Below are 69,399 nucleotides of genomic sequence, written 5' to 3'. Positions count from 1 at the left end.
TTCTATCAAATCATCTCATAATATCACAATCGCTCGCCTCATATAGCCTTGTGTGTAGGGTTGTGAGAAGGTTTTGAAAATAAACCCCTACGAAGTATGAAATTTTGAAAAAAAAAAAAATTAATAATAAGCGAAGCAATCAAATTTTTCCTTGGGTTGCACCCCTGATTCTGATACTTGTAGGAAAAATTATGATTTTGTAAATTTTGGACAGCGATACCTCAAGCGATCTCAAATCAAACTCTAGAACATGAACTGCTTAAAACAAAAGCCAAGTGATTTTTTGAGAAATCGGAGGGCATTGTAAAATGAATTCTTTCCGATGTTTATCTAGGCGAAAAAGCAAATAGCCTCTCCGTTGCGTCTAAAAGATGACGCTTAACTGTGAATTTATTATAACTGACAGGAACTTGTCAACGCTCAAACGACAGCATATAAATTGTTTGCAAATTACTTTTAGTGGGAAACCGAGAGAACTCTTTATTCCGAATTTCTAAAAAAAATAAAATAAAATAAAATAACGAAACTTTTTAGTCAGTGACTAACCAAGAAGTAAATTTGTAGTTTTGACTAAAATTAAGGTATTATGATACTTTGAAGTTTCAAAGTTCACACGAGAGCAGACAACAACAACTGCAATGCAGGAACATAAACCAGGAACAGATCATGGGTGAAGGCAAACGCTCCGTTCGTTGGCTTGTCGGTTGGTTTCGTTGTTTTGTCTCCGAACAGCTTTTCCACCAACTTGTCGTTAGGATTCGGATCCGTAAAGTTCAGCTGCAAGCAGTCGGTTTCCTTGTAGACGAAGCTTGTTCCCCACATGCTCTCGCAAAGGTCTTTGCCACTTACGTAATAATCGCTGAAATGTCTGCACGGCTCTTTGCACGTGTTCGAACCGCCACTGCTCATGTTAAATCCGCTTATCCAGTCTTTAGCGCAAGTTAGGTCCTCTTTGCAAGCTTCGAACCAGCCATCGCAGAAACTCGCGCAAATCGGAGCTTTCAACACTGCCGATTCATAATTGGGATTCTTCCAGAAGATCGCGTTATGTGAACAGCGGTAAAAGCACTCTACGCTGACCATAAACGACTCGCACTTGCGACTCAATGTTTTCTTGCATGGAGTCCAGGAGAAATTGCCGATTTTCTTGACCGGGGAGGTGGCTAGTTGTTTGGTGAAATCACTGGTGCAGCAGGAATTGCTTTTGTACGCTTCACAAGCGACCATCGATTCTTCAGCGGACGGTGAGTCCTTGTGCTTTCCACCAGACAGACATTTGTCTTCTCGTTCAAGGCATTCGGCGCTCACAAACAAGGCCCAAGCGACAATTAATACGGCTCCAATCTTCATGATAAATCAGAATTAAGAGCTGGTTCTTTCACGGACAAGCAACGTCTGATCTATTGGCCCTCTCTCGGTGGTTTAACTACGATGACTTTCACAGTAAGAATGTCTGTCAAGCTGCGCTGATTAGCGGGATATTTCTGGTTCAGTGTACATGTTATACGCTGATAAGCCAATCACGTGTCGTTTACCAGAGATTTCATCAACCTTGATCCAAGGGCGATATTTAGTGGAGCAAAGTCCAGATATTGAATACACAAGGAGATAAAGAAGAAAGAAAAGTGATAGTTCACTCTGTAACAACACACTGACGTCAGAATCGTTTTCTCAATCAAACTTCCAAAAACAACCGTCCCTTTTCTTTTGAAAATCGCATAACTAGGCCATTCCCGAGTTGTCTTTAACCGCTGTGCCAGAACCAGTCTTCGTGCGAAACCATTCAAATGAAATTGCGTTCCGCCTACAGGCTCATTTTCAGGTAAATCAAACTCATTTTTTATATGAAAGGTTTTGCACGAAGACTCTGAGTCATTTTGAAACAGAGGCAGAAGGTGAATTCGGAAATGGCATGTTTTGTTCTTTTTGAGCATTGATTTCAGTAGATGATTCATGATCTTCCGCTTGTGTTATATATACAGCTGTTTTAAGAAAGGTTGTCCTGCGAAAGTGTAAAAGCGTACGCGACAATGTCGAAAGATATTATGGGTAATGGTGACCAACGGTTGCTTGATTGAGGCTAAACTCATTTCATCATGACAGAGGGACACAGCACAAACACGTTTATTTATGCTTTTTCTTCCCGAAGCACTGATAACCTCAAACAAGGAACGCCAAACTATTACTACCCATAATTGAAATAATTTCATTTCACGTTGTTGTTTTGCAGTGGACGTCAAAGAAGTGTACAACGATTTATAACGCACGCGCACGGCTATTTTTTTTTTTTAATTAAACCTTTTGCTTTGTGGCGTTCTGGTTGCCGTCGTCGTGGTTTGCTAAAGCCCCCTGTTATGTGCTATGCGTGGTTTTATATTTATTAAAAAAAAACAGAATTTGTTGAGAACAGGAACAAATTTATTTTAACACTGTAAAGCTTCAAAATACAAACAAGAATCGTCCAATTGTCTCTGAACGTATGGGTCAAGCGAAGAAATCTAGCCACTTTGAGCGTTCTTCAGTGTCCATGACACCGGAAGACCTCCACCCTGACAAAATGATGCTTTTTTCCTGACAGCGAACACGAATAAAATTCAGTTGAAGCACAGTTAACGATTTACTAATCTGGGCTAAACTTCAGAATACCCGGCCACGATTGCGTGACATTAATGTTCTGCTCCCGCGCAGTCCCGCAGTCGATAAATATTTGCATAAAGAAACAAAAGAGAAATATGTATATTCTTCGTTCTTTAATCCACTGCGGGAGTGCGGGACTGCGGGAGCACTAGTTCTAGATCCATTTAATATTCTTTTTTTTATATACTTTAATGATTAATGTCATGACTGCAGGACTACGGGAGTAGGAGATTGATGTCACGCAATCGTGGCCGGGTATTCTGAAGTTACTCTTATCTGAAAGACTGATGTGAAATGTAAAGTGCGCGAATAAAATTTATTGTTTGGCTGTGTCAAGAATGTCTGAAGTGTGTCACAGATTTGGGGGAAAATAATGGTAATTAACGTCGCGGAAATTAACGCGCAACTTAATTATTAACACAGCGCGGAAATTAACATTAACATAAATTAACGCGAATTTTTTAAATTCGCGTTAATTTCATAAAGCATTAATTTCCTATAATAAGGTATTCATTTGTGGAGGTTGCTGGATGCGACAACATCAATCAACCTGTTGCTAAGAATGAGATCATCGCTACTGCCACGTCCCCAGTCGCCCAGTCTCCCAATCGCCCTTTGCGCTAAGAAAAAAAATAAAAGCCTGTGGAGGAGGCAGTCATCGCTAAATGTCAGAGCTTTTTAATATTACTTTTGTTTGGGCTGAAGAAGTGAAAAATAATGCAGATAGTTCTTTTATGTTCATTATTCAAAAGAAACAATCGCCCAAGCAATTGAGGTAACTTTTTACCCTCACTTTCTTTCTTTAATAGCTGTTAAAATATTTTAATTTCGGGCCCAAAATACGGAATGTGCACAAAATTTACAGCGAATTATTTACTTTACCGAGATAAATTAATGGACAAAACCATATATTACCAATGGCACTCAACTGTTTTGACCATTGCTTTCCATCACCGAGGATCCAGTTATATGTGCTAGATGACGTTTGAAGTGAAGAATATATGGGGAGGCAGTATAAAGCTCGCAATTGCTTTCTCTGAGAATTATGGCAGGTATTTAAGAACGAGGCATATGCAATAGCTACCCCTCTTATTTTAAACAGCGATCCGAGTTGCCGGTCCGAGTCTTTTACCCGACCGAGTTTTGTAGACATTTATTTAATCCAACTAAACAACCTTCATGATTTCATCATTGTTTTTTTTTTTTTTTTTAAGAAAAAGGATAATGAAACGTCAGGTTTTAATCGAGAGGTTCGTACAACTCTGATAACAGCATTAAGCCTTATAAATATAAAGCCGAATCCTAGTTTACAACTTTTTCCTTGATCATTAGCATAGGCGCTCACTCAGTTTCTGGCCAAGGTACCAAAATATAACTTAATATCGACAGAGCGTGGTACGGTTAACAAGCCGTTCGACTCTGACCCCGATGTATTCAATACTTGTTGTGTAACGCCTTTTTAAAATTCAAAAATTTACAAAGAGTATAAGTTCATTGGTACTCTGGCCACCTACAAAGTCTGCTTTTCTCAACACCGTCTTAACCTACATTACACGCGAAAATGTCATCAATTACTAACTGTTAATAGTTTTTTAAATGTTTGGAGTCAATTCGTATTAAGCATAACGTCTTCTTTACACTAAGGCCAAATATAAACAATGACTTCAGTAACAATATCGCCGTTTTGATATTATTTCTACAATAACAACCTTATTTTCATCTCAGCGAATTTAAGTGAAAGACTCTTTCTGAAGTGATACCATCTAACACCTTGCCAATTTCTTTTGTTTTCTCCCAAGTATTGCCCATTTAGATTGGAGTTTTGGCAACGTTTGTACCACCAGGCGCCGGTACATCTAACTGCACAGTTGTTAGACCTATCTTTGTCATTATCTCTGTCTTTTGTGGTAAAAGCCATGTTATCATGATATCCTAATGAATCTTTTGCTGTCCCTGAATATAAACCCACTTCAAGTCGATACTGCGCATACTCATCACCAATATTGAACTTGCCGTATTTCGCAAACACTCTAACTCTGTTCCAGTCCTCCAGCTCTACTCGCAAAGAACCGGGTCGAGAGGCTGTTAGCCTATGAATCTTGTCATTTCCGAGCCAAAACTCTCCAGACACCTGGCCAAAGCCTGCTTTGTAATCATTCCATCCACGATAAAAGTCTACCGAGCCATCCTTTCTTCTATGAAACACAGTCCAGCCTCCACCGTCAGTGCGCATGTCACAGTAGACCTTGAATTTTCCTCTACCGTCTGGATTGACAAAGTACTCTCCACTCTGAGTATGGCCTGATTTAAGCAGATCTAGGCAATCTGTTGAAAAAAAAAAAATAATAAAAATTTAAGCGCTAAAATATCTTGGAGACAGTTGTTGGGAATATCCCGCTTCCGAACGTTCAGGCGAAGCTTGCAAGCATTTTTACTGATATACACAATATGAGCTCGTGTCAGATTTCCAAAGGAATCCCATTAGAACGAATGGGAGGTGGGGGTCGGAGAGTTGGGGAGGGGTAGAAACTCTCGCACTATTTAAATAAAGAGTTCCAAACTTCGCAACGTAATGTTAAATTTGGTATTAAAATTTCATCGTTCTCAGAACTTAATGTTTTCTATGGCAACCATGTTCTGTATTCTTTTCCAAATTTTGCATTTTTTGTTTTAGGAAACAAAATTTAACTTTCATGCAGTTGTTTTGTACATTTTAGTGCTTCTTCGCGATGGTTTATCGATTTTTATTACTTTGGAGTAATTTTTGGTGTTTGGATCTCATGAACTTATTACCATGTGATATAATTCATCCTTCTAGGTTGCTTGGATAAAAAGAATATATTTCAAGTAATAACTGCTGCTTTACAAGGATATGTAGCTTCTAACAAAAGAAAGATGTTTCTACGTAGCTTACTACACCCTCCAGGTTTCATTTTGTTTGCTTGAATATCCTTGAAGGTATACAGGAGGGGGGAAGGGGATAGTGGTAATCTACAACCCTACGGTTGTCTTTCTTACTACATAACTTTTTAGTCACAAATGACTCCAAGACTTTTTCCATAAAAGACCTTTGATTGATAACCAAAGAACCTACAACGTCTGTTTTTCCTGGTACTCCGGACGACACTGACCTCTCTTTGTTGGTCCATTCCGATCACGGGAAACATCCATGCAGGAGACCTGAGTTAAGTTGAGACAATTATAAGAGTTATCTCGCTGCTGTATATATATATTATTTCACTACAACAGTCAAGGCAATATCGTGTAGTTCTATAGGGTCTCAGGGTCCAAATTGCCGAAATTTTAGGTGGCTCTGAGTTCGCTCCACAGAATTGTTTGTTCCACAAAGTTGTTTCCAAAGAGTTGTATGTTGACATGCTAATAACCCTAACCTTAACCCTAACAGCTCCATAAAAGAATAAAATGGGAGTCACCGAGCTCAGTTTTGAGTTATAAGCATTCAAAGCTAAAGTTCAAGGTGTTTACACAGGTTCGACTCTTGCTATAGCACGACATTATGCCATGAACATAACTGTGAACATAATTATGGTATTTGCGTGATGCCAATATTGCAACATCACTTAATAGTACTAAATAGTGATCTCTAGCCACCTTAAAGGGAAAAAACTGACCTGTACAGAGCCATAGTATATAGATCCTTTCCTCCATTTAAAATCCCCTGACTTCATTTGTCGTGTTTTGCTATTTAGCTCGCATTTGAGTGGTTTGGCACTGTTGCCATCGAGATGAGTATTAAAAGACTTGCAGCTGTTATTTCCAATGCATTTCAGCTGACATTCAAACTCGTCAACAACAGCAGCTGTCCTCATGACGTGACCAACTAAAGCATGGTCTGAAAACAACAGAAAAATGAAAGTTTCATTGATGTAAAATATCCTACGAAGAGATCTAAACAAAACTTCCAATGACCGCTCTAGTTATGTGCTATGTGTTTACTTACCGAGTTGAGTTTCAAAAACACTACAAAAGTCTTTGTTCGCCGCCACAAATAAGGCAACCAGGAAAATGTTGAGAGTGACAATTACCAACTGAGTATGCCATAAAGTAGCCATCAGTGAGATCTGTGGTATCTTCTCGGTGCGAGGAGTAATGCTTCTTTGCCTTCGTATACGTGACTTTTAAATAGCACTGCCACTCCTATAGCTAATAAGCTGTCAGTATACGTAATTTATCACAATGATAGACGTGAAGGTCCATTTACCCATATAATACTATTACGCAATTAGACAGGTCACGGGGTATAAGGTGACGGATATTTCTTGCTGTCCAATAAAATTTTCAAAAGAAATATTAAAAGAAAAATTAAGCAAAGCCTAGACAACATAGAATTTAACTTGATCTCATACACTACCCACTACCAGTATTCTTCAGGCATACAGTCAGAGCAAGATAACAAAGTATTTTGCAAGCAAGCACTTTTTAGGGTATCGATCGCGAAATTACAGCGTAATAACATATACGTTGGATAAGTTGACAGGAGGTTGATTCAAGTGTTTTAGTCTAGCTGGTTAATTAGAGTGGTTTTCCAGACGTGCCTGGCTCAACAGAGCCTCTAGAAAAAAATATTTTTCCAACAGGAATGAGTTGCATGTCGGTAGAACAATGATTAGGGGATAAAAGAAAGTGTTTTTCACGGTTGTATGATACCTCTTGATGTTAGAAAGACTAGTAGTGGGCAGGAAAGATTTTTCAGTTATTGAGCGAAGCAAAAAGACAAACATCATCCATAATTAATTCAATTCGTAAGTCAAGTCTGTTTTGACGTGCCTAAGCGTGTTGTATTATTCGAATTTCTTTCTTTCTGTTTTAAAACTAAGAAAACGATTTAATATCTCCTTGAAATCTTTAGCTTACAATCATATGAAAAACAAAATTAAAACTCCTTTTCTGTTTCATTATGACATGTAATTAGGAGTAACTTTATATGAGTCAAATTGTGAATCTTCGTTTATTTAAAACCATTAACTAATTGAGTTCCTAAATTTATTCGAATATTGTTGATCATGACTAAATTTGAAAACACTAAGTCTTGAATCTTATAAGTGAATGACACTGAGATATGCCTCAGGACAAAGAACATCTTATTACAGAGCTATTGGACTTTGGAACAATTTAGACCCCTTTTTAAAATCAAGCTGTTCAGTTCAAGTTTTTAAACGTATCGTAAAGAATAAGCTTTTAGACAATTTTGTAAATACTCCCTAAACTTCATTTATTTTTAGTATTTTTCGCGACTACAAAATTTAGATAATGTTGTAAATGTATTTTTTAAATTTGATTAATTTTGATTGTGTAGTTATTAGTAACTTAGTAATTTAAGTAATTGTTCCTGAAAAGCCCCATTGGGGAGGTAACAATAAAGTATGTATGTATGTATAAAACAACTTCGCTGTTATTATTTCTATCGATTTATACACACTTGTATGGAAAGCAAAGGACGAGAACGATTTTGGGCTAAATCGTATTCATCATTTATAACCTCGTTTTGGCAAGCTATTAACAAATTTCGGTATATAAGGTTACGAACACATTTCAGGTGTAATTTTAATGCAGATATTCTTATTCGTAGAGAAGGACTTGGTTTTACTCTTAAAATCAACAGCACACCAGAGAGTTTGTTTAGTTTGACTTATTTCGAATTCAGCAAAAGAGCTTATGGAAATTTTCACTGAACTACTCGAAGTAGTTTCGACAGTAGGAAATATGAGCTTCCGGGAATATGAGCTGATGGAAGCTATCCCTTAAAATAAGTGCAGGCATTAGCATTTCTACTCAAGACACTTGCCACAGATTTTTTTTTTTTTTTTACATGTGGCGTAATTGAGGCCGTGTGGAAGTTTGCCTTCGTGAACGGCACTAAGCACCACTAGCAAATGATTGCATTTGGACATTGTTACCGAGAGGTTCACATCTTTTCATTATAGTTTATCTCAACAATTCATGAACTTTGTCCTTATAAGCAATCTATGAAGCTCACAAGACAGTTGCACCTGCTATGAAAAAGCTACCTGTGAGACTTTTTTTCCCCACTCAATCAGCTCTCTTTAAGCTATCAGCTCCCTACCCCTCAGACAATACTAGAAGTCGTGTAAAAGTACACCGTTTTAACCCCCAGTAAAAGTGTACAACTTGAAACGCCCCTGTTTACAGCCACGACTATAGTTCTGAGCTTTTCAATGTTTGATTGCTCTTGTGTGGCTGCCTGTGACAGACTGTTGCAAAACATTCTGCACTGCATTACAGACCATCCACAACTCCCAATAAGATTTGATGTGATGGCATGTTTGTCTTTCTCCTAGAAGAACGACTTTTTTCTTTTCAATGTGATCACTTCTGAAATTTCATTTTTGTCAGCGAACAGTCCCAGTGTCAATCACTTTCTTTAAAAATCCAAGGTGTTCGTCTTCGAGAGCTTTGACTGTACCTTAAAAACAGGGAATCTTTACAAAAGCAGGCAAAGAGGGAAGCCCTAAACCCGGGAAGCTTAAAAAGGAACAAACATAAAGACGACAACCTTTAAGGGGGCGGAGATTGGCTTTACGACTCGGCGCATGTGCAAGCCATACGTACGCTCATTTGATTCCACTATTTATTAAAGTGCACCTAACCCCCAAAATTTTTTTTCGCTAAAACGAATCTCCTTGTTATTTGAAATAGTTCTGCGAAAAAATTTTTGGATTCCGTTAAATCCTCGATTTTCTGTGCCCCGACGAAATCTCGAAAATAGCTCCAAAACACCGCCATTTTGTTTCACGACCGAGTTTGAGGAGAATGGGTCTAGCGGCTCTTGTGACGTCTACCCAGGAAGGTTGGATATCTCACGTCCTCTCATTTCCTTCAGGATGGTGCAATACACATTCGAAAAGTGCGCAGAAACGTCTTCCAGAGGTGCTATCGGCTGTTGCAGCAATATTCCAGATTTAAAGAAAGATATACTGTACAATTAACTGACGATGATCGGCTAATGTTGCAACAAAGACGTAAACGATGGTTGATTTTGTCGAACCGAAACAAGCGAACTGAATCTGTGAGAACCATTGAAGAACTCTCACTGGAATTTGTTCCGCAGACTTTCGAACGCTATTTTCATAAATTTTCTGCTTAAAGCTAACCAGCAATTTGTAGAAATACTACCTACAACCTATATCTTCCAATCCCGCAGTATTTGTAACATACAAAGTTGTGTGATCCGATCATGATCAAGAAGCGTTTATATACTGATATGTAAATAGATCGCAACTGTACGCCGCTAACCAACACTTATTTCTCTTTCGATTTAGATAAAAGTCGAAGATTAATCCTTTAGAATTACATGATAACAAAATTGTTAGACTCACAGAGTTTTTCGAAGGTTTGGAAATCAGCAGTGCGACAAAGATTCTGTGATATAGCGTCGAAAATATGACCGCGTAACATGTGCGGACCGCTTAGGGAACACATCCTTTTCGCTTATCCGACGAATTTCGCTGCAAACTTTGAGAACAATTTACATTGGTTATTTGGAGTTACGACTTAAAACGTGTGACAATGTGAAATCGGTAATTGTATGAAATGTTTCCTTCCGCCTTGCTTCCCGCAGCTTCAAAAATACAGGTCCAAACAATACGATTTTCAATCGATCGAAGCCAATGTTTTGGAGGTCATCATGTCTCGAAAACTGCGACACGTACGTCGCTCTTATAAACATGAAGCACTCAACTGAAAGTAAAACACAAGCTGGATTTAACATAACAATCACACCTTGATAAAATACATTCTCGCTAAGGACAAATGTAAACGGGCTATAAACACGAGTGGGAATCTTATGTTTAGTTGACGAAATTACCATCCAAAGCAGTCCTTGAGTTTTCTTTCCTGCTTTTCGTTTGCCTGCTCCTCCACTTCGTATCTAGCTTTCCATTCCTAATATACAAGCAACTCGTCGGCAAAGAAGTCTTCCCCTTCGTCGCTTGAAATATTGTAAATTGCTCTCAAAGCTCTAAGCAGTGAGTTCACAGTTGTCGAACGTGCTCGATCGAAGTTTATTTCGGAGTCTTCCGAATCGAAACTTAACTCTGACTCCAGTGACGAAAAAGAAATGATTCTGAGACAAAACTTGGACGTTTTAGTCCCAAAATACATCGGAACGATTAGTTTTGTGTTCCATTTTCTCGAGCAAATACAGAGAGTTGACTGAGGCGCCATTGTGTTTGGTTCCTGGGTAGACGTCATCAGGTACCGCCGCCCCAGACTCCCTAAAACGCGGTCGTGAAACCTTCAAGTGCGACTTTGAAAGGGCATAGAAAATCGAGGATTCAACCAAATTCAAAAATTTCTTCGCCCAAATGCTTCGAATAAAGTCTAGATTCGTTTTAGCGAAAAAACAAATTTTGGGGTTAGGTGCACTTTAAACAATCGACAGCGAGCTGAAGACTAGTAGGAAAATTTCGAATTCCTTTAAAAATTGTGGCGGCCATTCGTGGTAACGCTGCGGTCGTGATGATATTTCTCATTGCAATTCCCTTTTTTATGTTTTGAATTGCAAGCACCACTTAACTCCACAGTTTATGGACCAATCGGATGCGCGCAGATAAACTTGAGTGTCCAGAATAAAGCCTCCAGCGCGAATAACAGAAATTCGTTACTCAAAACTAAATCCGTCGACATCTTTCGTTAGAATTGGCCATCCGTCATTCTGCCTGTACAAGTTATATAGTTTGTGATTGCTGAACTACACGTGGTTCAGTAAGAAAGTCGAGAAAGTTAAATCACGCTTACGGCATAGCTTGTACACTTGCGCCGAAACGTGAAATTATGCCTTCAAAACCCGGGGATTCTTTAAAGTGGGGAAACTTTAAAACGGGGAATCATTGTAGTGAAAAGTCAAACAGGAAATCTTTTTCCTCGCAGCGAGGAAAGTAGAAAGTAGATCCAATTAAATTTGTCGATGGCCTTTCCGCCAAAACGAACTAGCATGCAAGAAAAATATCACCAGGGGGTGGGGAGTCTCGTGTCCCGTCCACACTCTAACGCAGGGCAGCTCGTAGTCTATTGGAATGGCGTATGCTGACTGCTTTAATTTATACCTCGAAAACTTCTCTCTGCAAGTGAGCGTTTGGACCCATTTGAAAATCAGTATTGTAAAGGAGCTGGTGGTTCTAAGTATCCATGGAAACGATAAGAATGCGAGACAGCTAAAGTCCTGTAAATGGTCCTTTTTTTCTCTCCTTGGAAGCGCTATTTAAAAAGAAAAGGCTTCAACATCAACAAAAAATAAATATGTTTAGAAAAGTTTTCTATTCACGTGTGTTTTGAAGAGGAATCGAAGGGATGTCACCTCAGCTTGGAATTGGAGTAGTCAGAGAAATAACAGTGAACGCATCCTTGATTTTAAAAACAGGTACCAAAAATTCACCTTCAACTCATAACTTATTCATTGCTTGTGGATCGACGTTTGAAAGTCTCACTAAAACCGTGCGTCTTGCGATCGTAAGGGATATAATAACAAGTGAGTTTTGAAACAGGCAAATATTGAAAGAAGCCGTCTGCTGTTAGTCGATTCAACACTCAGGTGGGAGAGAGAGGCGAGACCAGTGTTTAGAACGATTCTTTATCTTGGTGTGAGATGAAAAGCCTGTGGTGGAAATAGATTTGCTAGTAAAGGGTAGGTAACGGGTTGAATAAGGAACTCTCCTCCGAAATCCCTAGCTTGTAATTACAAGGTAGGGATTTCGCATCAGAACATTGTTCAGTTTTACAACTGATAACTCTAGTCTGTTTTCCGGGCTTGTAATACAAAACGAAACGAGAAGTTTCTGTTAAACACACATTTTGGTGCTCCAAATTGTGAACACAAAAGAGAATGCGATACTCGGGAAGAGAAACTGAAAAGTCCTGATAACATAGCTTGCAAAAAGAGGAACCTCGGGGAAATATGAACAAAATTTGACCGAAGATCAAACTTTGCAAGCTAACTTTCCTAAAAAACAAATCGAACATTACGATCAATGTGTCAGAAGCTTTAAAAACTTTAAAATCATCAACAGGTCATCTTTTCTCTGGTATATTCAAAGTGAATTTGAATTTTACCGGTACCACTGTCTGATGTTACTTGTGGTTTAATTTTTCTTTCTGCTAGTTTTCTAATTCGTTTGACGAGTGAAAACGCACACGAACAAGACTTAAACCAACTTTTTACTATAATTTTGGCGTCTCACTTCAAAATGTTTGATTTAAAAAATGAAACATGAATATTTTATACGCGGTAGATGTTATTCATGCAAGAATCAACGCTTTCTGAAAACGTTCAGTGAACCATTTTAAATTTTCGCTTGGTTATAAAATAATGGTAAAATAGCTGCAAAAATAACAATAACCCCATCTATCATCATTTTTGTATTTGCCAAGCTTTTGAAACAGCTTAGAGGAAAATGCCAATGCAAAGATTCCACGTAACGGTCAAATAAAACATTCTAATTGTCCTGATTTCAACATCATTTATCCACTTTGGTGTTCGCCTCTAATGGTTTGCATTTTAGATATTATGAGATAAATTCTCACTGCACTAAAACATCTCAACGGGTAAATATAACGAAAGAACTGAAAAAAACTTAGTATTCAACTAATTCTAACAACTGACAACTGAAAACGTGCGTTACAGTCCTCTACATCTTCGATAAAAAAGTATTAGCTTGGTTTGTTGATCGCATGGGCGGGACTATTTAACATCACCGATAAACGTGGTAAATATCCTCTTTTATTCTACGATTAATTTCTGCTGAGCGAAAAAGAGGAAGTTTGTGACGAAAAGTCAAAGCAGAAGAAAGACTATGTTTTATTCTTTATGATATTAGACATACATTTTAATAACATTATATTACTGTGGGTAAATGCGCGAATTAAGTCGTTAAAACACGATCATGATAATTATTTCATATACGGACTATAAGTTTACAGTTTTTTAAAATAGTCTAAATGTTGATATTACTTTTTTTCTTTATAGGGGACTTCGTATCATGAACATTACCACAACCTTGGCATGGCTAATTACAGCCCATTTTATCCAGGGGCTCATAGGTGAGCTACACTCTGCAAGACCCTCCAAAAGGCCCTTTTGCACTGTGATGACCGAATAACGGTATGAAATCCGAGCGGCAATGCCCTCAAAAGCGGAAGAAAAAGAGTAAACGCCTAGGAAAAAAAAATGAAATTTCTTACTGAACTTAAAAGCATGATATGGTAAATTAGATACATTCACCAAAATAATAATAATAAAAAAAGATGAATCTATGACTATTTCATTTTGTAAAAGAACGAGATCTACCCTGTACAAGGTTACTCTCATTTTTACGTTTGCGGATGACGCCCCTAATGTCCGAATATATTTTTAATGAAAGCCATTGAACAGCACTATCATGTGGTGATACTCGGCTCATATCTGCAAAATTAAACTGGCTTGGGAATTTTTTTTTTTTTTTTTGTAACTCTTTGACATTTAGCTTTATTCTAACTAGCCACTCTCCCGCGTTCTTCTCCTTATTCAGGTCTTCCAATAGACCGGGAGCTTCTTCGTGTTAAAAGGAAGGGAGGAGGAGAGTTTGACAACGGCGAGGAACTCATCAACAAAGTAAGAAGATCACAAGACGACAAAGAAACTGAGATCAGGCACAAAAGACGATTCTTTGCCATAGACACCACTGAACATGAATCACAGGAAAGTTACAAAACCAAAATGGAGGCAAGATCGTCCCGTTCATCCCGCGAGGATAATGACATCACAGCAAAACGACCCGAGAGATTTCGACTCAGAATTCATAAGAGAAGCCAAGACGAAAGCTCTTCGATCAAAGGCGATACTATTTCTGGTTCCGGCCAACAACCAGAACCAGGCACTTCCGGTTCCGGGTTATGGAGCGGACCTTTGCTGCACTCAAAGAGAGACGATAAGCGAAGCATGAGTTCAAATTCGCTTGACAGCCTCATTGCAACATTACGGGCGATTAGCTCTCTCGCTCCAGAGGATAATGACAATTCAGATAAAGAGATCGAGTCCTCGGGATCTGGTTTATGGCTAAAACCAGACAATGCAATCGATGATAAACTGCCGCAGTTTTTCAACGAGGAAGCAAGCTCTAGGAGCGGAGAAGACGCCGAGAAAGCTCTGAACATGTTGAGCGAAACGGCGCAAATGGAACTAAGTAAAAATGGGGATGAAGTCAGCAGTGACTTAGCAGTAAGCGAACCAAGGGTTAGCGGCGAGGAGGAGAAGCCAGATAACGGCGGGAAATTGTTCCGACGTGACGTGAAGAGTGATTCACTGGCGGACGATTTAGTAGCTGCCGCTGAAAACGAAGATAAAAGTGATGATTCTGAACAGGAGGATCATCTGTCTCCCTCATCAGGATCAGGAGATGAGAAGCAGGAAGCCGAAGATGAAATGTCACAACAGCCAGATGAAGACAAAATTAAAGAACAACCAGACATAAAGACAACACGAGCGTTAGCGGATGCCCTGCTCCCTAACGCGTTTTTTCGCGTGAAGAGATCGTCTCAAGAAGACGCCATGCTGCTGTCTGAGAGCAACCTAGGTGAAAATGACGCCTTGGTTAGCAACAGTCTTGTAGCGCGCTTTTACCGCGACCAAGACGCCCTCGCCGACGCACCGGACATTACGGAAGCTTCGGTGGCATCCCTTCCTAGCGAGACCGAAGCTGTTTCCAGCCTCGATAAAAAAGTAAAGCCTGTAAAACGAGAATCGTATTACGATCACTCCGGAGACTTCTCAGAACCAAGAGTTGTGTACACAAGGGAGATACCTGAGGCCCGCGATCCAATCATAGAGCGGCCAGCAGTCTACTCACAGAGTACGGACGAAAGCGAAATGGATTCGAGTTTTGGAGGCGATGATGATGATGACGATGACGCTACTCTAACGATTCATGAAAGAGAGATTAGAGAAGATGGTATGGTGAATAAAATAGAATATTCAGTCATTGTTCGTACAAGCAAAGAAAAATAAGGGACAATTAGGGAATTTAAAGATGTGGGAATGTTTGTGAAAATGCAAACTTAGATCGGTTCAACATTAACAAATAATCGATGGACTTCGCTAAGCGTCTGTGAAGACCAAGTGATTTTTGTCTATGGGTCGTCTGTTTGGTGGGCATTCGCTAAGTCAGTTATTAACCCTTAGTATTTTGACAAACTATTATAGTTTGTCAAAGTAATAAGCCTCACTATTCGTAAGAATAACAACTATAACATATTACCGTCAAATTTCTATTTTTACAAAAGGGAAATTGTCAGCACTCAGGGGCGAAGCCATTATTCTTTTTAAAAGGGGGGTCACTCTGTGTGAAAGTGAGGGTACTCACCGGATTGTCGTGTCGTTTTCGCCACCTGTTGTAGGCTGTTTGCTTAAAAAAGGCATACAAAGGGGGGAGGGGTCACGGGGAAACTCCAGGACCCCGTAGCTACGGCCCTGGTAGTGGAGTAGAAACAGTGCCTCAGTACAAAAGGGCACTCACTTACATATTTGTCATACATGGATATCTTATATCTATATAGGATATGTTGGTTGCTATGAAGACAAGTCTCCTGACCGCGATCTTCCCACAATTCTTTCGGTGCCAAACCTGACTCCTGACTCGTGCCGCAGTGCATGCCAGGGAGCTGGTCACGCGTATGCCGGAGTGCAGTATGGGTATCTGTGCCGGTGTGGTGACTCGTACGGTAAATACACCAAGGTATCGGATGAGGAGTGCAATGCGCTGTGTGTTGGGGATCGTGCTCAGAAATGTGGTGGATTCTGGAGGAGTGCAGTATTCACGACCGGTAAGTGGGATCTACCGCTTTTCAACACTTGTGTGGAGCTCCATCGGGTCAGGAAAAATACAGCAACAACAAGCTAAGATTCTGTCACTTGGAATGGTTCTTGGTAAACCAAATACCCTCCACCTCCATGATTAATAAATTATGATCCTTCCCTAATTTAAGTTATCAACGGGTTTAACTATTGACCACAACATGCCAACCGAAAAATGGGATTAATATTTACCGTGAAACATCAGTCTGAATAGGTGTTAGCGTCGAGGGTTCCATGGATAAAGATTAAACTTAACCCCGAAAATTGCCAAATGAAGGGCGTTTAATTGTCACTTTTAAATAAGGGTCTCAACGAGTTGAACTGTTAAGGGTTAAATGGACCGTCAACCTTTATAAGGTCGCCACCTTAATGTGACCTACTTAAGGACAGCAAACCATCTTTTTTCCCCTGGGTAATGTTCTTTGCGGTTGCGATGAATACTGTAATGCTATAACATATCTTCCCCCCATTTTCCAATACACAGCCGGAGCAATGCAACCCTCAAAGCGCGGAAACTTCTTCCACATTGAAAGCGTTCAGCCAATGACAGAAGGTATGGTGCTGACATTTCAAATCTTTTGTCCACAAACTAGAAATTACTAGGTTTATAAAATTTATTTTTTCTGCGACGTTCGGTTTTCATTTTAGATATCTTCGACATACCCCGAAGTGAAATCGCCTCAGCGGAGCACGACGCACAGGAACACCAGTCATCAACCATACTAACAGAAACCTCGCATGTGACAGCCTCAGCACCCCTAGCTCCTGAGCTATCAGCATCACCTGCCTCGGAAGCTACCACACCCGAGTCATCTGGAGCATATATTCAGGAGATACACCGTGAAACATCCCTACAAGAATCTCCAGTGCCATCAACTCCGGCGCAAACCGCCAAACAGGAAGATTCTGCTGCGCATGCCTCTGGTGACTCTACTCCGCTGACTCCTGAGTCCGAACCTGCAAATGACCCTACAACTGCGCATACTCCCGAGATCGTATCTGCGCCAGCGATCTCATCTAAGTCTCCTCAAGCCTCTCTCTTATCAGAGTCTAAACCGTCTCTAGATCCGCCCACTGTAACCAACGACCAGCCATCGAAAATTGTTCGCCCTGGGAACAATCAAGCACCCCAAGGTACCCATGTGAGTCAGCTTGTGTATCTGCATCAGCAACAAGACATTTTATCCAAGCCGACCCCGAAAGCAGTCATCGCTGTGGCTCCTGAGAGAGTGAAAGCGGGAAGTAAGTTCATAAATTCTTAGATGTTAGCAAAAGCTGAACCGCATGTGTAACCAAACTGTACCAGACTTCCGTGTGGGCTAATTTGCAAACCTCTATTCCAAAGGTCTTAGAAGGAAGAATGTTGACTGAACAATAAATTCTCTCGTGCCATTTTGTTTTGTTTTGTTTTGTTTTGTTTTTTTTCAATTAAATCTTTGTTTTTGTTTCACTTCCAGCTATAGCATACACAGGAACAATCAAGCTAAAACAGAGCTGGCTGGATCAGTTTGAGGATGGAAATAGTGCGGAGTCAAAAATTCTAACGGGGAATATCGAGCAGGCGGTAAGATTGACCGTTTCAATTCCTTCATAATAATAATAATAATAAAAATGGATACCCTCAAACACCATTTGTTTCACAAACATTACGCATCTTATTTTCATGTCCTGCAGATGTTTCGCATTTTATATTTCATATCATTTTTATAATTCCTTGGTACGTTGATTTATTTCATTTTCATTTTAATGTAACTTATTTAGTAGTACTAGTACTGAAAAGCCCCCATGGGGAGTGCTAATAAAATTTGTATTGTATTGTATTGTATTGTATTGTATTGTATTGTATTGTATTGTATTGTATTGTATTGTATTGTATTGTATTGTATGTTGATTAATTGATTAGGCCAAGAACAAACGTCAACCTTTAAATGAGCCCCAACTCATGAAAATGCGCAAAAAAACGTTTTTGCTCATTATAAGTTCAACGAGTGACCACGGGCAAAATGTCATTCATCTTAGCGCCAATCAGTAACACAACCATCACCAATTTCTGTTGCCCATGGCTAGGCGTGCTGCCTTTCACAGCAAAAAATTCATCTGAGCTAATTTTTTAAATTTGAATTCGTAGCGGGATTCACGAGTGTTGTGTGGTTTCTGTCTGGTGATTAGCAGTTTTTCCCTGACGATAGAAAAACTCCAAAGTCTTTTAGTGTCAAGGGTGTTGGTTACGTACAAGTAAACTAATGACATTCATTTTGCTCCACAGTTTAAGCGTATTTTCAAGAATGAGCCCAAATTTGTTAATGCTGAGGTGGTAGGCTTTAGGTAAGACACTACTGAGAAAATCGATTGAGTTTGCATGAAATGAAATACCATATGTAATGCTGCGTGGTGCGGCGATGTACTGTAATGAGACCACTTCATTGCAGTGCCTTGTATTAATTTCATGCGTTGTTGGATGTTTACTAAAATCGTAGAGCTGAAAAAAAAAGAAACACCCTGCATTTTGATTAGCGACATGCTACTCGGTTGAGAGAAATGACAACAAGTCACCACACAAAAAAAATACCTTGAGATTGGGTTACTAAATACGGGGATTAAAATCTATCTCATATTCGGAGATCCAGGTATCCGAGTTAGGGGAAAGTCAAACGGATGAAAGCAATGAGAATAAAAGTTGGTAAACGTTTGTTCGCACCGCTTTCGCCCGTTTAGCGTTTACATATTTAGTTGTAAAGCTGATAAGACGTTAATCATCAGAATCAATGGGAACGCATTCGGATTCTCATTCGATTTACAGGAATCAGCTATTTATTTTCAATTTGCTCCATGCCTTGAAAGCAAACAAATCAACAAACCACAACAACAACCTCTATGTATAAGTTCAAGTTTGAGATCGTTTGACAACTGTACTTCAGCTTACTGTCGTGTTTATGGAGATTGCTCACGCACATAAACCAACGCAACGTCATAAAACAACTACATTTCTACACTTATCCATTCTATTCTTTAGGGAGGGGCTGGTGAAGCACAACCCTAACACCATTCGAAAAGTCATAGCACCTTTCATCTTAACGTTCAAGAATGGCGTCAAAGGCATCGAAGAAAAGTTGAAGAACATGGTACAGAACTTGGGAAAACTGGACGACATGCCAGTCTACAAGGATTCCCTTCAAATAGCTGGTAAGTAAAGAACAGATCGTGATATTAGAACGCAAGTAAATTCAGTTTCAATGGAAGCCCGTTTTCGATCACTTCTTGAGCCTACGGGTTTAGTCAGCAGGGAAGTTGATAAGAAACATGACATATATTGTAGCGACATGCTCACATGGCAAATTTTCCGAGTCAACAATCTTTAAAGCAGGATTTCTTTAAGCTAGCGTTGCAAAATGTTCTACTGAATGAACGAAAGGGGGCAGAGGGCGAGGCCGAAAAAGCCTTTTTAGACCCAGTGTCATTACCTACAAGTTTCTTTACTTTTTGGAGATATTAATAGAAAATAATTTTCTTTTGGTTTGAAGAATACGGTCATTCACCAGCTGCAGAGAAGGCAAAGACTGTAAACGAGATGAGCAAAGCTAAACACGAAGACCAGGATGAGAAGCGAAGTGCTGTGAACGTTCCAAGTAAGAAATGATTAGTTTAAAGAACGTCAGCAACCAGTTTTGTTAATCAAAAATTGACGAAACAGCGTAACGGTGCTACTTTCAAAACATGGATTCTTGCTGCGAGGCAAAATGCCAGATTTCCACTTAATTTCAAACAAATGTCTAGTCCTCGTTGGTTCAAGGTTTGAAACGTTTTGGGGTTACCTTTTTCCTACACCTTAGTCACTCTAGCTCCAAATATTCGTGGAGACAGACCGATTGCTATCAAAGGTATAATTCTAGTAATATATCAAACACGAAAGACCGTGTTTGACCACATTTCCAAACACCGAGGAGAGAGTCGAAAATACGACGCGCAGCAGAGTTGACGAACTTTGATGTGTTTGGAAATGTGGTCAAACACGATCCTGAGTGTTTGATATATCTTCTCAATCGAAACTAAAACTAAGGAGTAAATGGAGAATCAAAATCGAAAAAATGTATGCTAATTAAGATCAGATATCCAAACACCGTCAAGGTCCTGATTTCCTGAGTTTGAGAATGTAATTGCAAAAACCTCATAACACCCTGTCGTATGAGCTTCTGGCGCACGCCTGACGTTGCCTGGTCATCCTCCACCGTCTGAAACAGATCGTGCAGTTATTTAGTGTTTCAGAACAAATGAATTTAGGGTCCGTCCACACGTATCCGGATATGTTGGAATCCGCAACTTTTTCTTTCCGGATACGGCTTCTGTCTACACACATCCGGCAAAAAAGTTGCGGATTCAAAAATATTCGGCAGCGATCCGGATATTTTTGGATCCGCTCTCCAGAGTGGAAAAAAAAAAAAAAAAAAAAAAAAAAAAAAAAAAAAAAAAAAAAATCCGCAACGAATCCGATAACGTGTGGACGGTGAATCCGGATATTTTTTAATCCGATGACGTAGCAAAATCGTGTCTAGTCTCTTACCGAACAATAAACCAATATGGCGGCACAACGTGTAGGCCTAGTTTCTCCAGAGTGATTTCGGATACCACTGGATGCGTGTGGACGGGGCCTTAGACTAATTTCAGATCTCTCTTTTTCAGACGGTGGCGTTGATCCATTTCTTAAAGGCATCTTTAGTCAAATTTCGACGTGACAACCTTAATTCTATCTATCAAAGTTTCTAATACAGGTAAGGAATTGTCCCTAATCTACATGACCAATTTTTTAGGTCTGTCGTGTGACGTTTATTGCTATCCACGAATGTGTACTAATTGTCATCTTTTACTGATTTCAGAGAAACCATACACCTTACAGCTTTTTCTGATGAAAGACTTCTTTGGAAAGAAGAAAAGAGCCACACAAGTATTAACTCACTAAATACTGAGTTGTTCAAGAAAGGCTTGCCCCAACAGCAACATTTTACGACATAACATTAAAATCGCCTTTGTTTTCGTTTTCAGAAACTTACAAGGAAATAGTACGTAGAAGGTGTACAAGTTATACTTCTTAAGCATTGAACTTCAGAAGCAAAACCTTGAAATAAGTAATGCTACTTGGAAAAGGGATCAAAGTACGTCGAAAGCAAGATGAACTAAGTGTTCGTGTGATGGAAATACCTCTTGCTAACGCCAGAAATCTCACTCATGCATTATTTATTGATTTTTTTTTTAAGTGGCACACAACAGCTGAGCATAACGAATAAAAGGAGTCTAGTGATCCTGAAATGACAGAACTGCGATAATTTTTGTTTACTCTGTACATTTTAAAAAAATAATAAAAACAGAAGGAGAACAACTTTATCATTTGTTTTAGTGTTTTAATAAAAACAACACTAAAATGAGGCAACAACAAGAAGTACAGCATCCATCCATTGTCTGAAAACGTAAATTAGAATACTCTTCTAATATTATCGAAGTGCCGTTTCCAAACACTTGAAACGAGTACAGTTCGGACATCGTTTGTAGAAAAAGTCAATTTTACAAAGTTTGTTGGTTACGCTGGTTTCATCTCCTTTAATCTCATAACTCGTTTATTGAGTTCGTGTGGCTACAGTGAGAAGAGCGTGAAACGAATTGTCATTGTACCACCACTATTTAGACGGAAACATATATATATCGCAAGAACATTATCCTTACAGTCAATTTCCTCCTACCTTACGGTGAGAGGAAGATCTAGCAGAAGCATCGTAACTCACTTAGTCGCCTCTGAACAATGTTACATATATATATTCAAATGATTACCCTCTCATTGATAAAAATGTTTTTCTTCAGATTAAAACAGAAGCGAAACATTTCAATACTCATTCTCAATCCTAGTTGCGCTAGGTAGAACAAAAGACCGTCAAAAAACAAACAAACAAACAAACAAACAAACAAACAAAAACAATTAAAAGACAAAACAAAATATAGCGCCGTAAGAAACATTCCATTACAAGTTCACATACGAGTTCACGAATTGGAAATCCTGTTCCCCAAAATCAATTGACGGTTCTTGACAAATGCATATTTTAACACAACTGTCAATACCATTTTTACGTACAGTATATTTTATCGAGCACAGCGGACATACCATTTGCTTTCTATACATTCAAATTATCCCTACAATGCTCCATGCACACAAGTTCAACTTACATCAACAGGCATTGTCTACTAAAAAATATATATATATTTAACAACACGACTTGCCACCCTTGTGGTTACGTGGTTAAATTTGCTGTTCAGGCTCGTTGGGAAGAAACCGCACTGATCGTCAGTTTAAATGTCTAGGGCAGGCCACTACAATTGTTTGTAAAGTGAAGTGTCACACACTTTAGCACATTACTAACTATGATTACAGGGATAAATGATGGCCGGGTACCTGAAGATTCTCATTGTGTGATTCATTTTGCAGAACGTTTGCTTATACCGTACCACGAGGAATCGCCGTAAAACTAAACGTTATGTCCGTGGGTCTGTCAGGAAACAAAGACACATATGGTCTTTTCCCAGTAGCATGAGAATGTTGCCATCAGGGTGGAACTGCAGAGACGTGATTTGGAACGTTACTGAAACGAAGCCACACAATTTTTAGTATTAAAATCATTGAGGGCGAGGCAATGAAGATCAAAGCACAAATACATGCTTTTATGGCTTTAAGGCAATGGCTACCGAGCGCAAGTGCATGTCCTGCGGGGAGTAGGGTCAAAGAGCTTGGGACGAAGAAGTAATGGGGGGGGGGGGGGGGAGGGGGAACGGGGTGCAAAGGTCTAATAGGGAGAAAACACGATATTTTCATGTGTTCTTACTCAACCCAAAATTTCATCCGCTACCACGACACGCCCAGTCCGAGAAGGAAGAGCGATAGACTGGGGGCGAGGAAACCAGTTAGGTTCTTGTCAACAGAGCCAACACTAAGATTTGACTGAAACCAAACAAACAAAGAACCAAACACAGCAATATCGTTACCTTCTGTGGGTACAACCACTGACACACAGCCTGCAGGGGACCACATGTAAAGCTTGTTATTCGCCGTACAAATTGCAAGGCGCGGCTGTTTAGGGTCCCATTGGAAAGCTACGACATACAGAGATTGAAAGAAATCAGATTTAAGTGGGTTTTCAAATAAGCTTACAAAACATTTTAGAAATCGCTACTACAGCTTTCAAAACAGCTGCAAAATGACACGTTTCTCGAGTTCAATCATATGGAGACGTTTCGCGTTTAACAGCTCTGCACAGACTGACTGGCACATTAAATGCAATCAGCACAAACCTCTGACAGGACTGGACTGTAGTAGCATTGCTGTCAGACATAACTTGGAAACTTCCCACAACCACACAGCGTTCGGCATACTGTCTGCAAAAGCCACAGAAAGATATGTGAGTTAAAAAAAATTGAACAATTCCAAAAATCAAAGTAGGCTCGATTTCCGCCGTGCTCTTGAGCCCCGTCTGCCTAGTTCCTGTACTGCTTTCTCTCAGGCCTTCACGGTCAATTGATTTCGGTGACTCGAACCACGTGAACCGAAAACGATTGACCGAGGCGAAATATCGAGGCCTAGGAACTAGGCAACGTCCCTTTCTGAAAAGAGTGGAGGAGCGCGGGCTCCTTTCACGAACAGCGGCCGGTAAACGAGCCTAGAAAAACAAGGCAACAGTCCAAAAAACCTGCAGTCTTCTCCATTTTCCAACAGAAGTTATCTCTATTTCCCATGCTCTTCCAAGGTGTGGGTAAACGGGTTAAAGAATTCCATGCGTTTTGAAGAATTCCATACTTTTTTTGCTTGGCCCAAAAGCCATGGTATCCACTGTTTGCTCCACTGTACTTACCATTTTTAGTCGCCAGATATCTGTTGTCTCGACTGAAGGCAACTTGGCCAACTCCAATTTTGGGGTTCGCTTTTTCTGGGTCCGGTTTAACATAAGGAACCTGAACTGGGACTGGTTGCACCTCATCTAAAAATTATGAATAGAATTATGAACATTAGTTTTACAACCCGGATTGTTTTACTTCAAAAACTCAAATACGTTTTCCGATTGGAGAATCTAACGCGTTACGTGCGATGGGTCAAAACTGGCTTACATCAACTTGAACTTTCGACTCGCACATGATCAGCTTGTGCACATTAAAACCGCGGCAAATTTGTGTTCCAGCCGGCATAAAGCAAGTATTTTTTTTGTCGCAGTTTGTTCTATTTTTGAGTTGGGAGGTATAACAAAACACCTAATGACTGGCCCCACGGGAAAAAGTGAGTTTTGTTTCCTGTCAACCCTCAATGTTCCCCTCGGCAAAACAAAACTCCTTCGCTTCGTACAACATTGAGGGTCCAGGGGGAAAAAACTTGGCGCTCATCATTAAGTGCTCACTAAATGTAGCTGAAAATCATTCATTCCTTATGGATTACAGCTTCCAGGGCATTAGACAGTGTTAGCTAAGAGCAGTGAACACCATCCTGAGGAGTGAAAAGGAGAAGTTTTGCGCAACCCACGAATTTTCTCTATCTCGCTACTGACAAGATGACTCTCTGTGGCTGTACTGGTTTTCCTTCGACAATGTAAAATTAAAGCAAAGGATCTCGCCATAAAATAAATGAATAGCTTGAGCACAGACCACGGGTGTCAATTCTTGCTTCTGGGGTGTTCCCTACCCCCATAAGCTCTGTGGTACGTTTATTGAGAACGTTAATTTTCAAAATGTCCGCCCTCACATTTACTCTGTACTGTAAATCCTCCAGGAGGCATACTCTCTCCTCTGAGCAGAGGTGGCTTTACTTCCACCTCTTTGTATACAATCTAAAAAAGAAACAAGTAATATTTCCTTTGAAATACACAGGAGCACAGGGTGGATGCTGAGCTCTTTGCAGCAAAACATTAACTAAAAATAACGTTGTAAAGCAGCTAGAGAATTGGTAGTGAAAATCACGATGGAAAAAGAGCCAAGATTAGAGTTCAAAGTTCAAAATGTAGTTTTTAACTCTCCCCTCTGACTTACCACAGAAGGTGAATCAACGGTGTGTGTATGATTGTGTTCTGCGACTAACTTCCAAGTAACATGGTTTAGCACTCGGCACTGAAACAAAAAAACAAAGGATTGGTATACAGTTATTAATATAAGGTGGCTCAAAACAGGTTCCAACACTTAGATTTTGATGGGTCGTTATAACCACTCTTAATTTAATGCTACAATCATGGTATCAAAAAACTGCCCAATCACTGGCGAACACGTTGTTATCATTTTTGTGACACAATAGGTTACCATAGCAACAGTAGGACCCCCACCCTTAATTACAGCTCTAGGGGCTTATAATTCAAAAACGGCACGGTGAAACTTTTTTATATTATCAGCTTTTGAAAAGCATGATAAGACGCAACTTTTGGCAAAGTTAAAAAAAATTCTGTACACAGGGTTCAGAGCCACCTTAAATTTTCGAAAATTTAATTAAATCTAATATCTGTTTAACCCGGCCCTGTTTACAGCAAGTTAGCCTGACATGATCCTGCGATCCAATCGAAAAACAGCACTTGGTCAGTGGTCAACTTAAAAAGAAAAACATGTGACCTCGATGAGCACTAAACTTGAGCCCTCAATATGGTCATGTGATACTGGTCAGTGGATACCTTGTTTGGCAGGTGTCAACTGACCATAACATGGACGCCTAATATCAAAGAAGGACGCTATAAACAAAGGCTGCACGTCTCTGTCAACCTATTAGCTGGAGTATGGCCGCTATCTTGCGCGACTCTGTCGCCGGCGACGACGACATCGCCGTCGTGCGCGCCACGAGCAACACCGCTTTATAACTATGAGAGAATCAATTCATGGGTTTCCATTTCTTTCCTATATGTGTAGGTGGCTCTGCTTCCAGGGCCGCTATAAGTAGATGAACTCAAGAGAAACACAGGGAAGCCAAAAGTTTGTATTAAGTGTCACATGACTGTACATGTATTTATGATGCTCAGGAATCATCCTTCTTAATATCTGGCCAAGATTTTGCCGACAAAAGAGTGCTGCTTGGCCAATTTGAAGTTTACAACGCATAAGTAGACAAAAACAAACAGAATTACCTAGAATGCTGTAACCGCTAGCCCCCTAAAGTGCTCGCCTAGTAAGCAAGCTATAATCAAACCTGTCCTAGGCGTACACCCTCGGGGCCCGTGCTAGTGTCCGCTTAATAAAGGGTGTCCGTTGAAAACAGGTTCCCTCAGAATTCGTCTTAAAGGGGTCATGTTAATATTCGTCAGTATTAAAAGACCTTGAAGGGGTCAAATGGCATTCTCGTGAACGGTCGATAACTCTGAAATACAGTATTTTCATGAACAATGACAAGTACGTGAGGTAAAGCAATTTAAGTATACAGTAACAGTATCTATATTGATCAAATCATGTGAAGGTTCACACAATCAAACAAGAACAAAAGTTCTGTAAAAGCAAAACCGAAAAACAAAATATTGCATTTCTGTGACAGCTCAGTTTGTTGGCAAACTCAAATGACCGATCTACTAAAACGTGGACAAAAAGAATCATACACTCTTTTCGCAGTACCCGTTTGATACAGTTTTCTGACAATAAAAATGACCATAAAAGACAAGTTTAAGGTGTCCGCGTCCGCTTAATAGGGGTGTCCTTTGAATACAGGTATTTCTTAGAGTGAATGTGAGAAAAGGAAAATGGGACTTGCACTGCTATCCGCTTAATAGAGAGTGCCCGTTAATATGGAGTCCGCTTAATACAGGTTTGACTGTACATACATGTACGTAGTAAACTTGTACATGACTGTACAAAGACTTAAACTCAGTCTCCCCTTTAGAAATTATACCATACCATCATGATGTTAAAATACAGACATGTAAATCTATGTAAAATACCTTCTCATCGAAGCTGCCTACAGCTAAAAACTGACTGGACGGAGACCAACAAACAGATTTGATTCCAAGAGCAAACTCATAACCACTGTATTTCGACAGGCAACGACCATCCATTGAATACAGCAACAACTGATACTAAAAACAAATTTAAGTGGAATTAAGCAGCAGCTTAATAAGTACATTTGAATAGATCGATGAAAACAAAATCTAGAGAAAGTTACAAGAACAGATGAAAGGAAATTTGATGTCATCTTCAGTTTAGGTATAACGTAAAGACGTCTACAAAATATAGTGTCTACAGTCCCTCATTTTTCTTAGGCTTAGTGAACTAAGGGAGGACACAGGGGGAATGAAACACTTGTGAACCTCATTTTTCCTTTTTTTTATTTTTGCTTGTTTTGTATTTGCTTTGTTTACTTTTGTTTTTGCTCTGCTCAGAGGTTTTATTAACGTTATTCAGCACGAGGACAACTGGTTTGCACAGGCGGGGAAAACTTTTTGAACCTACATGTACCTAGAACATGAGTCTACATATCTTTTGTAAGTGCCTCACATTTTAGAACCACAATTCAACTTATGCCTGTTTTGACGTCACAGCCTGACTAGTCCCAGGTCAGGCTAACCTGCTACCTGAACCACATTTTCAGATGGTTAAAATGCTGTGAAAAACAAGAAGATCAATTTTTTTTTTTTGATTTCCATATCATGATCTTGTATATATTCCATAAATAAAAGCAATATCTGTCATTATAAGCCATCAAATATTTTCGCTCGCGCGCGATTGGTCTAAACAAGTCACGTGCACAAATATTCCCCAGTCTGAAATGGGGAATATCCAAGAATATCCCCCAATTTTCAAAATTTTGCGCATTGCAAAAAAAGGTTTGAAGAATAATAAACACAATAGCCTTCATTTGGGGCTAAAATATGCTCGGATATTTGTCCTTGGACACTATCTGCACCTCGAAGCTCACAGTTTTCCTCGAGCTACGCTCTCGAAAAACTGTTCGCTTCTCAGAACAGATAATGTCTGCGGGCAAATATCCTAGCATATTTTTGCACCAAATGGAGGCTATTGTTTATTTATACACTTTAAAAGGAATAACATACTCTTAACAGAGAGTCCCACACACAAAGAACCCTTCCATCAGGTGACCATGCCAAATCAGCCAGGTCCTTAGTTTCCACTTCAAAGTGCTATAAAATTAATAAAAGATGAACAATGCATATACCTTTAGTTATTAACTGCAGCTGACTCATGATAACTCAAACCTTCTAGGGAAATTGAAAAAGTTTGAGTTATCAGGAATTCAAGTTATCAGGAACTGAAAATAAATTCATGACTGGAACTAAGGAGAAAACAGTGTTTACTGTATTCTTTTCAGACAGTCAGAGTGTACATTTTAAATATCTAATTTAATTATAGAGAAGCTGAGTGAAAGTGGAAGAATACAGACAGTACTAAATTAGAATGCAACATAACATGAAACAAAACAAAGCAAAGCAATGCCGCAGGAGAAAGCCAGTTACTCTGAACTTTGCGGTTTAAAAGAGAACAACATTGGGCTATTGCCACAAAGTTCAAGCTTCATGCTTTCCCTGGTAAAAGCTACATGTATACTGGGATGTTGCTGATTTTGCCAAGGATCATGATGTACATAGGGTTGTACAAGTTTCTATTTATTGCTTGCACTGATTAGTTCTCAACTGTCTTGAGGCAGATCAAGTAGGTAATTGCCATGATATGGAATTCTGAAGATGTTCAAAATTTGTACCTTAACAAGTTGCCAGGATGTGCAAGCAAATATACTGATGCAGTCTTTGCAGTTTCTTCTTTCTGCTAGCGCCATGTATTTTCCATCTGTAGTGAAGTCAAGACCTATGGCAAAATTTGGAAAGGTCAGGAAAACAACACTGAACAACAACAATAGATCTGTCAGTCAATTACTGCCAGTCTCCAGCCTAGATACTAAATAAAGGTACCTTAGCTTACAGTCCAGACATAAATAATTTATTCAACGACATACATATCCTGAATGCAGGATTATCCATTTAACATACAGAAGCTTTTGCATGTGCATTATTTTTCAGCTGAACTGTATGTAAATGATTTGATTTTGAAGGCTTACTCTGTAATCTGAAATGTCCGGAGACCACCAATCCATGCAACGATTTATAACTGCCCTAAAATATCATTGGTAATATTAATTAACTTATTAATAGTTTTTAACTATGGTATTGTCTGTTCACAGATCTTTTAACATTCTCCCTATGATTGCCTAACAGTTGCTTATGACGAAAAAAAAAATGGCTGTGGACAGACTTAATAACTGTGGCAAAACAAAGCACAGGGCTATATACTGTATGCTCATACTGTAAGTGGGATAAAGCCAGTTACCAATGCACAAAAAATTAATCAATACCTGCATTGGCATGTTTGGGATACTTGATGTAGCTCACAGATTTGCTAACCAAAGACCAAACCGAGATTCTCAGCTGAAAAGAGTACAGTGTACAATTGTTAGAAAAAGATGTAATGAGATCAGGTTTGCAAAGAAACATTACAAATAGCTTCTTCCCAATCACTACTGCATTCTGTAAGTATGCTCTGCATGTTTCTACATATTAAGCACATACCTGAAAATCAGCAGTAGACAGAATATGTCTTCCATCAGGACTCCATCGCACAGCTACTAGTCCTGCTAGACCCTCATCAATTTTACATGTCCAGTCTGGTTTCTCAAGTGACCAGACCTATAAAATTTAAGAAAGAATCTCTAATAAGCTTTCTTTGACATGTAAAGATCTACGTGTACATGAATATACTTGACTAGACATACAATGTAACAGGGTTTTCATTATTTTTTTAGTCAGCTGAAGCCTTATTCTCCACACCCATAGCAAATTTATTACTTAGTGGGTGAATTCTCTAAACAACACGGACTTTCACCTGTAGCATCAAGGGAGAATCAAGCATACTCAGCCGTAACAGGTGTTACGGCTTATGGCCCTTAATGACAGCCCTGTGTAATATGGAAGCCGATGACTACAATAGGCAAGTCATGACAGACAAATACGTACAATGTAGATTTATATTAATACTGAAGTGCCACACATTGATACTAATATAGCCTTGTTTGTCCTGTTACTGAAAATAATGCCAATACCATTCAGCACTATTGAACTTAAAGTACACGTAAAACGATGCTGTGACAAACAAATGCAAGACATCCCAATATACATGTACATTTCTAAGGTATACATGTACATTGTATTTGAGCCAGAAATGGTTTTTCATTGAATGTGAATGTTTTCATAGACATTTAAGGATTGATTTGGACCAAATTTTGGGCTTTTTACCCAATGACATAGATCATTCTGACATTCTCGCCATGAATTGAACCACTCACTGCCAAGACAAGCTAATTACATTGGTGATAAGATGTGCAAAAATACATGTATACATGTACATGTCATCAAAGGAGAGGTGGGTGGTTAAAAAAATTGGATACAACTTACATGTGTACGACCATGGAACTTAGAGCAAGTAATCGTGAAAGGGGCAAGGAAGTCCCTTGGGTGCTAAAGGGTAGTCAATCTCTGTTAGAACAACAGGAGCATAATAGCATTGCATGGGACAAGTTTTGTAGACATTTTTGCATTGAGAATATTCCAGCATTTCAAACAAACATTTTGTTAAAATGTGATTTTTGATTCAAAATTTTGGGACTAAATTGACCAAGGATTAACATCACTAAGGAATGATGTACTATACAATGTATTAATGGTACTCTTTTTTACTTTTAATAACATAAATCTTCACTATTACTTTAATTTATTATTTCATTTAATTTCATTTGTCTCAACCTTGGAAATCAATCAATCAATCAATCAATCAATCTTTATTTGTACTCACTCTTGCTTAATAATATAAAAGTTACAATGTTCAATGAAAATATTACAAGTAAAAGTTAGAGTACTCGCTGCCTGGAATGTCCATAGGGGCTAGTGGAGCCAGGCAGACAGTTCAGGCAGCCAGTTCCATTTTCCAAACAGAAAGTGTGTATAACTAACCAGACAGTAACATTATGCATGAACTTACTTGCACAAGTCCCCTTTTGAACATTCCACATAAAATGTATAAGGAATCTGAAGACCACTGTGCGTGTATGTATAATAAAATCAAACAAGAGTTACACAAAGAAAACAATTAACAATGAAAAAAAAAATGTGCATACATAACAAAGTTTAATTGAGTCTGAAGTAAACTTCAAATGTATAAATACTTCAAAATTGATGTCAAAAGTATAACCACATCCAAAACTTCACTATACCTCTATGTATTGTATAACATCTAAACAGGTGTACAGTTGAAGAATCTGAAGGGTTTTCACATCCCTCACTAACAATCGATATTGAACACAATTACCCTGTAAATTGCATAAGAAACAAGTGAGCTTGTTCAAACTCTAGAGGACTTATCACGGCAATAAATAGCATTAAAAAATCACTATGATCAAGAGTGCATGAGGAAATTTTCATATTTATGAAAGCTTATGCAAAGTTAGTATAATTTAATACCATAAGAAATGCACAAGTAAATTGTGCTTTTCATGCATTCTGATTGATTAACTCAAACACGATTAGAAAGTATTATTCAACTCCGAGCAGCGATTTTGAAATTTCGCGGGATCTGTCAGTTTATTGTCAGAAATATAACAAATTAATGTTTTTGTCCGCTTGTTATTCAGCTTGTGTGGCACAAGTATACCCCACAGGTACTATAAAAGCTTACTGCTGCTTACTGAAACAATTATTCACCTCAGAGTAGGTGAAAGTGGCAGATATTTAAAACGCCGCTTCACCGCTCGGTCAATATTCACCACTATACACCTCCATTTCGGGGAATAATTGTTAAAGAGGTTATCAAAATCCAGAAGCTAGTAACCAAGGCCCATGGCATCATTTGTAACCTTGCACCTCTAAAAAAAAGGATCAGAGGGGAAAAAAAATGAAACTAGTAACTTACCAAGTATTTTCCATTTGGAGAGAACCCACTCAGCTGATTTGTCTGCTTAAAAAGCTCTGAGAAGTTCATCGTTAGGGAAATATGCTTTCCTGGTACAGTTCAGTGCATTCTTTGCGGTGAAAATATCACAAAATCTCCAATAACGAAACACCAAGAAATTCGAAGGAACCCGCCATAATAACAAACTTGGTAACCAAGCTTGTAGGATAGCCGTTACCACGCATGAGCTGCACTTTATCCGCTGACTGTAAATATTGTTTTCTCATCTCTTTTCTAAAGACGTGTATTGACCTCATCGGCCACTTTCAAGAAAGATCACAAGGCTAACTTGGAACGATGAAGCTCAAAAATCCCTTCAAAAACATCCCAACGCATATGGTAGGTTTTTTTTTTCCTGATCTCCATTTCGTAACAGTTTTACCTCAAGTTCCCGCTTATTTCTACTCTATTTATTCTGCACCCACGCTGTGACGTTCTGTGTCTTCTGTTCAAAATATAAACCACCGTTCAAACTAAATTTGAGCTTAACAGAATAAAAGCTTATGAGCAGTTAGATTAATTTATCAGTTTTATTCAGTAACTTCATCAAGCAGAGAGCTCCACGAATTTATGGAAACAAAAGAGGCGATCAATTCATTAAAAAAAAAAAAAAAAAAACACCCCATAAGTCTACTAATACCTGCAGTGTACATGCAAGTATACATGTTAGTGTACGAAGGGACGATCTTGTGTAGCTGCTCATTTTATTATTATTATTATTATTATTATTATTATTATTATTATTATTATTATTATTATTATTATTATTATTATTATTATTATTATTATTATTATTATTATAACCAAGCCCTTATGACTGCATGGCTACACTGCATGGTACCATTTCTAACAACTTTAATGTTTATTTGGTCTTAACTTACCTTTCTAAGTTGTGGTGCAGTTCTTTGGAAGTTTAGTTCTTATGCTATAGGCCTACATGTATTATTTCTTTCTTTTTCAATGTCGTGTACAGTGTAGCCTCTGAGCAGGCTCTAGTGTTTGGCTTTCACACTCAGGTGCTACTATCTTGACTTTTCACTTTGGTGCTTGAGCGAGTTTACTAATGACGCATGGGGGGCTTACCTAGAACATGCACAAAAGCCATTAAATTTTGAAGTTCCTCCATTCGCCCATGAATAGAGCATTCTGATTGGTCAGAAATGACAAGTGCCATTAGTGTTACAAAAACTAGGACAACCAAGTCGAAACAAATCAATGCAACTCAAAGATTATCTGCGCCAAGGGTACATGCCACTAGAATTAGAATGCAAGCAGTGGAATGTCTAGCGTTCTCACAGATATTATCACTGCTCAAGGGGCAGAATTTAGAATTCAATTGCTTTCTTGCAGGCTCTCAACTACTTCATACACTGAATCTTCTCTTGCAGCTTAGCTACATTTGTGCCTATCTTGTGGCTTCACTGCTCACATCTCCAACCTAAACATGAGAACCTGCTTGCAGGCTACAGCATTTACCGTAATTATAATGTGTGCAGAAGCAATTAAACTTTGCATTTTCAATATAGGCTGAAAAAAAAAAAAAAGAGGAAAAATAACAGCAAATTTTTTGTTAATATATACGTAAGTAGTGTTTCCATAACCTGTTCTCTCACTAGCACCTTGTGAAATCTTCAGATAATAATTATGGCATGGCCAAATCACAGATACAACTTTTTGTCCATAAGGAGGTTTGTCATTGAAGGAAATAGGGATCTTATGTATGAGTTGGGTATATATCTATATGTACATGTATATGCAAGTACATTGTAAGCCATGTTTCAAAGGCATCACTGAACTTCTACCATGAAAAGGTGATGGGATGGGACAGGTTTTCTTCACTGCCAAACTAAAGTTTTAACCTGTGCATGTACTTGTATGTTATTTGGTTGTAGACTAACATGCATGTAATTTGTACAATGCTGTTGCAGGTATATATTCTTTTTTGTACATATAATATCTCTCTTTCGTACTGTTGTAGGACTATGAAGGTCAAAAACTAGCAGAAAGGCTTTTCCATATCATAATATTGTTTTTCGGGGTAAGTAAAATGATTAAATAAATATATTTTGTTCATCACACATTTTATCTTGAATCATTTCATGACTGTAAACCCATTTTTAGGTATATGCAAGGTGGAGGAGTGTGGAACATTATTTCAGTATTGTGATGAATAAGTGACGAGAAAAGCACGCTGTTACGTGCAAGATTTTCATGAGTATAGATTCACCTTAAAGCATTTCTTCCACCTCCACAACATGCCTGGTTTTCTAAAGTAAATTCTTTAAGATGTAAAGCAGTTGATATAGTCATAGAGAGCAATGTGCAATTAGTTGCAAACATCCAAAAAATAATAACAAACAAACAAAAAAGGAAGTCAAACATTTGAAGAATTCAAATAGCAGTGTATTTCCATAGCACAGAATCCTTTCCCTGTGGTAGTCATACAGATTGTATCATTCTGGTGTTTTTTTTTTTTCCTTGACAGGCTGTTGGTTTTCTCTGGGGTTACTACATACAGCAGTTTGGTGCGACTATTATCATTGTTGCTGCTGGATTTATTGTTAGCTGCATCGTAAGTAATGGAACAATAAAATTTGTTGTCACCTTGCCTTAAAATTGTCATAATATTTTGATAGTATTTTGTGCTTCCCCCTCCCCCTCCACACTACCCACCCACATAGTAAACCAAATCAAAAAGAAGCCCCACCTCCAAAACTTTCAGACTCAAAGTCAGGGTCAGGTTGTTCAAAAGCTGGTTAATGCTAACCCAGGATTAAAAGTTAACCAAACTATTAATTTTTCTTGTATAAAATGTTTTTCTCTACTATGTTTGTGAAGTTTGAGATAATCAGGTTATTCAAACCCAAGAGGATAAACAAACATACAAACAAACAGAAAACCTCACGGAAAAGGAAAAATTATAGAATCAAAATTCTTGCTAATCCTGGGTTAGCTTAATCAGGCTTTGAACAACCCAGCCCAGAGATGCTGGTATTTCAGGAGGGAGTAAATCTAGAGGACCCAAAGAAAAACCCTGAGGGCAATGCAGGAACCTACAACAAACTCAACAAACTCGACCCACATACTTGTATGACACTGGGCTGGAATTGAATAAAATAAATAAAATAAATTAACTTGGCCACATTGGTGGGCGGCAAGCACTCCCACCACTGCACCATCCCTGCTCCTGAAAAATAAGCCCCACGTAGACATTTAGTTCACGCTATTACTATTATAGGAGTTCAGCTACATTCCTGGTGTGCAACACTGTTGTCTGGGCAGTCGACTGAATTGCTCTTGTATGTTTTGTTACAGTTGGTGTTACCTCCCTGGCCCATGTACAGAAAACATGCACTCGACTGGCAGAAACCTCGCCCAGAAAAAACCGACACAAAGAGAGAAGGAGGAAAGAAAAAGCAAAAGTAGTTGCTTTGCTTTTTTAGGTCTTGCTTTGTAATAGTAAAATGAAATAGCATTAAATATCTGTACAATTGTACAATAAATATAATCATGTACAATTCTCTTGTTACAGTTTACTTTTTAGTTTTTTTTTTTTTTCTACGTAAGGGATTTTTTCGTGATCTGGTGGCAGTAGGTTGCGGTAAGGCCTTCCCACTTTTGTACTGCCATGTCTCCACCAGTCTTGAGGGATGACCTTATTTTTTAACTTTTCTTGAATAAGCAAATTCAAACTTTACCAAAAGACGCTTAACCGCAGGAAACCCTTGCATACAATCAATGTAAACATCCCCTCCCTTTAAGCCGTTTTTAGTTTTATTTCTGATGGGAATACAAAATGGTAAGAGTTTATTTCAGCGTAGTGATAAAAAAAACCAAAGCAAATGCAAATTACTTTGGACACTCAAGTAAAAACCACTCTCAAAGGACAATTTGTTCATTTGTCCGTCTTTAAGGCCAGGTTTTAACGAGCGTGGGAAGGGTGTTTTTCACTGCGGATTTCTGTCTTCAACAGTTGACTTGAAACTTTGTATAAGCTTCCAAAAAAATGCCATCATTTACCTTTTCAATTTGCCATGGGCGATATATGGTTGTTTGTCTTCTTCTTCGTCTCCTTCTCCTTTTTGGTGATCCGAAAAACACGTCAAAACGCTTTTCTGTTTACATTGTGACCAAAACAAAAGAATAAAGCGCGCGCTGTTATAAACCAATCAGGTGTAAGGTCCACTTCTTTTGTGCGCGAGCACGAACGTTAAATAACGAATTATTTTTCTGATAAAACTGCATCGTTTGTCTGAACTCGTTTCTCAAGTAGAAAACATTCTGCTCCCAGGGAATATGTTTATTTCCATAAATATCAGATATCACTGAAAAAACAGCAGCAGAGGAAAGTGTCGTTGAAAAAAAGCTAAAAAAATGAAACGGGTTCTTATTTGGAATATTTCGTCTGTACAGTGTATCGAGTGTCAATAACCTGAAATAAATCAAGGGATTTATAGCAGTGTTAACCTTGGATCAGAACGCCAGATTGTAGGTAAGAATAGAGCGACACTGCCCGTAAAGAGCATCACCCCTCAAATAAGCGCTACCATCGAAAAAGCGCCCCTCCCGGCGGGCAAAGTTAAAATAAGCGCCTCCCCTCGAGTACTGAGACAATAAAGGATGCATAGTTTTGGTCGTGTTTAACTGCAAGCAACTCATGATTATCGACTCATTAAAGCACTGCGAATTGACCGTCGTAACGGATGGTAGTGAAGATCTGCTGAGTTATTGCCTAAAGCCCGCAACCTCGTTCCCAGGGTCTTTGGACCCTGGGAACGAGGTTGCAAAGCCCAACCAACTTTGTGCAGCAGGTGAAGACCGGCTGAAAGGGCTACATTACTAGTTCTTTAAGAGGGAGAGAAAGGATCCCTCTGAGACTGAGACTTCTGGGGGACTGAAACATACATATATTACAATTTGGAAAAATTAAGGAAGCCCCCCCTCGATTAAACGCCTCCCTCGAATAAGCGCCTCCCGTCTTCTCTTAAATTTGAAATAAGCGCCCCGGGTGCTAATTCGAGGATTTACGGTATCTTGTTCCTGTACGGCTTTTCCCAGGCCTTCACCATCAATTGCTTCGTCAGTAATTGTTTTACTAGACAGTCTCTTAGCTTTAGTAGCGAAATTACAAGACGTGTGACGACAAGTGGGAGTGTTTCCCGCGCAACAAAGAAGAAAGTAAACTGAATCTTGATTATCGGTTGTAGGTTTACGTCGATAAGTTTAAAATTAGAATACAAGTGAACTAAACTATACGTCGTTAGGTAACAGTCGACTAAAGCCGCATGGCTTCGATGGACAGCATTGTGGTAGTTTTCGCGGCGATGTATATACATATGTAACTAATCATGGCAGCTAATGAAGAACAGCGCGATAAACGCACCTGTTTGGAGGGACTTCTGCTGCCACGATCACTTAAGGTTTTGAACTGCGCTTTTAAGCTTAATTCAGTTAAAATGCAAATGTTTCTGGTTGATTTAAAAACATAACACAAAAACCTCCATATAAAAGTCCTTAAGCTCATGATCAGGTGCACGTATGGTTATTACTCTTCAACGCTTGGAGCGGTCTCACTACGGAGCCAAGTGACCGTATTTCACATCTCATATGCATGGTGCTAGTTAGTGAAAAATTTTAGTTTAAAGCTCACCAACTAAGGCTGCTACGAAACAATTTTAATGATTTTTAAGCAACAGCTGAAAGAAATTTGAAGTCTTCATCCGAAAGGCGTTAGTTAGAAGATGAGGGGTGTTCGTTTCAGTGTTTAGCCATTTTGGCGGGAATAATGCCCGCCACATTATTTCAGATAAAAACTCCCGAAAAACGTGTTCGGGATGTGGTGAGTACCCGTAAAGCTTATGGGAAAAAGCGACGTGATTTTCGCTGACATGATACCAGTGCGAGTTCACCCCGGTTTGCGGTTGTGGCTCTGTAACACGGTACGTGATACCAGCTTAAAAGGGAGTTTAAGAAACCACGGCAGCGACGCCGAGGACAGTGTCGATAAAAAAAAACGATTTTATATTTTACCTACGAATCTCGCGATACTCTGAAGTCATTTACTTTGTTTATCACTGCCAAAACTATCCCAAAACTAAATCCCGAACACAGCGATAAATTTGAATTAAAAGTTTAAAACACTGACCGTTGGTGGTTCACGTTCTCCAGACAACGCAGAATTTGGTCATTTCACGTTGTTGTTTTGCAGAGGACGGCAAAGAAATGTTCTGATTTATAACACACGTGTACAGCCATTGTATTGTTCATTAAATCTTTTGTTTGGTGACGTTCCCATTGCCGTTGCCGTTGCCGTCGTGGTTTTCTTAAGCTCCCTAAAGTGAAATATGGAACGAGTCATATATCTCAGTGCGATTCAAGATTTTCGCTCCGAAACGAAAATCCGAATTAGTGCATGTCATGTGACGATGAATGCCCAATCCCATCTATTTAATTAGTATCACATCAGCTGTCTCGTGGCTGAGTGGAACGGGTAGTGCATCGTGGTGCATGTGTAGCCTTCAAGGTAGTGTCAATGAGCTACGTTAGAAGTGGCAAGCGTCCCTTCGCGTCGAAGCAATAGAAAGTTAGCAATCATTCTCGCGTAGAACGAGCACCTCTTCTTATCACACGCAAACACTTTCTTAGTTATGGGTTTACCATATTTGACATATTACCATATTTGACGACCAGCGTTTGCTAAAGACCTCGTAAACTGTTAATAGACTTTTTTAGCTTGGCAGTTTGTTGCCCCATTTCAGAGCATGTGATGCTACTCTTGAGAATTCTTGCTGGCAAATTTTCAAATAGTCGCGTTTAGGTGAATGAATAATTTTAAGATGGATTAATGAACAACTTTCTAGTGAATATCACATGGTCTGTACTGTGAAAACACACCGCCCAAACTAAGAAGGTCCATTACATTACACAGCAGCTGGCTGACTCTGTAGCCGCGTTTGGACTCGAGTCGTTTTTCGATGCTTGCCTTTTCACCGTTGTATCTATCGCCGTCTTAATTTTAACATACCGTATAGTTTCTGCCCGTAAATGTTAATATTTTTGGGATTTTTCCGTTGATTCTACACTCTTTTTCATTTTATATATAAGAATATTGTTTTTCCGGCCCAAGCTGAATATTCTTATTTCTCTGTCGAGTTTAGTCTGAAAACATTCTTGTGAATATTTTTTGATTATGGCGTATGACATTTCGGTTTTATTGACTTTGATGGAGTCGAAGTAATTAATTTGGAGCCAGCCTGCTCGTTATGATGTACATAACTTCTTGCAGAAATGTTGTTAGCATCGAGCAAACGGCTTGTGCTGTTACTGTTGTTTTTTGGCTAGTTTTGCCGTTTAGAGGAAGAATTTTACGCGGTTTCGTTAAAAACCTATGATTGTATTGCATTTACAAATTTTCAACGCACGAAATTATAGCGTTTTCAAAATCTCAGCCTCGAGCTTATTCTTAAATTATTCTTAAAATTTCGCAAATTTCAGCCTCGGCTCGATATTCTTACAAAATATATTCTTATACTGAAAATAAAGATGTATCATTATCATGGCCTACATCACTCAGTCTTTAAATTTTTCTACTGTATTTATTCAATTTTATTTTACTTTATTCTTTGTTGCAATTGTCAGTGAATAAAATTCACTATTGTGATGTTAAGTTAAGTTGGCAAACATATGTTTGTTTATCTGATCTCTACGCCAAAGTTTGGCTTTCAGTTTCTCAATGCAAGTACTTTCATGGTCAAAGACTTTGACATGTAAAAATGGCTTAATAGCTATATTTCTAAAGACACGTGCATAAATGACAATGGAACCTAAACATTTTAAAGTAGAATTGGTGTTTCTGACAGGTCACGTGACATGTCACGCGACGTTTAGCAGAAAATAGCCATTATTAGAGGAATTGGTGGCGCGTTTTAGAAATATCATCCAACAAAAACGCGTTTTAGATGCAGGTCAGTTATATCCATCCCTTCCCACGTTCCTAACAACAACAACAACAACAACAACAACAAAATGGTACGTGAGCTGCTTATCATGTATTCTCCTAGCTAAAAGCTTACCAATTATACCACCATATGGTATTGCATGACAATTGACCAATGGGCCCGTTATCACCGGGTTAATAAGATAACATGTCAATCTATATATGAATGCATTAAGTTTTTTCTGTTTTCAGAACTCCAATACATACACGTATAAAATGAAGTTGGCCTTCGTTGCCTTGTTTCTCCTTCTTACTGATTACATGGAGTCAGCAGGCACAAGTAAGTTTTAAAGCTCAGTGTGTTTCTTTATATTGAGTATGATTCTTTCCTCGTGTACTGGTAAACAGAGGAATAGGCATTTTATTTTCCTTGCTTAGGAGTCTTTCTTTAGCTGTATGTAGTCATGGTATCGTTGGGTTTTTTGAATCAGTTATTCTGCATCAGTATACAAGCTACAACTGAAGCTAGGATTATCGCGGATTTCTTTAAGGAAAATGTTGCCATTCACTTCGAACGAAAATGGTTCCATTTGAACATCAGAATGTGTAGGTAATTTGGAAACGTATTGAAACATGTTTGCAAATGGTCGACTACGAAAATGATATTATCAAAACTGAAAAATCCTCTCCCAAGTGTACTTATTCTACTGAAATACTTGCACGAAGGCGATATGTAAATAAATGAAAAAGTGACGAGAAAAATAGGGATAGTGCAGAAGGAGTAGACCATATGTAAATTTTTACGTTGACTTGATGCATATCAGTCATGTTTCTTGCTGGAATGGATTGCTGAGGCGACCAATATCCACACAAATGCATGGGAGTCCGGGTAGTTACATTGACATTTTTCGCGTCATTAATCATTCATAACGTAAAACTCGAATTGTTCCAATCTAGAACAATTTGATGCTCCTGTCGTGAAAATTGATAAAATAAAATAACAATTAAAATAACAATTACACATGACAGCCCACATACAAATACCTTCCTTTGTTTTAAAAAGTAAATTAATGAAATATTACTTTGAAATTTTGGGCCGAATGTATAACAAGGTTCCAAGTGAATATTTATTTTCTTAGCATTTTATTATGGACACACAGTTCATCTCACACAGAAAAGTTCTCCATACAACACACTGTCTGAATTGATTATTGTTCAGCCTATTCCGACGGAAGAGGGAGGGTGGGTGGAGGGGGGGGGGGGGGGGAAGGGAGGCTCCCGGTGACCTAAGCTGTTTTCTGTTGTTGCTATTGTTTTTGTTATAGTTTGTTTAAATTGATTTTTATTAGTTTTGAGACATTTTTGTGTCTTTCTGACATTTCTAAACTATCAGATTATTCAAGATGGAGCTGTTTCAGATATCCCGACATTATCACCACTTGATATGTCCCGATCATGCCATATTGCTAACCTTTGGTGAAACATTTTAATTGAGACGAATTCCTCTCAGTGTAATTATCATTGCTTGAAAAATGTCCTTGAAGTTACGCATGTGGGTGTTTAATTAACCCCCCCACCCCGACAAATGTTTGGAGGAAAACTCGGTCAGGGAACTCACATGATTATAGTGACGTCATCGTTTTCAAAATGCTCCACTTTCAAACCGTTTTCCGTCCGCACTAAAACGCTAAGCCGGCGTTTTCAATTTCCTCCGGTTTGACTGAAGATCTTGTTCGAGACCTTTTCGTGGCGGATTAGCTAGTGTGGACGGTAGGCCTAACCCTAGAAATAAAGCTGCGTCTTCAAATTTCTCCAGCGTAGTATGGGCGGAGCCTAAAACGGAATATCTAATAGTGAAGGCGGAATTAGATATGCCTGTTCTCAATTGAACAAATTGACGTCAGTTTTTTATACGTCTGTCCTCTTATTGATGATAAATTGCGTCATAACATTGTCAAAGTGGTTGTGGAACCACGAACCGCAGGCGAGTGGTTCTACAGTAAACTTTGACAATGTTATGACGAGATTTATCACCAATAAGAGGACAGACACATAAAAAAACTGATGTCAATTTGTTTTTTACAATAACAAGACCCCAAAATGGTCAAATGCCGGGAATAAATGAGGGGAAAAGACGCGTAAACTTGCCGTAAATAAAGATAAGTGAATTTTATTCAAAATGACGCGAACATTGTCAATAGCTTTTCTCGCTCTTTGATTGGCTACTTAAAAAAGTCCATAAAATCTCATTGGTTAACAAGTTGACAATTTGGCAGCTGAAAGTTGAACTTGAAAGCTTGGATAAATTAAAATTTTATCCGTCTGTACTCTTATTGATGATAAAAATGAGCCAATCAGCGCGCGAGAAATTAGGCAGCTATTGCTGTATTTTAAATTGTGATGCATTGTATATTCCTTACAGTTGAAGATTTGGTTGTCCATTACTACGACAAGAATATCAGCACAATTGACCTTCTTAGAAGACTGAACATGAGTCACGCGCGTTTTGATGTGCAAGATATTAAATGTCATTTGTTTAAATACTCGTGTGAGACAGTATGCCCTTTACAGAATGAAGACCAGGAAAGAATGGACCGCAAGGCGTGTTACTGCGATAAGTTATGTGTTGAGCTTGGTGACTGCTGTTTTGACTACTTCTTAAGGTTAGTGGGTAAAAATGATTATCTTTCCGATAGTGATATAACTTCAATATAGTTTGGATATCATAAATATTCTTGTTCTTTGGCCATTTCAATTTCAGAAGGAAAAGAAAAGAAACTTCTCAAATGGATTAATAATTCATTAAGTTAAAACAAAGAAAATCACAACAGTGAAGGAGGTTTGGATACCCGGTCTTAATTAGCATAGATTTTGACGATGTTACTTCTCCGTTTACTCCTTAGTTTTTGTTTCGATTGAGCATATATATCAAACACTCGAGACAGTGGTTTATTGGCCATCCAAACACCTCGAATTTCGTCAAAAATACTCCGCTGCGCGTCGTATTTTCAACTCTCTTTTCGGTGTTTGGATATCCCGATGAAACACTGTCTCTCGTGTTTGATGCATTACATCAAATGGGACCATTTTGAAATCCTCGCTACTGGAAAGTCAGACTTGCATTGTAAAATTAAAAAAAGGCTACTGATCAGTGACTTAAAACCCTCACTTAAAGAAAACATTGGAAGTGATGAGAAGCTGTTTCTTTATTAATCTCTACCGGAAGTATCTACTATCGGAAGTATCAATTTTATCAATAATTTTTAGCTTGACACCGGTGCCTCGCTTTATTTTTAAATTTATAACTTTTTGTTAGACAGTTATAACCGTAGCTTCTGAAGAAGAGACTCTATCCTTAAGGCCAGGGAAGCTTTTTTAATTTAAAAAGGCAGAACAATTGATCCCGATGGTCTGAACATCCGTGAAGAAACATATTAATTGTTTCCTTCTATTATGTTCTTTTATTATTTTATTTTACTGTGTGCTTATCTTTAATTTACACTGTCAATTAGTTTTACGTATTTCCAGTATTACGAAAATTTGCTACATAAAATCACGTCCCTATGTAAAATTCTCATTGTACCTGAAGAAGGCTGGTTTGGCCAACCGAAATATAGCACACCTTCAAAAATAATCCTACGTTGTATCGGTTTCTGCTTTTGTATTCTTCATTTTATATGTGAAGCCGATTAGATCACTATTGATCCAACGTATACCAGCAGGATCATCGTTCCGGTAGCTCGCTTAATCGTTTTATAGTCCTTCTGAAGATGTATGTTGTAACATATATACGAAACGTCAAGTTAGTACAGTCAAGATTTTTAGACCATGCGTTTTCCATTTGAAATGTTTGTAACCACTGTTTGTTTCCTTTTCCTTCTGAAATAGTTTGGTAGCACCTGTCTTTTTACAAATGACTTATCTAACAGTTGATTGAAGTTTTTTCCACCGAGACTGCTAAGCAGTGATGACGCGCTCTCTTTAAGCTACGCTACGCGGAACAAGTCGGATTTTCTTACTTACCTAATGCTTTGACTTTTTTATGATTTCGTAACTAACGACAACTGTTGCTATTGTTTTCCGAAGGTGTAGCGCTGCCAAAACAGCCGGCAAGCCTTGGGTTCCTAAATTAACCTGCGTAACCTGCAGTTATAACCAGCTGCCGCTCATTACAGATAACTATGGTTATGTCATGGTAAGTAGCTGTCCACAACACAACACCGACAAGAATCTGGAATCTTTGTGTACATCTCCTAAAGCTGACTTCTTTGGAATGCTGCCTTTGTCAGACTTGCAAAACAGGACAACATACAAGAATGTATTCTGCACCAGTTGTAATCAAGCCAGGAACCTGACGTATTGGATTTTTTCTGCCTCGTGCGAAGGTTACAATTCTAATGACATTCCAACAAACAGATCGCTGATGCTGGCGTTCATAATGACGAATTGTCAATGGGATTTTGAGCCACCCCGCGGTCATAGTGAAAAAGTGTGTCTAGCCGTAAAGGAAAATTGTCCAGATTCAGAACTTGTTGATGAGGAACCACTGCTAAGAGATTTGTGTTCATTTTACTCCTTTCCAGTCTGTCCAGACTTCCAACCAAAGAACCCGCATTGCGATATTTGCAAAGGAAAGGACATAAGCCAGTATTCATGTATATGCGGAGAGTTTGGCCACATTGGACGCCCTACACCCCCGTCTTTGAATATCTTGTTTGATTTTTCGTCCTCTTCTCATTCGGTGGAAGTGGGAGAAAGGAAGAGCGTTGTAAGGAACAAAGTGTGCGCTGGGGGTTCCGTATTTGACCCCTTCAAGGAGGAATGCGTACAAATTCATGTACCCATGTCAGTCCCCGAAAGGCCTAACATAAACACTAGAGGCTCAATAAACGGACCATCTATTAAGGGTTTTCCAGATGGAACTTTCATCAATTGTTCCTATGTCAAGATGAACATCAGTGCGGTAACTATTCTGTCTAACGGCTCGATTTGGATTCCTTTACACAAAAGAATATACAAAAAGGAAAGGTACGCCATCAATGGCTCGGCACTGCTCCTTTGCGCAGACTTCAAACGCAATTACACTGAAACCGAGACGCTTGTTTCCATGGAGATAACACCACTTCAGATATTAACATACACGGGCTGCACCATCTCCATGATGTCTTTGATTTCCCTCCTGGGTATCTACATTGCTCTGCCGGAACTCAGAACATTACCTGGAGAGAACCTCATGAGTCTATCATGTGCAATGCTTTTGTATCATATCTTCTTCTTATTGACCGGTCAGACGGACAAACCAAATCTTTGCATGGCGGTATCAGTCCTGCTTCATTACTTTTTGCTGTCTTCATTCTGCTGGATGGGCGTGATGGCTTTCGATGTTGAAAAGACATTTGGAGCAAAAGGTAACTGATTTTATATCGTCCCAGTAGTACAGTAGCGTAGATTTCTAATGAGGTGATCACCCTTAATCATTGACTTCCAGATCTATCCTGTGCAAAGCACAATTCAGTGCAGGAGGGCATGTGTCAAGCATGAAATTAAATTATCTCGCTTTGCTTTCGAAAAGGGGACCTAAGGGACCGTTCATTTTTTATGAGGGAGTGGGGGCTGGTGGGATTTGGGAAGCACCATTTAAAAATCGCATGACCCCCCCTCAGCCTACCAATTTTTTCACATGGCCCCCCCTTATAGCGGTCATTTTTTGGGATGACCCCCCCCCAAAAAAAAATTGAACAAACAATATTTAGATTTCAACTTTTTTAATATTTCTCTATTATCCCCCTACTTCACGTTATTGTGCTCACTATGAAGACAATATTTACAATCTCTATACGACAGGGAGCTGTTGTTTAAAAAACAAATCAAAAGAAAGAGAAGTCAATCTCGGATCTCCTAGTTATGGCTCGCCCTGAGCGTGTGGCATTTGGCCTCTCATTGGCATCTTCCTCATCTGAATTGATGAATGCAAGAATGACGTCACTTGAGTCATCTCCTCCCCCAGAGTCAATGGCATCACTGTCATACTCATCATTGTCACTTTCATCCGTCCTGGCATTTCTCAGTGTTGGTTGGCCAGCTCTGAGAGGACTCTTCTGCTGTAAGCATGAATGTCTTACAATTGCCTTTACTTTCTCACTCTTGCTGCTTTTCAAATGCTGCTTCAGCCCGTGGTGGTTTGAGTACTTGTTTAGTTCTGGAACATGTAGCTTTATAAGCTTGGTTAGACCTTCGCACAACTCAGTCCAAGGATAATCCTCCTCCCTACTTAACTTTGCCTTTTCTTCTGCTCTCTTTTTCCTTTTAAATTCCAGCACTTCAAGATGCTGAAGATAATCCACCACAAACTTCGATTTGAGAATAAACTTATCTGCAAATAGAGCAACGCTCTCTGGGTCAGATAAAACCAGCCTGCCACTTCCATACTCTTTCTTCTTTATATTGTTAATCCAATCGGGGAAAGAGCGCATTACTACATGAGCATCATGAAAGAGGCTCATTCCAAAATGCGCAATAATGGCGAAAGCGACAAGTCGTTTAAGAAAAGGTTTACAGCTGGACGATCCAGGCAGTTTGACATCTTACAAGCAAAAGAAGCAATTTTTCTAGGTGCGGATGGCTGTTCAGAAAGGGCGGGTGAGTTTTCCATGCAAGGGTACCAGTTGAAGCCCAGTGATGGAAGAAAACTGAACTTCTCCATCAAAGAGCACAGAGCAATGGTGGAAAAGTTGAATGTCATATTGAAAGCTGTAAAGGAACACGATTCCACACTCTTTCAGTCCAATGGGCTTGCTTTAAAGCAGGGCGAAGAATTTGCCCACAGTTTTAATGTAAAACAGATCAAATGTACAGAAGCTAAGTTGATGAAGGTCACGCAGGACATGGAAGCACTAGAAAATAAGAAGAGCAATTATAACAGCATATTCAAAGGCATACTCAAACAGCACATCAACAAAAGGAGAAGGAAAAAAGAAAACCGCAGAAAGTCAAATGAAAGAAAGAGGAAGCGGACTGAAAACAACGTCCAACGAGTTTATGGAATCTGTGTTGGAAACCCGCTAGGAAATGATCTTCCACAATGCCTTGTGTACCCTCCTAGAACGGCCGTCCCGGAAGAGTGTCTTAAAGTTGAGGATGTTGCCACGTCGATATTTAGAAGAGATGGGCCATACATCGCCCAGCTCTTGGAAGGGAATTATTTCACCAATGCTGCAAGAAGCAGAATCACCACCAACCTTGAGCGGGAAGTCAGAGATTATGTTTACACCTTCATGTACCCTGAAGAGTACACTCTGACGGAAAGCATTGCTGCTTCTTGCAGCATTGGTGAAAGAGACTCCCATAGCAGCCCAAGCGGCGACGAAGAACTCGACGACAGCGGAGATGAAGATGAGTGCCGGTGAAAGTTGCATTCGAAAATAACAGTGTTAAATACTTCTTTTCAGTAGCTACAAATGCTTTTTATCGCCAAACGTTTTTTTAAAGCAGAAGGAAAGTTTGTAATAAATTTGTATCCTGCCTTCTATGTTTATTCTATAGCAATTTTTTTGATATTCAAACATTATGCCATTTTAAAGTTTTACTAAAATATTTCACGTGACCCCCCCTTTTTCCCTTATTTTTTTGGGATGGCCCCCCCTCGAAAGCCATTTTTTTTCGCATGCCCCCCCCCCAAATCCCACCAGCCCCCCCTACCTTATAAAAAATGAACGGTCCCTAATTATATGCTCTTCTCTAAAACGGGCAATAACAGCGATGAAACATACAAATGCTTCAATTATATCTTGGATAAAAAGGTAGGGTTAAATTATACAGTAAAGGACTGAAGATAGTCAATAAGCATGGCAAGACAATTATTCTCCACATTCTCAAGCTTGTTTGCTAATTCTTTTTTTGTGTTTTGTTTTTTCCATCAAATACATGTAGGAAAAGCCCGACCTCGTCATGATGACAACAGAAAAACGTTAGTAAAATACAGTATTTTTGCCTGGATCACACCAGCTGTGATCGTGATTACTAGTGTAACTCTCGATAAAACAAACACTGTCATCATTGGATACGGTGAGTTGAATTATAGATTGAAATATGATCAAGTGAGATGTTAAAAGATTTAGTCATATAGCATGCATCTTTTCCGTGTTGCTCACACCTATCGACCAATGAGCGCGCGCGTAGTGTTTCAGTCCTTCTATAAAATATTAAGGTTAAGAGCGTAAAACAAGAACGAACCGAATGCCAAAAAAAGGCTAATGATAAAAATGTTCAGGTTAAAATCATAGAAGACAAGTGAAGATGAACAACGCGTCCGCTGAAATACAAGCCTGGGCAGTTAACTTGTGTTGTGAAAAATGAAGTGTAGTCTACTCGGGATGCGGAGTACCCGGGGGGGGGGGGGGAGAGAGAGACCTCCGTATGAAAAAGTCGGGGATGCTAGTCGTAAAATTTGAAATAAACCCTAAAGGAGACCAAGCTGGGCATAAGCTTTATTTCAGGCCCCCAAAAGATATCACTTAAAACGGAATAGGTTTCCTCTGTTCAGGAAAGGAGACCGCGCTAGTAGACCGTTTTCGAGAGAACGGCAGAAGTCGAGCCTAAAAACGGAAATAAGAGCGTTTATTAAGTATTCTTGTTTCTTCGGTTGCACCCTTAGAGATACTTTGAAAGCGAAAAATAGTGGCGTTTCGTCATGAACAAACAAAGTGACACCAGAATCCCTGATTTGTATGCCCCTAGGTGAGATGAAGAGCATTCCCGACATTTTCATTTGGGAGTCCAAGTATACCAGGGACCAAGTATACCAGTTAACAGCCGCATGAATTTGTTCCCGAACTTATTCAATGTTTTAAGTATTTTTTTTCAAATTTCCCCCTCACTAGCTGAAGTATTCTGCTGGATTTCGAATGGGAGAGCACTGCTACTGGTTCTTGGTGTTCCTGTGGCTATGATTTTGTTGTTTAACGTCGGGGCTCTTACTTTGACGATGATTTCTATTTGGAAAGTACAAAAGGTACTATTAGAATGTTTTTGTTATTATTATTATTATTATTATTATTATTATTATTAAATGCCGCTGAAAGTGAGTAGATGTAAGTTAGGTTAATCACAGCTGTAGGTAAATAATGCCAAATGAGCTTGATCTAATTTTGTATACATAACTAAGTAAAGAAATTTCCCTTAAATTTGCTCAGAAAGCTTCTTACAGTAGTTCTATTGAATTTGCCGCAAATGATAAATTTAGCAAAAAATGATCAATTTCTTCGTTTGCAAACTGACTCGTTTCAAGTCATTCATACCAATACTAACTTTGGCAAATCATTCACTATCAAATAACTATAGCTTGTTCTGTGGTGACGTGATTTCGGAACGATTAATACTGAACTTAGTATTAGCAGTGATTATAAAGAATTCTTGACCACATCAATTTACATTTTTTTTACTGCGTTGAGCTAAAACCTCCTATGTCAGGACCGTTCTGTCTGTTATTTCTGCTTGCCTCACACAGACCACCCGCCGCGTGACAGATCAGAGTAACCAGACCTGCCTGCCTATCCTGTACATCAAACTGTCATCAGTAATGGGATTTACCTGGATATTAGGCTTTATCGAACCATTCACGAAAGTCGAATTTCTTGCTTATCTCTTCGTCATTTTAAACAGTCTTCAAGGTAAGTTCTAGCATTGTGGTGAAAGAGGTCTACTGCATTAAACTGTATTTTTTAAATCAGTCTACTCAGATAATACTAACTCTGATAGAGCATCTTTCATTTGAGCTTGCAAAGTAATTTATGTTCGTTTGCTTTTGTTCTGTACATCGTGCGATTAGCTTAAAAAAAGATACTCGCGCCACTTTGTTATCCAATCATCAGAAGTAAAACCAAAACCAATCTTAACTATAGAGTAGTTTAATTTTCATTGAGTTTCGCAAAGGAATTCGCTTTGCATTACTACTGTACCCAATAGAGGTTTTGCTCGGCAGCCAGGTCGCATGGCAGGAACAATAGATTCTTTTTCCTTTGGGAAAAAATGTTCTTTCTAATTCAAAACATTTTTATTGTTTCTGCAATGCAACATGGCTGTTCTATAAAACCTCTATTGGCTTACAAAACTCGCGCCACTTTTTCATCCAATTAGAAGTAAAACCACAATCGTGACTTGTTCGCACACGTTTTCCCGCGCCTCGCGTCAGCTACATGTAATTACTTCGAGTTTTGATTGGTTGACTTGTCTGTGTCCTTTGTAATTGGCCAGAGTGATTACTTTGGTTTTGGGTTTACGACACTCAATTGAAAACCACTTTGTTCAGTGCTACACTCAATTGAAAACCATTCTACTGATGCTGGTTTTGACCTACATACCTACTGCTACTATAAATTACACAATAGACTTCATCGTCTCATCAAATGATTAATTATAGTGATTAATTATAGCTTTCATAACTAAGTCCCATACAGCAAAATGACCATTATACAATGCAGCTACCTCATTGGCTAATAATTATTTCTTTATTCATTCATGTGTTCATTTATTTATTTATTTATTTATTTATTTAGTTCGTTAATTGGTTAGTTAGTTATTTTTATTTCCTGTTTATGTATGAAAAAATATCTGTCCACAATAGGTAAGGAAACATATGAAACTGTCCACTTTGCTAGTGTGTTTACTCGGATGAACATTTCTTTCAGGGTTCTTTATCTTCCTCGCTTTTGTGGCAAACAAAAGGACGTTGAACAAAGTGAGAGCTGGCTGGATGGCACGATTTCATCGATTGGGAAATACAGATACGGCCACACCCCAGTCCAGAGAGACCCGCCCCAGCGAGCTCGTCACGTCGACTTTGTAGTTTATTTGTGACAATTGAGTTTTGCACGTTTGTAAATTTAACGGCGTCGAAAGGAAAAATTGTTGGTAACGTTTCCTAAAATTTAACTGAGAACAATTTGGCGTAAACTCGATTTTCCAATGGCAAGTTAATGCTAAGCTCGGAGCAGTTGAATAAGAAAAGAATGAGATTTTGAGGCCGTTTTTGAACGCCCAAGACAAAAATAATAATATGTTTATTCAAACCTCTCGCAGTACATAAGTAAGTACTGGATTACAGGTTTGGTCAGCAGTAAATAATACCAATAATTATACCTCAATATAAATATGAAAGTCACGGATGTCAAGCAGTAGTGTCACAACCGAGGCACACTTGTTTGTGACGAAGTCACCAAACCTATTGGCGGCACGGACAGTTAATTAAATTGCTAGGTCTCAAAAAAAAAAAAAAAAAAAAAAAAAAAAAAACAGTCATGCGGAAGATTTGTGAAAGCTGTGACTGAATTTTTTGACGTTAGAATATCATTTATAAATAGCTAGGTTACCTTGGTAATACAAAATAATCTCGTCCAAATTGTTAAAAGAATTACCACCAAAATGTTTTTTCAGGATTTCGGATCTCACGCACATAGAGATGTGTTTAGTCTGTCTTTTTAAGCTACATGCAACCGCTAACAGAATTGTAGAGGCTCTGCTACAAGAATTATGTTCTTCCTAAAAAAAAGGCATCGTCATGTACTCGTTTTGTAATGATTCTCTCGTCAGTAGGGTTGTTAGTTGAGTTACCGATTGCGAATGGATATTTACATGAAGAAAGACCAGAATACCTCTAATGAAAAGACAAACAATTGATATTTTACTGAACGAAGAGTAACCATTTGCAGTCTCAAACCAGTGTAGGTATAGCTGAGATCTTTCAATTTACATAATTTTACCTTTAGCTAGAACTTGCGCTGATTATCAATTAAATCTCTGTTGCTATTCGTTTCATTTGCTTTTTGTTTTGTTAGTGGTGCGCATGCGTTCAGACTGAAAAATCAGGCGTACACATGCTAGATGATCATGACGTCATTCTTGTGACCAAATATCCTCGCTAGACTGAAATAGAGAATTTTACCATTGATTGTACGTAAATTTTGTCTGATCCAAACTGAGCTCTCAGTATGACATAAATTGCTTCTCCGAGAATAAAGAAAGACGACAACGTCTTAATGAATGACCCAACGCGAGATCATATGAATCAATAAATATATTTTGTAACGTTTCGCTAATTACACTGGAGTATGTTCACTATGTATGGTTTGTGTTAACTGTAGAAGTATTTTAGGCGTGAATCCCTAAGGGGCTAGTAGGCTATTTAAGAATTTGTAAGTTATGCAAGAGCCACTCGAAGGCATCTCTTTCAACTTTGCTTTTTAATTCTTCTGTTTATTCACTGCTGTATTTTCTTTATGATGATGTAACGCTCGCTGTATCCTGCATCAATAAACGAAATGCCCGCCCCTGATGCTGTGTTTGTGTTTATTAAGATTAGTTACAAAATATTTTATAATCGTTTCAGGGTGATTAGAGTATAAATAGATGGATGTCTCCACCCACCAACCAGCCATCACACCCACCCACCATAAACCAACCTGCCAAACCACCCACCCACACAACAACCAACCAGACCCAGTTAAGACCCAGACCCAGACCACCATCCGATTTTCTCGCGTAGGTTTGACAACGATAACTGAAATAGCTGTAAACGAAACAAGAAAAATCACTAACTCGAATTAACCTAGTTTCTCTTTCAGACTGTAATGTCCGCAAAATGTGATAAGCGCGCGCCATTACTTAATCGCTCGCAAAATGGGGTTCAGCCAAGACCATCCGTCAAAAAGACATCGCGGTTGGGTATGGGGCGGGGAGGGGATTGTATAAGTAGTCTAATGTAGTGGCATTGTCAAGTGAACACTTGCGCATTAAGCTCTTCCTCTTTTCAGTATACACCTTTACAGCTTTTCAACTTCTAATCAAACTAGCACTCAATTCTTGCTCTGTGCCTTGCTAGTGCTTGGAGGGTAGCTTTCCTCAAAGTACTAGCCAGTTTCAGAGGGTTTCTTTAGAGAAGTTGCTGTGTAGTATTCTTAAAGTTCTATTTTATTAAGGTTTTGCATCATTTCCTTGCCCTTCCTTGTCTCCGTTGGCAGTTTTCTTGCAAATTATACCATATTAACATTAAGGTATATATTAATTAACTTTTCTCGCTTTCGACTTCCATTTCTCCAACCTACTTGCTGGGACCAAAGTTTACTACCCCTCCCATGGCTAATAAATGGTTCAGCAATCTTCCTAATCATCTTAAGCCAGTTGTACCTCTCAACCAAAAGCCATAGGTTCAATATCGAGCGAGGAAATCACAATAATTTATTTCCTCATCTTAATCAGTCATTCCTGGTTGGCCTAAAACCCCCTTAAACAATCATGTCACTTTCAAAACACTGTCAAAAACCAAATTATTGAAAGAATTTTTTTTTTTCGGAAATGCGTGTTCTTTTCATCGTTCGTGAAATACAAAGAATGTCAAATTACTTCCTTGACATGAATTTGTGTTGGCAAACATAAATGTTGGCCAACATAAGTTGCATATGGTCAGGAAACTTTCAAATGCGATTAACTTGTATGAAAAAGAACTATACCGCAAACTGCTACTTATAAGCCCTGCTGCTTATAAGGCCCAAACAAAATATCACTTCGGATTATAAGCCCCTCCCCCCCCCCCCCCCCCCTCCAAGATATAAACCAATTGCAAAATAGCCAATTGCAAAACGTTTCTTAATTCCGATTATAAACCCCCTGGATTTAAAGGCCCCTAGTCAGCCTCTCCCATTTTCGATGCCATCAAAATTATTGATATTGCATGGTGAAGCAAAATTGATATTGCATGGTGAAGCGAAATCTTATTGCTTTACCATAAGTTGTGTTCCTGAAAGTATGTTTAATTGTCTTTATCAGCTTCACAGTGATTTCCTTCGTTTCGAGATGCTCCGAATAAAATTTAATAGCCAAACTCTCCCAAACAAAAACAAAGGTGTGGCTGACTAGGATCCCGTTAAGCCCCTTCGTTTATTAGCCCTTTCAAAATCCCTCACAAAGTTTCATAAGCCCAGGGCTTTTAAGCTGCAGTTTACGGTATCTTAACTTGTCAAAGGTTCTACAACAACACTGGCTCGCTTTGAAACAACTGCAGATAACTCAGCAGTGACTCGTCACAAAGTTGGAGCCAAATTAAGCCAGCTAAGTTATTGTTGACTTACTTTAAATTCAAATATGAAAACTTTTCTTGAACGCAGTACGAAAGTCTTTAAATCGTTGCTCGTCTCTCAAGTTTAAACCCTTAAGTTGGATAATTACATTCTCTTTAAATTTGCTTTAAACAGCTGACTGCTAGGAACCACGCTATCCCTTCAGGTTGGATTGGGAGTCCGAAACGTGTACGTCACGCGCGTTAGCCACGCACCAAACTGAACTACTACCGGAAGCGAGATTTACTCTGTGGACGATACACTTGCTCTTTCATTTAACGTATACCCTTATACCCATTTGTTCCTTTACAAGCTAAGATGGCAAGGCTACAAAATACAAAATACACTCCTTTTGTCCGGCCTACAAAATCAGCCAGTTGATTGCCAGGTATTACAGAATCGTTCCCTGAAACAACTAGCGAACAAAGCTTAGCAATACTTCTAAAATTCATCGTGTAGATATCCAACATAGTTAGCCATGGTGCTCCCAGTAAAAAGCTGGTAGTTCATAAGCATTTCTTTTTCTGACAAGTGGTCGTCACGATTTCTGTCCGCCATTGATATCAGATAGTTGCCTTCGTTAATCGCTCGCTGCTCGTGGGTTGGGTCCAAGTACTTGGTTAATTCGTCAACCGTCACTATACCGTCTCCGTTTTCATCCATGGATGTGAATTCTTTTTCACGTCTGAAAAAGATGAAAGTAGAAAACTTATAGGAGGGTCTCATTTCTCTTGTGAGTAATAGACATCTTAGAACTGAATTACCATTGCTTTTTTTTTTTTTTAAACTTAAAAATAAATTCTCATTGTTTAAAAAGTTACAAATTTATTTTGATGACATTACTTGACGAAATTCATAAACAATAACATGACAGATGCATAAAAATCTGACGTCAATTTGCTAAATTGATAACAACTCCCCACCCCCCCAACCCCCCCCCCCCACTCTACCGAAACCCCTTACATCAAGAATTGTACCCCTCTCAGAAACATTGTAATCACCCTGGCTAACAGTTGACTAATAGAATGGTCAATATTCTTACATCTGCAGCATCTGTACAGCACAAGTTGCTTTGTCAGTAGAACTCAAACCAATAATATGTGAAAACTAAACGTGCATACATATATACATGTCTATATACATCCAAAATTTGTATTAATAGCAAACATGTATGCTCAGCCACACACACACACACACACACACACACACACACACACACACACACACACACACACACACACACACACACACACATCATATTCTAAGCAGGTTGCATCACTGCAACAGTTGTTAGCAAAAAATATCCCTAACCAAGAACAGCTGGCGACAGTCAATGGAGGGGGAGATGATGGAAGCAGGCTTCGACTAGCAACAGTTAAAGAGACATTCCTAAAGGACCTGCATGTGCATGCCCCCCACGGGGTGAAAGGGTTTAAGTCGAGTAAGTCAGGAACAAATACATGAAGGAAACCTACTCTTGAATGTATTCATTGTCCTGCTCTGCATCTTCCTGTGTATCCACTTCCCCTGGAGGTAAGTGAACAAACTCTTCCTTTGTGAGTACCTGTGTGTAGGATTTACAACAGAGTTGAAAGGCTCTTCATTATACAGTCGAAGCTCTCCTTGTGACCACTCGCATAAGCAACAAGCTCTAGTGACCACCACTTTGTCAAAGTTTCTGAGGGGGTCGCTTACGAGAGTATTTAGATATGGGGTTATTTTGGTGTAAAAAACTGAACGTAAAGTTAGGCCATGTATATCAGATAGAAAGACACTCATTACACATAAATTTCTTTTGTTTTTTCTCCATGAATTATTAATGAGTTTCTGAAGCTCTCGTAAACGACCACCCTCTATTATTTTACCATGCAGTCGCTTGTGAGCAACCAGCTCTAGTCACAATCTTTTTTTCGAATTTCTGAGGAGATCACTTACAAGAGCTTTGACTGTCTAGTAGACTGTTACCTTGAAATGCTTACAAATACCCATTTAGCTACAAAGCCAACACTGTACAACATACAACATACAACATATACATGTACAATGTAGCCAAGCCAGCCACACAGTATCTATGCACACATACATGTATATGAGAAGCAGTGAAAACATTTTTGGATCTAACTGCCAAATTCTCGGTGGGCTGAATTCATGCAAGTTGGATTACAGGTTTCCCACTAGTATACAGTCATGTAGGGTGCAAAGAAAATCATTTTGAATTCCACGTTGTCCTTTAAACTAGCATAATCAGTTGTTCAAAAGCTAAAATTAAAACTGAAATAATTTTATCTCTTACAATATGGCAATCCCCCCACCAATGAGTTTTCTCACACTTTACTCCAAAAACATTCACTTGCCCACTGGGCAAGAATCCAGTTACCCGACCAGTCAGTCACCAGTCACCAGCCCTGGAATATTTGCAGGCTTCTAATAGTGATTCAGAGACCCAGAGTGATGTCTCACTGGTGTGTGGACTAAACTCTAGTTCCTCACTGTGACATGAAGCAACTAGTGCTACTGTTACTATACACTGTAGTGCTGTCAGTGGGATGTTATTCCTTCACCCTCTCCTCCCCTCTCTCGCTAACATTCCCACATCAGAAACTACATGTATAAAGGAAGTATGAAGCTGTAATTAAACAGAATTTCCAGTTTCTCCTTTTCACATTTGAAATTAACTTTTGTTGCAAACAACCTTCCTAGGGAGGGTATGGATATTTTCTGGAACAACACAATGTGACAATTCATAATGTAAGTGCGAAGTCTTACGTTGGGATGGAGAGACAGAGAGGGGCACGGTGATCAGTGAAGAAAAAGCTTCTCTTGTCCAAGAACACTACCCAACTACCCGACCAGCGCTTTCCAATTTGAAATCAAACACAGTCATTAGGCCAAAGCACCTACCAGTCTCTTTAACTAAATGACACCTGAACATAATACAAGATAATTTTTTTACCTTATCCTGGTTTTTGTCAAAATTTGAAATCATGTCTTCCACCAAATCCTTGATGCTCTGTGGATTGTGCTCAGGGTGTTCAAAGTACAGGAACTCTGTCTCCTCAAGTTTATCATCGAGATTCATGTCTCCTCTTCTAAACTTACTGTAATATTCTGAAATTAATTCCTCTGGATTGGCGATGTCATCTACAAATGGGTAAGAAAAAGGTCCAAGATTACTGCTCTGTAACTTTCCATGCATTTTATTAGCTTGGATGATACATGTATATGGAACAGTGAGATCCAACAGTGAAACAATAATCATTCTGATAATTTTTCTTCAAGAGTTCCATCGATTTTGGGATGACAAAAGAATATTCACCAAATTTTCACAAGCTACATTTACATGTAAACCAGGTCTATGTTAGTTTTGGGACGTACTAATAAATTACAGACTCATTCACAAACCCCTTAACTTTTTTAATAATATTGCATGCCCTTCTCCCTTGAGAGCAACTAAGAATACAACAAGGTAGTCCAGTTGTTTACACACACAATTAAATAGCCAATCTTTTTTGTTTCATCTGTGATAGCCCTTTGCCTTTTACAGTGCAGGAAATTAATGCTTGCCTACTCACCAATGCAAGTGTGAAATGCATTGGGCAAGTACAAATCATCAATCATTTGCCCGTTTGGCGAGCACGATTCTATTTTTTGGGAAATTGTAAAACATATGGTTTGTGAATCATTGGGAGATTTTTTTGGATAGGAGAGGCATTTTCTGGGTAAGTGAAAATTACACCGGGCGACAGCATTTTGAGAGTTGCTCACCTGAATGGCGAGTGCTGTCAAAATTTAGTTTCCAACACTGCTTTTAGAGCAATTGGTTAATCATTTACGCAATATCAAACCCTTGCATTTGGAAAGAAATTTTACCCTGGAACACCAAGTTAAAAAAATGAACTTTGCAACTTTGTCAACTAGATAATGGTCAAACAATATCATGTAGCATGCATGAATGATTTCAAGAGTTCAGACCATTTCTGTATTTTGTTTCTCCTTTCCATCATTTTTAAATGAAAATTAATCAAATTACAATGCTTTACACATGCTCCTGAAGAGGAAACTAGTGCCAACTGAAACAGATATCACTTTTGAAAATTATCCATTCACTAGGAGTTCTTGATTTCTGGTGTGGTTGTTCTGAGTTTGAGCCAGATGATCATTCCGTGCTCATTGGTTAATAAAGCAAGTAAAAATTGTCAATGCCCACGTTTTCACAAGAGATGTCTACCTTGGTTTTGTTTTAACTTTACTGAAGTGAAATTTTTAATCATGTAAACACAGTAGCAAACCTCGGTAAATGGCAGCAAAATCAAAAGTAAGCCAACCTAGGTTTGTTGACAGTTGAACACCTCATCAGGCATGGTTTAACTCAGAGACCAATGGTAACCGAGGAAAAGCCAGCTGAAAAGCAGACATTGTCGCAATATCTTGGCACTAAGTGTTCACGCGAGCAGCACGTACCGTAAAGAAGAGAAAAATAGACAAAGATTCCTCTTAATGTAAGTAGGTTTTAAGTCAACCAGCAAAAAATGCTTAATAAACTCAGGTTTAGGCAAAACCTGAAAAAACCTGAAAGAGCCATCAGTGAAGAATGCCTTCATCTCTCAACTCAGAAATCGATTTCAATCCTTGGCGGTTCTGTCTGATGAGCCCGAACCTGATGAAGTCAACAATATATGGAAGCAAGTGTCATTCACTTTGACAGAGAGCAGCAAGGCATGTCTAGGTTTTAAGAAGGCAGTAAAGAAGAAAAAGTGGATAAAGCCAGCAACCTTAAAGTTGCTAGAACGCTATAAGATCCAGTACAGAGAGGCTGACCAAAGTGTTAAGAGAATGGCAAGAGCCGACAAATGCGCATATATTGATGAACTTGCTAGGCAGGCAGAGAATGCAGCTAACAGAGGAGAGCAGGGAAAGGTTTACAAAATCACAAAACTGGTATGTGGCAAGTATGGGGGCAGAAAGGTAGCCCCTGTTAAGAATTTTCAGGGTAGACTGCTTACCACTGAAAGAGAGCAGGAGGCTTGTTGGGCAGAGCACTTTAAGGATGTCCTCAACAGACCCCCACCCACAGTTGAAGCTGACATTCAAGAGGCTGAGACCGACCTGGATGTGAACACAGATCCTCCAAACAAGCAGGAAATCATTGCAGCCATAAAAACCTTAAAAAAACAACAAAGCTTCTGGCCAAGACAACCTGAATGCAGAGCTTTTCAAGGCTGACCCTGAACTTTCAGCAAGGATTCTACAGCCCCTGTTTACTGCAGTGTGGGAGCAGGAGAGAGTGCCAGATGACTGGACCAAAGGTACCATCATAAAGATCCACAAAAAAGGTCCACTAAGCGACTGCAATAACTGGCACGGCGTCACCCTCCTATCCACCCCAAGTAAAATCCTGGCAAAGATTATCATCCAACGAATCTCCAGTGCAGTAGATCAGCAGCTCAGGCAAGAACAGGCTGGATTCTGCAGGGGTAGGGGTTGTGCAGATCAGCTATTCACACTGCGTAACATCATTGAGCAATGTACCGAATGGCAGAGGCAGCTGTACATAAGCTTTGTAGATTTCCAAAAGGCTTTTGACAGTATACACAGAGACAGCTTGTGGCACATACTTCGAGCCTATGGTGTTCCTCAGAAGATTGTCCAACTTATACAGAGCTTCTATGAAGCCTTCACTTGTAGCGTAGAGAACAGTGATATCAGTTTTGAGGTAAAGACTGGTGTCAGACAGGGTCTGCACATGTCTGCACTGCTATTCAACTTAGCCATTGATTGGGTGATGCGCCGCGCTATGGAAGACCATCGCAGGGGCATCAGGTGGACCCTCTTCTCCACCTTAGAGGATCTAGATTTTGCGGATGATTTAGCTCTGCTTTCTCACACCCACAGCCACATGCAAGAGAAGACCAGCCTTTTAAGTAAATATGCACACCAGGTGGGACCAAACATCAGCCTCACCAAAACAGAGGTCATGACCCTTAACATCTCTAACCCTCAGCCCATCAAGGTGAATGGAAAAGACCTCCCAATGACCGATCAGTTTAAATACTTGGGCAGCATCATCAGGCAAGATGGTGGTGCAGGCTTAGACATCCAGAGCCGGCTAAACAAAGCCAGAAACACCTTCAGGATGCTGAACAATGTGTGGCAGTCATCACAGTACAGTACACATACCAAGCTCAAGATCTATCAGAGCTGCGTTCTGTCTACCCTTTTGTATGGGTCAGAATGTTGGCAAATGTTAGAAAGTGATCTGGGAAAGCTGTCAACCTTTCACACCAAAGGTCTGTGAAAAATACTTCGCACCTTCTGGCCTCAGACCATTTCCAACAAGGATCTGCTTTCGCAGTGCAAACAGGAGGACATGGGCACTATTTTTATGCAACGACGCTGGAGGTGGATTGGCCATGTCACTCGAAAGGATAATGAATCTATCACAAAGACAGCACTATTCTGGACTCCCGAAGGCAGGCGCAAATGTGGCAGGCCTAAGAATACATGGCGTCGTACTGTAGAGGCAGAATTGAGGGGCTTAAAACAGAGCTGGAACAAGATCCAACAGCTGGCCAAAGACAGACAGAAGTGGAAGAACTTTGTTGCTAGCCTATGTGCCAGTGGGCACAATGGGCAGTGAGTGAGTGTGAGTGAGTTAGGCAAAGAAATTGCAGACTGCTGTTTGCCATTCATCGTCAAGTGCTGTAAGCATTTCCTTTCTCTTAGAAGCTCAGTAGCCTAGTAGCAGTGTACAGGCAGGTGCAATTAGAGTTTGAGGTTTCAAGTCAACTGGCAAAAAAAGCTAAATAAACTCAGGTTTAGGCAAAGAAATTGCAGACTGCTCTTCGCCATTCATCGTCAAGTGCTGTAAGCATTTCCTTTCTCTTAGAAGCTCAGTAGCCTAGTAGCAGTGTACAGGCAGGTGCAATTAGAAGAAGACCTACCACAAATAGAGAGAAAAATTCATGATTGAGGTCTACGGAGAAAAAAAGCAAATGTTAGAATTTAAAGCAGTCCCGAATAAGAAGAAGTACCAGTAAACATTAATGTAGCCCGGGCTCCGTGACAGATGCCATTTCAGGTTTTTTGTGGGAAGAGGCTCAGCGAGATATCAAAATTCTGTTTCCACTATTCATCTACAAAGCTTTACATTTAAGGAGAGTTTGGCTCGACATCACCGCAAGCAAATTGGCAACTATCTGCGTTCAGCATTGGGGTAAAGTCAAATTTTATAATTCTCCCACAGTTTCTGAGCAACATTGCAGCAATTGCTTTCTGAGAAAACCTCAAACCATCCGTTGTATGTGGTCTACTTTAGTTAATTAGTTTTGTGTAAACAGCTTCTCTAATAACTGTGGTTTAGTTACTAAACCTCAGTAAGCAGTAACTGTAGCAAACCTCTCTCGTGAAAACACGGTAAGTGTTGACATACACGTACAGTGTACATGTAATTCTGGCACTTATCACTTACAATCACTTATATGTAGTACATATTCGAAATCCAATTTTATAAAATGACTGACTCTCATTGGTCCATAGGTGTGTTTAATTAGATGAGAGTACAAATATACGGTGATGGACAAAACACTGACCCCCAGTCCATGGACTACCTTAATGGACTACCTTAATGGACTACCCTAAAATGGACTACCCCTAAAAAACACTATTTCAGATGAGTGGTATGTTAAGAAGCTGCAATTATATACTTACACTGTATGGAGGATGCTTTTCTTTTCGTTCTGCATCGCCTTCAGCTGCCATTTTGAATAACTATGCAGAATAAAACAACTGCTGAACAGAAAACGCATAGATTCAAGCCACTTGAAGTGTCAGCAGAACATGCCAGCATGGACAGCTCAGGTAAAACCTTCAATAACAAAATCTGTTTCCATCTTACAACTTGAGTAGCCTGCAATACAGGCAGATTAGCGGGCTCTAGCATGATACACGAACGCGCGTGAAGCGCGAGAACGAGCGCGAAGCGTGAGGCGAGAAAAATCTCGCCTTGCACTTCGTGCTTGTTCTCGCGCTTCGCACGTGCTCGTGTATCATGCTAGAGCCCGCTAATCCGCCTGTACTGCAGGCTATAACTTGAGTTACAACTGGACGTTGTCGATTGTACGTATATTTGAATTAATCCTCAGATGAAGAATTTGATGAGTTTAGTAAATCACATGGGAGCAAGATATTTGATTTGATATGAGTCTCCGCTTTTTGTGTGCAGCAGTTATTCAGTATATTTATTCAAAATGGCGGCTGAAGGCGATGCAGAATGAAAAGAAAAGCATCCTCCGTGCAGTGTAAGTATATAATCGCAGCTTCTTAACATACCACTCATCTGAAATAGCATTTTTCAGGGGTAGTCCATTTTAGGGTAGTCCATTTGGGTAGTCCATTAGGGTAGTCCATGGACTAGGGGTCAGTGTTTTGTTCATCACCCTCTCGGGTTTGCATGGCTAATGTTGCAAACACAGAAAAAGTGCTCTATTGCTTAAATTTAATATAACAAAACGATTAAGGGGCTTTGATTTAGTCGCCCGTAGGGCTGCAATGATACTTTTCCCCACGATACGATACCTGGAAGTCAATAATAAAAGCTCTTTAATTATTTAAGTACGCAAACTCCTAAACTAAAACATATGTCACTTCTGCATGATGTTCAATATTGATGTCCACGTACATAAACTTAAGACTAAACTAGGCTTGCTCGAGATATTCGAGCAGCGAAAAAGATTTGAGCCATCTAAAGCAACCTACCTAATTCTCTGTGGACCTCGAGCTTATTAGTTTCATTGTCTTCTTTTAGCTTCTGTCGAAATTCCTCCCATGTAACAAAACCGTCGCCATCTCGATCGACCTCTTTAAACATTCGCTTATTGTTCTCACGAGCCTCTTTGATGTGTTCTTTGATTTTTTCATGAATCCACACGGTGATTTCAGCCCTGCTCACTAAATGGTCTCCATCTTTATCCACCTGATGAAAAAGATCAATCAACCGCCTGTAACCGTCCATGTTGTCGAATAGCAGGGTCCCATCTTCCACCATCTTTCCGAGGAAAGCTTCGTGGTGGTAGTCTTTGTTGACATGGCCGTCTCGTTCAAGTTTCAAACCTTTGATGTGATCTTCGAGTAGCTGTTTCTTCGTTTTGATAGATTCATTTGCAGTTTCAGGGGAAAGCGTTCTACTTGTGTTTACTGGCTTGCCATCACAAACTGAGAGCAAACCCAAGATACAGACAACAAGGCCTTTCACGACCGCCATCTTGGGACGACAAAGGCATACTCGTCCCAGACTCTTTTAGTACACGTGTAAAGCGTCGGACGCTTTTTTTGTTGTTGTTTTTATGTTGTTTTTATGTAGGAGACATTTTTCCATTTTTGTGTGATTTATTTAGGGATTAAATGAAAAGAATAAAAATTCAGAGGTTATCTTTGCCGTTTGACGTCTGCCGTTAACGTCATGCTTAAACTCTCTCTTAAACGCCAAACGGAACACTCATATAGGAAAGAAAAGGATTTTCTCATGGTTATCATGGCTATCGTACTGCTCGTGAGCGCGTACGTACGACGACGAAGGCGGTGCAGTCGCGCAAGATGGCAGCCGTACTAATAAGTTGAAAGAGACATGCAGCCTTGCTTGGTTTATAGCGTCCTTCCTTGATATTGGACATCCCTGTTATGGTCAATTGACACCTGTCAAAACAAGGCATTCGCTGACCATTATCACGTGACCATATCGCGGGCTCAAATTTACAGCTCATCGAGTGGTATTTGCAATGCATGAATAGGAGGATATCGTTGTTTGTTTTTGTGTGATTTACCAGTTAAGGATTAGAAGAAAAGAAAATCAGAAGGAATTTTTGCCGTTTGCCGTTTGCCGTAAACGTCACGGTCGACATATTTAACCTCTTATATTCCAGCTGTCATGTGGGAAGGGGTAACCACCTGGCGCCGAACTGTCATGACCTAAGTAGAAGTCACATGGAGCGACGCATGACATGCTGCACAAAATAGGACTAAATGGAAAGAGATTCCTGTTGCCTCGTGTCCCACAGGGGAAGACGAAGATTAGGTTAAGTATGTGGGGAGGGAAAGGAGAAATTGGCGAGGCCGCTATTTGTCAACCGCCCCCCTCCCTATGGAAGTCCCGCCCAGCCAATCCTTAGAAATTTCCAGGGCTTGATTATTACAACACACAATATTACTTCCTCACCCCAATATTTTATTCGATTCACAATAATTAGTAAACTTCATGAAGAAGTCAAAAGAGGTATCATAGACGTTTTGTTTTAACATTTGTTCTGTGCTCCAATGTAGTCGCCTTTATTTTAATCTGAAAAAAGAAACGAAAATATTAATTAGATGGCGATTTTAAATGAGCTGGAAGGAAATGTTGAAACAGTAATATCGAAGTTTGGCGAACTTATCCAGGTTAAAACGTGGAGACTGTTGTTAAAGAGGGGGGAGGGGGTGAGGCGAAACGGTGTCCTGATTGCTGATCATTATAGGTATTCTTTTTCTTCTCTATTTTTTTTAATGCTTTTACGCAAACCAAAGATCATCATCTGACGAATCAACAGACAGACAGACAGACAGACAGACAGACAGACGGGCAGAAGGACAGTGGACGGACGGACGGACGGTCGGACGGATGGATGGATAGATACAAAATGAACACTAGGACACTAGCTCAAACATCATACGTGTCTGCGTCAATACTCGGCTATGGACACGTTCCATCTGTGAAGAATACGTCATCAATAGCAATGTCTCCTTGATAACCGTTTCCTCGAATGCCAACAAATTTGATCTGAATAGAAACAAAGAAAATAAGGAGTCAATGTACCTTAGCTCCCTTTATCTATTTGTAAAAAAAAAAAAAAAAAACTGATCTGCATCACCCAAACCGAGTAATGTCAAAACGTGACAAGAAAAAAAAAACATAGGCAGTCCTCATTGGAAGAATCTTCTTTAAAATTAGGTGTCGTCATTTGCAATATTACTGGTACAGTTCAGTAGTTTTCTGCTGACTAAGTTGCTGTTCATGTTCATTATGCATTTGGCAATTGCAAGTCCCTTCCTTCAATAAAGGACGTACTTTAACAAATGACAAATGAGACATTCTTCATTGGAAGAATTTTTTGATTGAGCGTCTTGATTAATAATTTTAGTGGTAAACTAAAGTAAAGTAGTTTTCTGTAGTTCAAGTTTTCAGTTGTTACGCTATTCATTGACCTGTTCGTTGTGAAATTTGACAGGTCTGTTACAATTGCTAAAATTTTGTTGACTTGTTAAGTTTTTCGGTACCGTAGCTAGTATGTACATATCTCTACAGTGTACTGTAGATCTCTACAGTGTACCGGCGTAGCTTCATGACCTGTTTAGTTTTCCGGTGCCGTTGCTATGCAAAGATGTGTGCAGTGTTCTGTAGTTTCATATAGTCATTAAAGCACAACTGTTATTTTCAGTAATGGTTCAGATCCAGCAATGTTTGGTAGTCCAACGTAACACCATAAAAAAACCAATTATTAACTGGGGTATAACGAAAATTTTGATTGTTTTCCGCAAATTCGTTGTATCGACGTTTTCGATATAACGAACCTTCGATGTAACGAACAAATGGCCAATAGACCTTTTTACCGACACGGCGGCCATCTTGAATTTCATTGTTCCAAATAGCTCGAGGGGCGGGGGGGGGGGGGGGGGGCAAATTAGTGTGTGTTTGCCCCCTAAGCAATCCATGATAGCTGATCTAAAGCAGTGGTATTCAAAATGGCCGCCCTATGGGTAAAAAGGTCTTCTCCCTCTATGAGATATGCCTGCAGGGAATCATGGTAGTTGTATTCATTATATCTTGGACTGGATATTTGTTTTGATGGATGCAACTACCATGATTCCCTGCAGGCGTTTCTCATGGAAGGAATTTCCATTCCCCCAGTCCCTTGGCGTTTCATTCAATCGAGGTTCCACTGTCTGTACTTAAATGTTACCGCGTTTTGGCGTGACAGTAATTTAGGTTCTTCGCAATAAATTTACAAATGGGCACGTTACAGGTATTTGTTTCTTCAGTGGTAAAGCTCACAACGATAGCTTACCCTATAGAGGGAGCCCCAGTAAGGAAGATAGGAATTGAGGTTAACCCGCGCCAAGTGCCACTGATTTCCTTGGTTTTGACTTTTTTCCCAAATCGTTACATTATTATCGAGCATATCTGGTGAGTATATCACTTTCAAAGTGTCAATGTCATCTCCATACATGTGATAATAGAACTGTAAACACCGCTCTTTGGGTAGCGGAAAGAGCTTGCTTTGTAGGACAGCATAATCACCGAGTTTGCGGGGTTTTGAGGTCTCGATGTACATGAAAAATCCTGTGAAGAAGCATGAAAAAACAAATTGTTGAGAAATTTATCCATATTTTTAATATATTCATTTATGTAGAAGACATCTGGATGCAGATTATCAATTTTCTTTCTGATGCATTCTCGGAATTTGTAGTAAAAAGCATACGTAAATGGAGAGACCGGAAAGGCACTCCCAAAATGGGGTGGGGTGTGCGGCCCGCTTCCCAAAACCCTTACCCTATTCCCTATTTATGATCAAAATCTGTGATTTCCCTACCCTAATTTCGACCTCACCAAAAATTCAATACTCTCTTTATGACGACCTGACCCTTTATTAATACACTGTTTCAGACCTGCCTTATAATTAGTTCCCTGGTTCAGACCAATGTTTACGAAGGGTTTTTGGCGATGGTCTCATCGATAATGATGAAAACGTAGTTTCTTCTTTAAAACATACCCATATCAAGACTAGAGTGGAAAAACCATACCCTATTAATGACCAAAATGGCCAAAATCGATACCCTATTAAAGACCAAAACGGCTGAAAAACCATACCCTTTGGGGCCACCCATATAGCCCATGTAAGGGAGTACCTGCATGCATGATAACTTCTTGACTAATTGTCTTAAGCAAGATTTAGACTTACAAGGATTACTATAGTTTGAAGCTCTAAATTGAAGCTCTGAAGCTCATATTACAGTACTACGCCGTAGAATTTGATTACACGCAACAATCACTAGCGGCAGAAACGTTTGAGTGCACCCTTGAGGGCTAGGGTTTAACACATGGTTATCAACACGTCATCGTTTTCGAAGCCCCCGTTTTCAAAGTGTTTTCCGTCCGCAATAAACCGCAAAGGCGGCATTTTTTGAAGAGCGTTTTCGAAAATAAAAGCTCCGTTTTCGAGACGAATTAGTGTGAACGGTAGGCTTAACCTTAGAAATAAAGCTGCGTTTTCAAATTTCCCTCGTGTAGCGTGGACGGGGCCTTAGAAACTTTTACAATCATTTGGTAATGATTAATCATTAAGTGTATCATTTAAGCGTATTATTAAACTCACCAAAGCGGAGAGTCGTGTGATCGGTCGCGGGACCGGTATTTCCACTGGGGGTCTTACCCATGCGAATCGTCCAATCAAAATAGTCTCCATCGACATTAGTCTATCCACATAAGCCATTTTCAAATGTACAGTCGTCAGGACCTCCCGGGAAATAGAAAATAAAATGATCTAGCTGAAGCAGGTGAATAAGACATACGGTTTACTTAAGGCGATAAGCCTTTTGTTAAGGTTCACATACAAATTTAAAAGACCTCATATTTCGTTATAGCTATATTCAGATATCAATCTCCAAATAATACACTTTCTCATAGAACTATGTAAGAGTACGTGACGACAGGAGATATATACATAAGACTAGTTGAGATACGAAGCTGAGAACAGTTTTCGATTAACTTCGCCAACTTTTGCTGGGATCGAGGTCTGCGGAAGCAACCGAAAATACAAATAGGCAAAAATATTTGTAATTTACAGTTACTAGTTTGTTGCCGGGAGAAAGCTAATAACGCAATGTGGGTAGCATGAAGACTAGGATATCACCACAGCAATCGCCATCACAAGTGTTCGCAATCTTTCTGTAGGCTTTTTTCTTTTGAACCACGTTGGTTGGTTTAGTGGTTTAGCTGTAACAATTTACCAGTCAGTAAACTCGTAGCCCAAGCACGAATTGTCGAAGAAAAAAAATGGAACATATGATAAAATCCAAGAAAGCAAAGCTAAGATGATCGAGAAAACAATAGGAGGAACTGTCTCCGTCCCATTTAATGAGTGTTCATACTAACTGTGGCTAGATTTCAACCACAACTTAACTAAACGTAACTTATATTCGAATTTTCTTTCCAGCAATTCGTAACAAACTGAAAAACACAGGATTCCCTTTTCTCGATGTTCAGAATAAATAATTAAAAGCCCCAGCCTTCGGCCTCTTCTACCGATAACACCTTATCTCGCCTTCGATTATTCTTAAGACCGCAAAAAAACGAATTATGGTCTATATGTGTCAGTGTTTTACACTTCTCTTTGCTTACCATTAGGGGGTGGCTGAGGGGAGGGGATCACTTGAGGTCTGGTGGTTGTCCCTAAAGAAAAAGGCAATACTCACTTGCAATTGCAATTCTTAACTCTCAATACATAAATTTTTTACAATCCATGTTTGTCAAAAGGTTCAGCTATAAAGTGAAATAAAAAATAAAATTAGAAATAGCGCCGAAGGCAAACGAAAATAGATAACTGCTGTTTTATGTTTTAGAAACCGCTTCGACACTGGTTGTTATGAAATGAAGAGATTTTACTGTCGCTTCAAGCGACAGTAAAATGTGCATGATTGACGTCTTCAATCCTTCTCCTATACCAAAAGTGTAGAGTTTAAAATTGTAAAACAAGTCATAATCAAAATGTTGCTTAGAAAAGCAAACAGCATCGATTAAGAATGGTAATCAATGAGGTTAAGGTTATTTCTTAGTATTGCAT

At 39.2% G+C, this 69,399-nt stretch overlaps 7 protein-coding genes and 2 pseudogenes across 13 annotated transcripts in view; 4 read left to right on the top strand and 5 right to left on the bottom strand.

Annotated features, from left to right (window-relative positions):
• LOC110045983 (riboflavin-binding protein-like) overlaps positions 1-1,492 on the bottom strand; it is a 1,548-nt gene extending 56 nt beyond the window's left edge. The window contains exon 1 of the mRNA XM_020751647.2: positions 1-1,492. This exon is cut by the window's left edge and continues 56 nt beyond it. Within this exon, the coding sequence (XP_020607306.2) occupies positions 610-1,350 (741 nt within the window). The 5' untranslated portion in view covers positions 1,351-1,492 and the 3' untranslated portion in view covers positions 1-609.
• A 2,336-nt stretch (positions 1,493-3,828) lies between these two features.
• On the bottom strand, positions 3,829-6,998 carry LOC110045971 (fibrinogen-like protein A). Its single transcript, XM_020751632.2, has 4 exons — positions 6,599-6,998; positions 6,270-6,490; positions 5,769-5,817; positions 3,829-4,962 (listed from the first exon to the last, which is right to left on the bottom strand). The coding sequence occupies exons 1-4, from the start codon at positions 6,708-6,710 to the stop codon at positions 4,334-4,336; spliced, it is 1,011 nt and encodes a 336-aa protein (XP_020607291.2). The 5' UTR covers positions 6,711-6,998; the 3' UTR covers positions 3,829-4,333.
• Positions 6,999-12,078: 5,080 nt separating this feature from the next.
• Positions 12,079-21,877, top strand: LOC110045977 (uncharacterized). Of its 4 annotated transcripts, XM_020751637.2 has the most exons (12): positions 12,079-12,301; positions 13,640-13,713; positions 14,181-15,599; positions 16,204-16,470; positions 16,986-17,054; positions 17,150-17,743; positions 17,959-18,065; positions 18,768-18,826; positions 19,515-19,684; positions 20,023-20,127; positions 21,179-21,267; positions 21,373-21,877. In XM_020751637.2, the coding sequence occupies exons 2-11, from the start codon at positions 13,653-13,655 to the stop codon at positions 21,229-21,231; spliced, it is 2,904 nt and encodes a 967-aa protein (XP_020607296.2). In that variant the 5' UTR covers positions 12,079-12,301; positions 13,640-13,652; the 3' UTR covers positions 21,232-21,267; positions 21,373-21,877. The 4 variants fall into 4 exon arrangements, with proteins under 4 accessions (XP_020607296.2, XP_089139095.1, XP_020607295.2 ...); XM_089282969.1 differs by lacking the exon at positions 21,179-21,267 and having other exon boundaries at positions 12,079-12,208; XM_020751636.2 differs by lacking the exon at positions 21,179-21,267.
• On the bottom strand, positions 21,874-32,655 carry LOC110045994 (WD repeat-containing protein WRAP73-like). 3 transcript variants are annotated; one of them, XM_089282972.1, is made up of 14 exons: positions 32,450-32,654; positions 31,755-31,850; positions 31,523-31,579; positions 30,058-30,174; positions 29,844-29,916; positions 29,196-29,299; positions 28,531-28,617; positions 27,421-27,555; positions 25,547-25,624; positions 25,263-25,347; positions 24,385-24,510; positions 23,828-23,911; positions 23,522-23,629; positions 21,874-23,121 (listed from the first exon to the last, which is right to left on the bottom strand). In XM_089282972.1, the coding sequence occupies exons 1-14, from the start codon at positions 32,516-32,518 to the stop codon at positions 23,015-23,017; spliced, it is 1,326 nt and encodes a 441-aa protein (XP_089139098.1). In that variant the 5' UTR covers positions 32,519-32,654; the 3' UTR covers positions 21,874-23,014. The 3 variants fall into 3 exon arrangements, with proteins under 3 accessions (XP_089139098.1, XP_089139099.1, XP_089139097.1); XM_089282973.1 differs by having other exon boundaries at positions 31,755-31,822; positions 32,450-32,526; XM_089282971.1 differs by lacking the exon at positions 21,874-23,121 and having other exon boundaries at positions 23,310-23,629; positions 32,450-32,655.
• Positions 32,656-32,698: 43 nt separating this feature from the next.
• LOC110045979 (signal peptidase complex subunit 1-like) lies at positions 32,699-36,006 on the top strand. Its single transcript, XM_020751638.2, has 4 exons — positions 32,699-32,827; positions 34,467-34,526; positions 34,974-35,060; positions 35,804-36,006. Exons 1-4 carry the CDS (start codon positions 32,786-32,788, stop codon positions 35,912-35,914), a joined length of 300 nt encoding a protein of 99 aa, XP_020607297.2. The 5' UTR covers positions 32,699-32,785; the 3' UTR covers positions 35,915-36,006.
• Positions 36,007-40,664: 4,658 nt separating this feature from the next.
• LOC110045982 (putative G protein-coupled receptor Mth-like 12) lies at positions 40,665-52,752 on the top strand. Its single transcript, XM_020751646.2, has 7 exons — positions 40,665-40,764; positions 42,847-43,087; positions 44,511-45,832; positions 48,354-48,488; positions 49,304-49,434; positions 49,930-50,092; positions 51,110-52,752. The coding sequence occupies exons 1-7, from the start codon at positions 40,701-40,703 to the stop codon at positions 51,265-51,267; spliced, it is 2,214 nt and encodes a 737-aa protein (XP_020607305.2). The 5' UTR covers positions 40,665-40,700; the 3' UTR covers positions 51,268-52,752.
• Positions 52,753-54,565: 1,813 nt separating this feature from the next.
• On the bottom strand, positions 54,566-63,836 carry LOC110045973 (45 kDa calcium-binding protein-like). Its single transcript, XM_020751634.2, has 4 exons — positions 63,287-63,836; positions 57,486-57,673; positions 56,008-56,096; positions 54,566-55,217 (listed from the first exon to the last, which is right to left on the bottom strand). Exons 1-4 carry the CDS (start codon positions 63,789-63,791, stop codon positions 54,974-54,976), a joined length of 1,026 nt encoding a protein of 341 aa, XP_020607293.1. The 5' UTR covers positions 63,792-63,836; the 3' UTR covers positions 54,566-54,973.
• Positions 59,318-60,247, top strand: LOC110045974 (uncharacterized; annotated as a pseudogene).
• Positions 63,837-64,871: 1,035 nt separating the features above from the next.
• The window catches only part of LOC110045992 (zinc metalloproteinase nas-4-like), a 10,427-nt pseudogene continuing 5,899 nt past the window's right edge, over positions 64,872-69,399 (bottom strand). The window contains exons 7-10 of the transcript XR_016205627.1: positions 68,958-69,008; positions 67,933-68,073; positions 66,625-66,899; positions 64,872-65,339 (exon numbers count right to left, since the gene is read on the bottom strand). The product of XR_016205627.1 is annotated as a zinc metalloproteinase nas-4-like (transcript). The remainder of the gene's footprint in view (positions 65,340-66,624; positions 66,900-67,932; positions 68,074-68,957; positions 69,009-69,399) is intronic.

This window comes from Orbicella faveolata, unplaced genomic scaffold, assembly GCF_042242905.1.
Source record: "Orbicella faveolata isolate gen_17 unplaced genomic scaffold, um_ofav_v1 contig_12, whole genome shotgun sequence".
Lineage (NCBI taxonomy): Eukaryota > Metazoa > Cnidaria > Anthozoa > Scleractinia > Merulinidae > Orbicella > Orbicella faveolata.
The sequence above is the reverse complement of the archived record's forward strand: the minus strand, read 5'-3'. Positions and strand labels throughout refer to the sequence as shown.

What these genes read in the sequence shown, in the direction of transcription:
- LOC110045971 (XM_020751632.2), bottom strand. Translation starts at nt 6,710, where the DNA reads ATGGCTACTTTATGGCATACTCAGTTGGTAATTGTCACTCTCAACATT. An exon ending in TGTTTTTGAAACTCAACTCG is followed by an intron (nt 6,491 to 6,598) that starts GTAAGTAAACAC and finishes TGTTGTTTTCAG; the next exon opens with ACCATGCTTTAGTTGGTCAC. An exon ending in GAATGGACCAACAAAGAGAG is followed by an intron (nt 4,963 to 5,768) that starts GTCAGTGTCGTC and finishes TTTTTTCAACAG; the next exon opens with ATTGCCTAGATCTGCTTAAA.
- LOC110045977 (XM_089282969.1), top strand. Translation starts at nt 13,653, where the DNA reads ATGAACATTACCACAACCTTGGCATGGCTAATTACAGCCCATTTTATC. An exon ending in GGATTCCCTTCAAATAGCTG is followed by an intron (nt 19,685 to 20,022) that starts GTAAGTAAAGAA and finishes TTTGGTTTGAAG; the next exon opens with AATACGGTCATTCACCAGCT. An exon ending in AAGTGCTGTGAACGTTCCAA is followed by an intron (nt 20,128 to 21,372) that starts GTAAGAAATGAT and finishes TACTGATTTCAG; the next exon opens with AGAAACCATACACCTTACAG.
- LOC110045994 (XM_089282971.1), bottom strand. Translation starts at nt 32,518, where the DNA reads ATGAACTTCTCAGAGCTTTTTAAGCAGACAAATCAGCTGAGTGGGTTC. An exon ending in ATGTTATACAATACATAGAG is followed by an intron (nt 31,580 to 31,754) that starts GTATAGTGAAGT and finishes ATACACGCACAG; the next exon opens with TGGTCTTCAGATTCCTTATA. An exon ending in CCGTTGATTCACCTTCTGTG is followed by an intron (nt 25,348 to 25,546) that starts GTAAGTCAGAGG and finishes TTTCTTTTTTAG; the next exon opens with ATTGTATACAAAGAGGTGGA.
- LOC110045979 (XM_020751638.2), top strand. Translation starts at nt 32,786, where the DNA reads ATGAAGCTCAAAAATCCCTTCAAAAACATCCCAACGCATATG. An exon ending in TCATAATATTGTTTTTCGGG is followed by an intron (nt 34,527 to 34,973) that starts GTAAGTAAAATG and finishes TTTCCTTGACAG; the next exon opens with GCTGTTGGTTTTCTCTGGGG. An exon ending in GATTTATTGTTAGCTGCATC is followed by an intron (nt 35,061 to 35,803) that starts GTAAGTAATGGA and finishes GTTTTGTTACAG; the next exon opens with TTGGTGTTACCTCCCTGGCC.
- LOC110045982 (XM_020751646.2), top strand. Translation starts at nt 40,701, where the DNA reads ATGAAGTTGGCCTTCGTTGCCTTGTTTCTCCTTCTTACTGATTACATG. An exon ending in TGTTTTGACTACTTCTTAAG is followed by an intron (nt 43,088 to 44,510) that starts GTTAGTGGGTAA and finishes TGTTTTCCGAAG; the next exon opens with GTGTAGCGCTGCCAAAACAG. An exon ending in CATTTTAAACAGTCTTCAAG is followed by an intron (nt 50,093 to 51,109) that starts GTAAGTTCTAGC and finishes CATTTCTTTCAG; the next exon opens with GGTTCTTTATCTTCCTCGCT.
- LOC110045973 (XM_020751634.2), bottom strand. Translation starts at nt 63,791, where the DNA reads ATGGCGGTCGTGAAAGGCCTTGTTGTCTGTATCTTGGGTTTGCTCTCA. An exon ending in TTGACAAAAACCAGGATAAG is followed by an intron (nt 56,097 to 57,485) that starts GTAAAAAAATTA and finishes TCCTACACACAG; the next exon opens with GTACTCACAAAGGAAGAGTT. An exon ending in GACAATGAATACATTCAAGA is followed by an intron (nt 55,218 to 56,007) that starts GTAGGTTTCCTT and finishes CATCTTTTTCAG; the next exon opens with ACGTGAAAAAGAATTCACAT.